This window comes from Paramisgurnus dabryanus, chromosome 10 (genome assembly GCF_030506205.2).
Source record: "Paramisgurnus dabryanus chromosome 10, PD_genome_1.1, whole genome shotgun sequence".
In the NCBI taxonomy this organism is placed as follows: domain Eukaryota; kingdom Metazoa; phylum Chordata; class Actinopteri; order Cypriniformes; family Cobitidae; genus Paramisgurnus; species Paramisgurnus dabryanus.
In genome coordinates this window covers 38,455,199-38,527,287 of record NC_133346.1, presented here as the reverse complement: position 1 = coordinate 38,527,287, position 72,089 = coordinate 38,455,199, and the positions used below count along the sequence as shown (strand labels likewise).

Genomic DNA, 72,089 nt, shown 5'->3' with positions numbered 1-72,089 from the left:
CCCACTGATGTCACATGGACTACTTTGATGATGTTTTTATTACCTTTCTGGACATGGAAACCGTACATAGATTTTCAATGGAGGTAACTGAAAGCTCTCGGACTAAATCTAAAGTTAAAACATCTTAAACTGTGTTCCGAAGATGAACGGAGGTCTTCCAGGTTTAGAACGACATACGGGTAAGTCATTAATGACATTATTTTCAGTTTTGGGCGAACTATCCTTATTCAGTAGTCACGCTGTTCCCTGTGGGGGCGGAGGCAAAAACACAAGCTTATACAGTATGCAAATATACACACAGACAATGACGCCCCCCGCTGCACGCTAGAATCTCTGGAAAAACAAGCCTATTTCAACGGCAAAATGTACCCTTTTAATTATACATAAACTGCTATCTCAAACATGGAGAGGCTTCTTCGTGATCTCAACTAACAGATTCTGCAATAAAACGAAAATCACAAATTTTGAAAAAAAAACTTGTGCTGCCGACCTGTTGCTCCTGGTTTCCGTGACGGGTCACATTTACAATATTTATCAAAATAATAAACTCTTTAGATTAAATGTCCTGTTCTTTCTGTGTTTTTGAAGCTTTGATTGGGTTTACAGTGTGCAATATAACATGTGTTCAGGTTTCAAGTGTAAAAAATGCGATATTTTTTCATACAATTTACTTATCTGTCTACCAGCATTTTCACTGTCCTCAAAACAGGCTGATGTCTTCCTTGTTCTGTGAAGTCCCTCCTTCAGTTCTGGTTGCGTAGCTTATTTAGTGTGTTGTGATTCGATAGCCGCTTAGCATGATGTCATAAGCATCAGATTTTCAGATTACGGTAAGCCGTTTTCTGGCTGACATTTCTAAAAGAGGAATTTCTATGAGACTGAGATGTTTAGCATGTCTAGACTTTTTGTATGTTCGTGAATGCGGGTAGACTACCATTATTCAACAAAGACAAGGTAAAAAAGTTTTTTCAATCTCTGTGCCCTTTAAATACTTTTTCTTCATTATGAGTTCGCTCATGGACTCTGAGACTGAATGCATGTGTGAAACTCTTTTCACACAAAGTACAAGTGAAAGGTTTCTCTATTGTATGAATTCTCAAGTGATCTTCCAGAAATCCTTTTTGTATGAAACCCTTCCCACACTGAGGGCAAGTGAAAGGTCTTTTGCCTGTATGAATTGTTATGTGACTCTTAAGATGTGCTTTCTGTGTAAAACCCTTTCCACACTGAGGACAGGTGTAAGGTTTCACCCCTGTGTGTAATATTAAGTGACTCTTAAGAAGTCTTCTCATTGTAAAAATCTTTCCACAATGAGCACACGTGTACGGTTTCTCTTCAGTGTGAATTAGTTCATGAACCTTAAACGTTCCTTTCTGTGTAAAACCGTTTCCACATTGAGCACAGGTGTATGGTTTCTCTCCAGTGTGAATTCGTTCATGCATCTTAAGGGTCTATTCTGTCTGAAACTCTTTCCACACAGAAGACAGATGAAGGGATTTTCTCCAATGTGAGTTTTTAAATGTGCATTAAAGTGACTTGAATGTGTAAAACTTAATTTACTCACTGACTGCATTTGCACAACCTCTCTGCAGAGTGAATTCTCAAATGTCTATTAAGATTACCTGTACATGTAAAAAAATGTCCAAGCTGCTGGCACGTTTTACGTCTCTCTTTATTGTTATTGCTGTGATATTTTTTGAACTCTCTCCACACTCATGCCAAACAATAAAGCACCAGGCCCCAATGGATTCCCTGCTGAGTCCTACAAACAGGGGTTAAATTGGGATTTGTTATGTGGGGGGGCTCTGCGGGGAGGGGTACTTCAAGGGGTAACATGTTTATTACTGATTACAGCAAAGCCACTGGTGTGTTTCAATGACATTCTGGACCTCTGATAGGATTTGATAAGTTTCAGCTTTAAAGCTGTGCCAGAGGTTGACCCTAAATATTTTAAAAAGAGCATCTGAATTTTAAATGATGCAAATCTATGAGTTTGAAACCCTATATCCATTTGTTCCACATGTTATTATGCACAATTGATCACATTTTAAAGGAAGTTAAAAGAATCAACCTCCTTGAATAATTCTAGGCATAAGATACCCAAAAAGACTCTTACATGTCTTATAAATTAGCCATAGAGATTACCTATGCTGGTCAGCAGCTAAAACAATCATATAGTTAGGTTTGATTTGTGTAATCAAAATACATTTTATTAAACTATGCCTATACAATGAGTTAAATCCAGTGTTATCCAGTTAACATACTGTATTAAATGAGTGACAAATACTTTAATCCTTTACACGTTTCTAGTCTTCTATTAGTGATTTGAAGTTCGGATCATTTTTCTGATTCGGATCTTTGAATCTCGTTCATCAAAATGAACGAATCTTTTTTGAGTCATTTCGTTCTTTTCGTTCATTTAAAAAATGATTACCTATAATTTCACAAACTACCCCAAAATAACCACTTATGCAAACAAATATGACATTTCTAACAAGTTATGAGAAATAAAAATCCTTAATTCATTATTTCTTGATACAAGCTCTGAAACATACACAAGAGATAGAAATTATTAGCTTACTCCTAAGTCAGTCCTCGTGTACAAGTCATGGTAATGCAGTCAAAGCCAAAATATAAGAAACGGAACTCCATATTTATCACATTTGTACGCCTCCTCTCGTGTCTAACTTACAGATGTTAGTCGTCAGCTCATCACTGTCTTACTGACTCTCTGTGTTCGGCCAGGCTGTGGCGTATGATATACAGCCTCAGTACCGGAAAGATAAATGATTAGTTCATTCAAGTCTTGAGATCGGATTCGGCCGGGTCCGAGTCCTTATGTCACGTGACCGCTGGTATATCACATTAAATACAACATTAGATTCGTATTATTGATTGCGTCTGAATGTATCCTATATTGTTTTATATTTAGTCAATTAACCCGTTTAATCCCACCGGTCACATTTGTGACCGTGTTTTTTTTCTTCTTTCTGAAAGCTCTAAAAGTGTTGATGTTGGCTCTGGGCAAGAAATTAAACTTTTAAATGAAAAAATAGATTGTCTTGATTAAAATGTATCAATGTCATGTGACTAGGGTGAAAGGTCACATGACCAGATCAGTTTACTTCCTGCTTGCACATCTAGAAGAAGATATCTACCTCAGACTACTACAAAAAGAAGTAAAACATCTTAATTAACAAATAGAACTATCAATTTTGTAGGTGGGGTCACTTACAGATATATTTTGAGAATTTTTTTAACGGTCACAATTGTGACCGGTAGTATAACACACTTTTTCTAATGTAAATATGTCTAATTGAATTTCAATGAAGTCCGGCTATGATGTTTCCCACCGGTCACTTTTGTGACCGAGTATAAAACCTAATATTTCACTAACTTAACCAACATAAAATCAAAGAAGGCATAAAGTTTGTGTGTTAGGGAGGTCTAAGGAGTAAATTGCATGTATTCAAATTCCAAGAAAAAATTTGGGATTAAACGGGTTAAATACAAAATATGTGCAAAAACATTATTTGAAAAATAAAAGTTCCATCTTATTAAAGAACGAAAGACTCGGACCCGACCGAACCCGAACTCGAAAGGTGAACTAATCATTTCTCTTTCCGGTACTGGTAGTGTAGCCTCTATGGGACTGACAGGAAGAACAAAAGACTCAAACCTGTCCCGAACTCAAGACTCAAGAGAACGATGAACTAATCATTTCTGTTTCAGATTCAGAGCCCATATGTTGCGCAATGCGCATGCGCGGTCAACACAAAATGAACGAATCACTCGCTGAGACAACTCGGTACTCAAAATGAACGAATCGTTCATGAACGACACACCACTATCCTCTATTAAGTTTTCTCGACGTGGGCACCATTCTTACCTCTCTCTCTCTTTCTCTCTCTCTCGCTCTCGTCAAATGATCCTGCGTGAGAGCGCGTTCTTGAATTTCTGAGTTTTTTCGCTTGAGTTGCGTAACTTGCGCGAAGACGCGTTTAAAGGGGAAAGCGCGTGTTTTCGCGGCACTTGCACTGCCCAATTCGCGTCATTTGCATCGCCCTGTGCGTCATACCATCAATAATCCATCCAAGATCAAACCGTTTTCATCAAAGGAAGACTTCCATCAAACACACACAGACTTTTTAACTTACTGCATTTTTCATCAACCCAAAAAACCAAAACCATCATAGTTACTCTCGATGCAGAAAAAGCTTTTGATAGGTTCAACTGGAAATTCCTGTTTTCCACATTAGAGAGGTTTGGTTTTTGGGAGTCATTCATTAATTGGATCAAAATTCTGTATACATCACCTTCAGCCACTGTCATCACCAATGGACTAAAATCACATATCTTCACACTGCATCATGGGACTAGACAAGGATGGCCACTCTCCCCTTCATTATTCACCATTTTCATTGAGACATTAGCAGCAGCTATCCGTCAAAACAGCTACATTAAAGGAATTCAAACACTAAACATGCATCATAAAATTTGTCTTTACGCTGATGATATTACTATATTCACAAGAACCCCAATCATCATATGATTTACTTGGGCATGTCAGGAATTGTCAAGAAAGTTCAGGAATCAGAGTCTCAAATGCGAGATCAAAAAGTTTATTAATGAAAATATACACTGAGTCTGTAGGGATACGCTTGAAGACGAAGCACCCGACAAATTTCAGATTGACAGTAAATATAGATCCACACTAGTCCACAATCCACAGGGGAAAAAGTCTCACACACTGCACCGCCGAAGAAGTCCAACAGTGACAAGGAGGTCCACCCACTTCCGATGACGTCATACAATAGGAAGCCGAAGACAGCTGGTATACGCTTGAAGACGAAGCAACCAACTGCGCGAGAACTCAGGAAACTAGACACACTGACAGTAATCCTCTGACCAAACACACAGGATCGAGAATCCTGGACAGAGACAAGAGTCCGGATGTCGGCGATTGAACCTGGGGCGAGAGCAGAGATGGTGAGACAAACAGCAGCGGGGAGATCTACCTGGACAGGGAGCGAGACAGTAACCAACCAAGAAACAATGAGCGCGTGACAAAGGACAAAACGCAAGACTATAAAAAGACCAAAAGGAATAGGACACGTCTGGGAAACAATCAGAGAAACGAATGGGAGGAGCGAGTGCACACGTGAGGAACCAACACCAAAGGTAAACAAACAGACACACATACACTGCCGATCACCCAGGTGCCATGACAGGGCATTAATGTTCCCCCCAGACTGTCAGAGCAGTTTGGACTCTTTAATCCTTTACTTAAAACAATAAATGATGACCTTCAGCGTTGGATGAATTTACCACTATACATTTTGGGCGGAATATCAGTAATTAAAATGACTAGACTCCCTAAGTTAAACTGTTTATTTACAATGTCTCCAGCACTACCCACCCTCACCTCAAATTCTACTGGAAAATATTACCCCAAGAATTAATTGACTTTAATTACTATACTTGACTACACTACACTACAGAAACCAAAACCACAAGGATTACTGTTTTTAAAACACCAACAATAGCCGGAGCTTTGACAGCCTGGTGGAAATATTATCAAATCACAAACACCCCTCTTACACCTTCTACTGTAAATAGACCCCGATCTGGAATAACCCAGCCTTCCCAACAAGTCCCTCAAGTAACGTACATGGGTAGATAAGGGCATCACACAACTTCAGCACATCCTTCATAATAGCAGTTAATCTAGACCTTAGTCATGACGTCAGTTCCTCTCGTCAACGCTGCTGCATGACCTAAGCTCGGAGCTTTGTGGAGTTTATCGTCTAAATCCACTTTATTTACTATCTTGTTCTTAGTCATATAACTTATTAGTTCATCTCTAGAATACTTTCTTGACATTATTGAATAGTATTACTAAGTGTGAAACGATTAATTACCAGCAAACACCTTAAGCTATGATTACTCCACGCGTGCGTGCACATAAAGGATGTTGGCACTGAACAACCAATTGCGTTTGATATGGATAGAGCGAGAGCTGTGTATTTCTGCGGAGGAGCAAGAGATTATTCTTCAGAAATACGAATAATACAAAAATGTATTTCAAGCACGCAGTAACTAGTGATAGGCGATACCAGTTATTTTCTTGTCGATCCGATACCAAGTACTTTTAAGTCAAGTATCACCAATACCGATTCCGATACTTCTATTAAATATTTTTATGCATGTATTAAAGTTAATTAAAGTGATTTTATGGGGTCTTTTGATAGCCATCATTATTAATATCAAATAAAATAGACATGAGCCAGTAAAGTGAACACAGTTGTGTCTTTTTATTATATCGTGATGTGGAATCACGCATTGCATATTGGATTACTGATCTTATCTCTGAGTGCGGTTTATTGGAATTTACTCTTTTGCTGCCTGGCCCAGGACGTACATCGCTTACACCGCTGTGAGGCTGCTGTTGGTGTGGACTCTCCCCGAATGGCTCTAAGGTACACTGCTCACCAGTTGTTGAACCTGAACAGATACTGTGATATAGCGAAAGATGTACATGCTTTCTGCAGTCATGTTGGAATATTGCGACCAAAGCGCTAGATACATCGCTCATCAAGGCGTCGCTTTCTATGCTCAACATCAAACTCTGTCGCTTATCCGAGATTTCTGCGCAAACCCTATAAACCGCTGTTAAGCCCCACTGGGGTTAATTTTAATAATTTATCAGCACTCAGGCGTGGGGAGGTTGTATCAGACTCATCTACTTCCCCCTGTCTGTTGAAATCTGCATTGTTTAACGCGCGCTCTGTCAATAACAAAGCTTTAATTCTATCTGACATTATTTTGCAACAAAAGCTGGATCTTGTCTGTTTAACTGAAACATGGCACAAAGAGTCTGATGGTCTTCTCTTTAACGAACTAACACCTGCGGGTTATGGATTATTTAATCTTCCGCACTTCTCAGGTAGAGGTGGGGGTATTATTGTGTTACACAATCGACAGTTCAATATGCGTCTCGTGGCTGCCCCCAAATTTGACTCATTTGAATGTCTGGTTCTGAGTGTTTCTGCGCCACTCACTACTGCTGTGGCTACAGTCTACAGGCCTCCTAAGTCAAATAAAGACTTTTTATCTGAATTTTCAGATATGTTGTCTTTTCTCTGCCTTCGTTTTGAAAGAATTCTTCTTTTGGGAGATTTTAACATCCACATGGATATAAGAGACTCTTCAAAAACTAGAGACTTTTTGTCCATATTGGAGTGCTTTGAATTAGATCAACTCGTTGACTGTCCCACGCATGACAAAGGCCACACATTAGACCTTGTGATTTCTAATGGTTCTTTTGTGTCTCAGCTGTCAACTTCTGATTTAGGTCTGTCTGATCATCATGCTGTACTCTTCAATATGGAATTACCTGTCATGAACAATAGCTCTTCTCTCATCATTAATTATCGCAAGTGGAGATCTATTGAGCCCACTGACTTTTCAGATTTTATTGACACTTTTTTAAGTTGTGACTCTCTCTCTGGTGATCTGGATGATAACGTTTCTATGCTGAATTCTGTTCTCATGTCTGGCTTAGACACTCTGGCACCCTTGAAATCACGATCTGTTTCTTTTGTACACTCTGCTCCTTGGTACAATGATGAGCTGCGTTCAATGAAGGCTATGTGTCGCAAAATGGAGCGTAGATGGCGTATATCTGGTTTAACTGTTCATCATCAGGCTTGGAAAGACAACTTACTCGATTATAAGACTGAAATGATGTCAGCTAGATCTGTTTACTTTTCACAGATAATTGTCAATAATCAGAGTAACCCTAAACAACTGTTTTGTTCAATTAATAAGCTGCTTAAAAATCACAGCCTTTCCATTGTTCCTTTTTCTACTGACCTATGTAATATGTTTTTGGAGTTTTTTAGCACAAAAATTGATAACATACGTAGTCACATTGTTAACACCCATTCTTCTGCTACCGCCTCCTTAATTATGTCTGCATTCTCTGGTACCTCTTTATCTAATTTTGCTGTTCATGACTCCCAATCACTATGCAATGTGGTTTCAAAACTGAAAGCCTCGACTTCTAGAGTCGACCCAATACCATATTGTCTTTTTTAATCATCTTTTGACTCCCTCTCTCCTGTTGTTTTGACAATCATTAATGACTCACTGTGTACTGGTGTTGTGCCAGCAGCATTTAAAATTGCTGCTGTCCCCCCTGTACCTAAAACTAATAACATGAACTTTGATAATCCTAATAATTTTCGTCCCATTTCTAATCTTCCATTCCTAGCCAAAATTTTAGAACAAACAGTGGCTTCCCAACTGCTTTCTCATCTTTCCACTAACAATCTTTTTGAGCCACTTCAGTCTGGATTCCGTAAACTCCACAGTACGGAAACAGCGTTAGTTAAGTGTAACCGAGTGGCAATCGTACATCCGACTACGCCACCGGGCTTATCCCCGGAAATCGTTAGACACAGAACCTCAAGTTCAATAATCAATAAATACAAGAACAGAGACGTGACCTTCAAGTTCAACAATTTTATTGATTATCATTAATAAAATTTCACTAAAATAGATCAGGATTTTCCTACTTTATTCACAATCATTTAAAAATAAACATTCAATTTAAAATGGGTAAATGTCAGTTCAAATATTAAAATATAACCCACCAGTTATAATTCCAGGTTAACCAGGCCTGCGCGAAGGAGAAAAGGGCATCAAGGGACAGGGACCCACCGCCTCGAGCACACACACATGATGCAAATCACACGTTTAAATAAAAGTGCAGTGAACAATGCAAAAAATTCTTACACACTAAACTCAATATCCATGCAGTGCAGAACACCTCATACCACAGGCAGTGGGGAAAACCCAGATGATCTCAAAGAGAAAGAACTCCCCAGCTAGCAGGGAACGTTCTTAGAACTTTCGCTAACATTCCTTACTTGTTTGGTTTATGTTCTAAAGAAAACATTTGAATATAATGTTAAACTAACATTTTAAGGATGTTTTCTCATTTAAAAAAATGTTCCCATAACGTTATATGAGAACTAAGATATAACATTTTAGCTGCAACATTCAAAAGATGTTTTGGTAATGTTTCTGAGTTAACAAGTTGTACAATGATCTCAGAATAACATTGTCCCAATGATTCATAATAACAAAAGAAGAACGTTCTTGCAGTCACGTTAGGAAAATGTTTTGAGGATATCAATGAGAGATGAGATGTTTCATGTTCTTTATAAAACGTTCTTCTAATGTTACCAGTTAACTAAATTAAAACATTTTATTTGAAACATTTTGAACATATTTTGGGAATGTTGTTAAAGTTAAAGTTTGTACAATGATCTCAGAATAACATTGTCCCAATGATTCATAGAAGAACGTTCTCGCAGTCACGTTAGGAAAATGTTTTGAGGATATCAATGAGAGATGAGATGTTTCATGTTCTTTATAAAACGTTCTTCTAATGTTACCAGTTAACTAAATTAAAACATTTTATTTGAAACATTTTGAACATATTTTGGGAATGTTGTTAAAGTTAAAGTTTGTACAATGATCTCAGAATAACATTGTCCCAATGATTCATAGAAGAACGTTCTCGCAGTCACGTTAGGAAAATGTTTTGAGGATATCAATGAGAGATGAGATGTTTCATGTTCTTTATAAAACGTTCTTCTAATGTTACCAGTTAACTAAATTAAAACATTTTATTTGAAACATTTTGAACATATTTTGGGAATGTTGTTAAAGTTAAAGTTTGTACAATGATCTCAGAATAACATTGTCCCAATGATTCATAGAAGAACGTTCTTGCAGTCACGTTAGGAAAATGTTTTGAGGATATCAATGAGAGATGAGATGTTTCATGTTCTTTATAAAACGTCCTTCTAATGTTACCAGTTAACTAAATTAAAACATTTTATTTGCAACATTTTGAACATATTTTGGGAATGTTGTTAAAGTTTAAGTTTGTACAATGATCTCAAAGTAACATTGTCCCAATGTTTCATAATAACCAAAGAAGAACGTTCTCACAGTCACGTTAGGAAAATGTTTTGAGGATATCAATGAGAGATGAGATGTTTCAAGTTCTTTATAAAACGTTCTTCTAATGTTACCAGTTAACTAAATTAAAACATTTTATTTGAAACATTTTGAACATATTTTGGGAATGTTTTTAAAGTTAAAGTTTGTACAATGATCTCAGAATAACATTGTCCCAATGATTCATAGAAGAACGTTCTCGCAGTCACGTTAGGAAAATGTTTTGAGGATATCAATGAGAGATGAGATGTTTCATGTTCTTTATAAAACGTTCTTCTAATGTTACCAGTTAACTAAATTAAAACATTTTATTTGAAACATTTTGAACATATTTTGGGAATGTTGTTAAAGTTAAAGTTTGTACAATGATCTCAGAATAACATTGTCCCAATGATTCATAGAAGAACGTTCTCGCAGTCACGTTAGGAAAATGTTTTGAGGATATCAATGAGAGATGAGATGTTTCATGTTCTTTATAAAACGTTCTTCTAATGTTACCAGTTAACTAAATTAAAACATTTTATTTGAAACATTTTGAACATATTTTGGGAATGTTGTTAAAGTTAAAGTTTGTACAATGATCTCAGAATAACATTGTCCCAATGATTCATAGAAGAACGTTCTCGCAGTCACGTTAGGAAAATGTTTTGAGGATATCAATGAGAGATGAGATGTTTCATGTTCTTTATAAAACGTTCTTCTAATGTTACCAGTTAACTAAATTAAAACATTTTATTTGAAACATTTTGAACATATTTTGGGAATGTTGTTAAAGTTAAAGTTTGTACAATGATCTCAGAATAACATTGTCCCAATGATTCATAGAAGAACGTTCTTGCAGTCACGTTAGGAAAATGTTTTGAGGATATCAATGAGAGATGAGATGTTTCATGTTCTTTATAAAACGTCCTTCTAATGTTACCAGTTAACTAAATTAAAACATTTTATTTGCAACATTTTGAACATATTTTGGGAATGTTGTTAAAGTTTAAGTTTGTACAATGATCTCAAAGTAACATTGTCCCAATGTTTCATAATAACCAAAGAAGAACGTTCTCACAGTCACGTTAGGAAAATGTTTTGAGGATATCAATGAGAGATGAGATGTTTCAAGTTCTTTATAAAACGTTCTTCTAATGTTACCAGTTAACTAAATTAAAACATTTTATTTGAAACATTTTGAACATATTTTGGGAATGTTTTTAAAGTTAAAGTTTGTACAATGATCTCAGAATAACATTGTCCCAATGATTCATAGAAGAACGTTCTCGCAGTCACGTTAGGAAAATGTTTTGAGGATATCAATGAGAGATGAGATGTTTCATGTTCTTTATAAAACGTTCTTCTAATGTTACCAGTTAACTAAATTAAAACATTTTATTTGAAACATTTTGAACATATTTTGGGAATGTTGTTAAAGTTAAAGTTTGTACAATGATCTCAGAATAACATTGTCCCAATGATTCATAGAAGAACATTCTTGCAGTCACGTTAGGAAAATGTTTTGAGGATATCAATGAGAGATGAGATGTTTCATGTTCTTTATAAAACGTCCTTCTAATGTTACCAGTTAACTAAATTAAAACATTTTATTTGCAACATTTTGAACATATTTTGGGAATGTTGTTAAAGTTTAAGTTTGTACAATGATCTCAAAGTAACATTGTCCCAATGTTTCATAATAACCAAAGAAGAACGTTCTCGCAGTCACGTTAGGAAAATGTTTTGAGGATATCAATGAGAGATGAGATGTTTCATGTTCTTTATAAAACGTCCTTCTAATGTTACCAGTTAACTAAATTAAAACATTTTATTTGCAACATTTTGAACATATTTTGGGAATGTTGTTAAAGTTAAAGTTTGTACAATGATCTCAAAATAACATTGTCCCAATGTTTCATAATAACCAAAGAAGAACGTTCTCGCAGTCACGGTAGGAAAATGTTTTGAGGATATCAATGAGAGATGAGATGTTTCATGTTCTTTATAAAACGTTCTTCTAATGTTACCAGTTAACTAAATTAAAACATTTTATTTGAAACATTTTGAACATATTTTGGGAATGTTGTTAAAGTTAAAGTTTGTACAATGATCTCAGAATAACATTGTCCCAATGATTCATAGAAGAACGTTCTCGCAGTCACGTTAGGAAAATGTTTTGAGGATATCAATGAGAGATGAGATGTTTCATGTTCTTTATAATACGTTCTTCTAATGTTACCAGTTAACTAAATTAAAACATTTTATTTGAAACATTTTGAACATATTTTGGGAATGTTGTTAAAGTTAAAGTTTGTACAATGATCTCAGAATAACATTGTCCCAATGATTCATAGAAGAACGTTCTCGCAGTCACGTTTGGAAAATGTTTTGAGGATATCATTGAGAGATGAGATGTTGAATGTTCTTTATAAAACGTTATTTTAATGTTCCCAGTTAACTAAATTACAACATTTGTTTTGCAACATTTTGAGAATATTTTAGGAATGGTGTTAAAGTTAAAGTTTTTACAATGATCTCAAAATAATGTTGTCTTAATGTTTCTTTATAACAAAAGAAGAACGTTATTGCAGTCATGTTAGGAAAATGTTTTGAGGATATCATTGAGAGATGAGATGTTTCATGTTCTTTATAAAACGTTATTTTAATGTGACAAGTTAATATAATTATAACATTTTATTTGCAACATTTTTAGAACATTTTGGGAATGTTGTTAAAGTTAAAGTTTTACATAACAAAAGAAGAACGTTCTCTCTGTCATGTTAGAAAAATGTTATAAAGACATCATTGAGAAATGTTATGACAAAGCATGTATGCTACATTATGATGGGTCCCAAAAAAACGGGGACCACTATATAACCAACTTTCAATGTGATGTCACCGGGAAGGCCCTTAAGACAGGTTCAATAACTGATGAGTGGAATCAGAAGAGCCTGTTGCAGGTTGACTCGAAACTCCTCTTGTACGACTGTTTCCTGAAAGGTCCATTTAGCTCATTGTTAGTATCAGCTCACACCATGACTCCCACTCCACCCTTCTGTTGTCTGACTTGAACTAGTGCAGGTCCCTCAAGATTCACTCCATAAAACCTTTAATGAATCACTCTTTATTCAAAACCTTGTGACAGCTTGTGATTTTCTTACTGGTGGACAGGAGACAATGATGAAGCCAATCAGTATATGTGGATAGGAGGCCATGGACAGAGAGGCCAAAGGGCAAATCTGGCCAGGATGCCGCGGTTACACCCCTATTCTTTTTCAAAAGACATTGATTTTTAATGAGTGTCAGGAACGTGATTCAACGTCTCATCCAAAGGACGGACTGATGTTTCAGACTTCCTCACCTTATAGCAGCCTCTGAGAACCTGATAGTTTTAGGCTAGTTTGGAAGATTCACGGGTTGCAGTTCTGGAATTTGGTAGCACTTGAGTCTGAAGGACATTTTACACTTAATTATTCTCCTTAATTCTCAAAGTATTTTGCAGAATGTGCATCCTTCTCAGTATGTTTTTGTGACCCTTTTGTGACCCTGATTGTTTTACTTTAGCTGCTCCTTTAAAAAATTTCAAAATATAATCAAATTGCATGGCTGTCCAAGTAATTTTGATTTAAATTTTATTAAACTGACTTAAAAATAAAAATATTTAAACTATTAGTTGAAACTGTTTGAAATATTTAAAAGAGTTAAAGTATTGGAAATATATTGCCCTGACTTATCGAGCATATAAGTTTTCTTTTAGTGTAGCCTATTAATTATGCCACGTTAAATATTTTGTTCCATTTTTAACTTGTTTTTACTTTACTTTTACTCAACAATTACATCACCTTAATTATTTTACAGTCTCAATAGTATGCTGATTTGGAATTTTAGGAAAATATAGGCCTATGGTCAGACTTTCAACTTGCATTAAAACCATGGACACATAAACCATGGACACATAGCCAAACTTTTTTTTTATTAACAACAACAACATCATTAGTAAAATAAAGTTAAATAGCCTAATAAAAAAATATTTAGACAACTATACTTTAGTTTATGAACAATACATTTTTCAATAATACTATTAATTAATTTAACCTTATATAAAGTTAAAGATTATTTAAATGAAAAATCATTATACTTTGTATTGTTCCCTATTTCTTCCATACATTACGTATTGTGTGGAAGTGGGAAATACATATAGCCTAAAACAAACACCGACCAATCCAAGATTTATGCTTCAAAAGAGAGCCATAAGAATAGTAAAGAAAACAAACTAGGGAGCCAACAAACTCCCTATTTATTGAACTAAAGGCTCTAAAGTTTAAAGAATTACTAGAACTAAAACAAATTATGCACAAAGCAAAAAAACATCAATTACCTGAAAGTATCCAAGGGTTGTTTACAGCAAGAGCATGACTTAAGAGGAACTTGTATATTCAAAAAGAAACAAGTGAGGACTAATGCAAAATATCATATCATTGTATTTCATTTAAAGGTGTAAATGGAACAGCTGTCATGAGGAACTAACATGTGGAACACTTGTTAAGTTAAAGAAGTTATTTAATGCACTCAAACCATATGCAACCAACCAATGAGTGAAAAACGAGCAAGTGGTTTTGTTGTATTTTGGATTGTGCAACTGTGTTGCTATATGCAAAACTAATGTTTTGTATTTTGTTTATGTTTGTGTCAACATTATATTGATGTAAGACAATATATATATATTTTTATTATTACAATATGAGATAATTTAAAAAGGGTAGGCATTATAAGCAAGAGCTTCAGCCTTCTCCTGTTTCACACTGATGTAAATATGTTGTTTTGTTAGATCAACTGTGTGGAACCTAAGCTGCCTGAAATAAACTAAACAAACTAAACTAATTTATTTGTTTAATTTTAAATATTTTTATCGTTACAATTATTATTATTATTGTTGTTGTAGTTGTAGGCCTATATTTTGAAAACAGAACGTGGAGATAGCCACCCTAGCAAAGATGCATTCGTGTTTGTTCACGTGTTCGCACCATGGTTCGCACGTGCATGAACCGTGACTGACTGAAACCAACCATTTCGACGCCCACACACACACTCCAACCAATCAGAATCTGTCAGTCATTAGGCTTGTTCGACTTCATGCGGCGCCGTAAGAACCTTCAGCCGGATGACGTCAAAGTACCGCGAGTACATTTGAATTTGTATATAAACATAACAGTTTTAGAATAGTTTTAGAACAAACACGTAGGCTATAAATATAAGGAAGAAATAATAGAAAACAGGAAAATTATGACATATTTAATAAATGGTATTATATAAAATACATGATAGTATTGCTTTTATATGTACTTTATCGATTCATACAATAAAATAATTGATTTACCAATTAAAAACACAATACATATGCATAACATTCATGCACATATATCAGTAGCCAAGCCATTTAAACTTTTAATTTATCTAAAAAAATAAACATAACGTGATGAAAACGCTATAAGAAACAATGCACTAAGGGAAACAGACTTCGACAGAACACCAGATCCATAAAAATGACAGTTTAATGCTAAAACACTTCACCGCTATTGCAGAGCTGTGTCTTCTGCCACCAGTTGGGCTCCACCCACAAAAAAAACATCATCTCTGTTTGCAAACACGCAGGTGGTCTATATAGATCACTACAACACATTGCATAACCAAAAAAGTAAATTCTGCTCTTTAGCTCAATAATATAATGACACGGAGGACTGCAATGGCAAACCATCTTTATTTTGATTTTGACATTTTTCCAATAATACATTATCATGATTACACTATCTGCCTGTTATGTTTCGCTCTATAAAACTACATAGTGTCACGGTGTGTAAACACCGAATAATGGAAAACAAAGAGAGAACCCAAACGCAGAGGATGTATCAAAATAAACTATATTTTTAATAAGACAGAACAGAAAATACCCACGTGGGGGTAAAACAGAGAATAACTAAACACTGGGATTAAACACAAACCAAAACACAGGAACTGGTAACAGAGAACACGGAATACATGAAAACTCTGAAACTACAACAACGCACGCGCACAACACAGAGAACGCGAGGGCATTATTAAGACAGCACATCAATGGGGAACAGGTGAACATAATTAATCACGTGAGACACGAGTACATAAGGGAGTAGGGTGAAAGTGACAAGACACTGGGAACACGTGTCACACATACATGATGTGAAAACACACGTGTTCCCACATAAACACAATGCTGCCCTGACCTTGCCCTCAGAACATAGACCTGAACCTATACTAAGGTCTGGCAAGGTCACGACAGCAACAAGACACCGGGAACATGTGGAAACCACACACACAATGTGATTCCACATGTCCCCACACAGAACATAATACTGTCACGGTCCTGTCAGATGCACTCAGACCTACATCTAGCACAGATGTCTGACAAGACCGTGACACATAGGCTATATTTAGAAATGTTTATGGGTAGGTTAGATGTAAAAGTGGGATTAGGTTGGCAAAATGCCTTATTATTGCAATATTGTCACAACAATTGTCTTTTTGAACCACTCAGTTTTTGTCTATTTTGTTTTATATATTCTTTTTATATTTTCTATAAAATGTTTATGTTTGGGGCAGGGTTACATAATCTAAAATATTAAATATTATACATTTATATGGTTGTAAACATTTAAATATTGTCAATACATCCATAATGTACGTTTCAGCGTTGTGCATTTTGTACCTGTTAATGTTACTTATTAATGATGAGACCAGGCTGGGGAAATTATGTTGACTTTGGTCTTCTTCTTGTGACACTTTTCTAGGAGTGTTATAGTTCTGCCTATTATTATTATGATCAACTTAATATGATTCACTTCACAAATGTTTACTCATGCTGCAATTTCTCTGTGTTCCTATTTCTTTACAGTGAAAGCATCATGGATGCAACATTGTGCTCGGTATGTTTTTTTTAATCAACATTTTTTTTGTTTTTCTTTTTAACTTTCATTTTGTTGCAATGTCAGATAGAAAGTACACATCGATTTGGCAAAGGGCAAAAAGATTAGAACGAAAATATGCAAACTGCGCTCAAACAGTAGCATCAGAGTTTTTGCCAACAAATGTCTCTCCTCATTGCTCTTCACTGCTGCCCCAACAAGTTACACAAGAACAGAGTTCTGTCAAACAGAATATTGCAGAGTTTTTGCCGACAAATGTCTCTCCTCATTGCTCTTCACTGCTGCCCCAACAAGTTACACAAGAAGAGAGTGCTGTCAAACAGAATATTGCAGATGAGGGAGATGTGGATGATTTCCTGTCCCAGAGCAGCTATAGAGAAACTAACCTACCACTTAGACATTGCATTGCACAGTGGACTAATGAATTTCATGTAAAACACAATGCAGTAGATTCTTTGTTAAAAATTTTGATAGAAAATGGACACCCAGACCTGCCAAGGACAGCAAAAACACTACTTGCCACTAGTGAAAGTGTTGAGTTTGAGATTAAATCAGGAATGCAGTATATCTACCTTGACTGCAAAGATCAGCTCCTGAATCATTTGAAAATGTATCCTTTACAGGATATTTCTGAATTAGATTTCATCGACTTTTCGCTCAATATTGATGGCTTGCCACTTTTTAAAAGTAGCAAGAAGACACTGTGGCCAGTGTTGTGCAAACTAAATTTATCTCCTCCCTCAGTATTTCCCTTGGCTTTGTGTTTTGGGTTGTCAAAGCCCAAAAATCTTGATTTTCTTGATGATGTGGTTCGTGACCTTTGCAGCATTATAGAAAATGGACTAGAGACAGACAATGGTTTGATTAGGATGAGGCTGCGTTGTGTTACATGTGATGCCCCAGCCAAGGCTCTTGTAAAGTCCGTAAAACTGTGTTCAGGATATTATGGTTGTGACAAATGCACACAAAAGGGAGTGTGGGATGGCCATCGGGTGATATATCCTGAAATAAACAATCTTACATTGAGAACTGATCAAACATTTCGAGACCAGTCTCAGGAGGAGCACCACCTCTCTTCAGTTCCGTCACCATTTTGCCTGCTCCCAATTAACATGATTGATCAGTTCCCTGCAGATTATATGCAGCAGTGTTGCCTTGGGGTTATGCGCAAAATGTTACTCATGTGGCTGAGGGGACCACTGGGAATCAGACTGTCATCTGGCCATGTTAAGCAGGTCAGTTTACAGCTTCTGAAGCTTAAAGCATGCATTCCCAATGTGTTTGCAAGGAAGCCAAGAGGGTTGGAAGAGATTGATAGATGGAAGGCCACAGAGTTGAGACAGTTTGCCCTCTATACAGGAAAAATTGTGCTTAAAGGCATAATTGCAGAACAGCTCTATGAGCACTTCCTGGTTTTTAGTGTGGCATTATCCATCCTTGTCTGCCCAAGATTGTCAAAACATTACAATCACAATGCAGAGGAGTTGTTGATGTACTTCATTGCACAGGGAAGACATTTGTATGGGGATGAGTTTCTTGTCTACAATGTCCACAGTTTGGTACACCTGGCATCGGATGCAAACCTTTATGGAAGTCTAGATGAGTGCAGTGCTTTCTCTTTTGAGAATTACTTGCATCAGCTAAAGAGATTGGTTCGTTCTGGGCGAAATCCTCTTTCACAGATTGTGAGGCGGCTTAGGGAAGCAGACAAACTGAGCAAGATACTTCGTGAACCAAACAAGACTGTAGAAATAAAAAAACCCAACAATGTCTTCACTCTTAAGCTGGGCGTACACGGTGCGAATTCTGACGGTCGGAACGTCGTGAGCTCTCGCACACGACACGAGTGAGTTTATACGAAAATAATTCGGACGCAGTCACACACGACAAGATTTTACTATACGACTTGACGAGTTCTGACGTAGGCATTTTCACACCTGTGAGGATGAAGTAGGCTACCTTTCGTTGTGGCAGAATGTACAAAAAATAAAACAAAAAGAATAGGGTAAAGATATTGGCTTAGTATATAAAACAGCCTGGAATTTCTGTTCTTTAGAATTTCTATTTATGCATTCCGAAATTGCAATATAGGTCTGCTGTCAGTGGCGGTGAAGGAATTTCTCTCAGTGATTGTTCGTGCTAGCGCATATGCGGTTTTACCGTCTTAATATATCATGTTTTTAGTGCCAAGTAAATAAATATCTATATTGCTATTATTAATGTTACATATATTGTTGCTTTTTTATAAATATGACCGTTCAAAAACACATTCAGTGGGCCTATTTATTTATTTGTAAATGCAGAATGAGGAGCAATGAGGTAAAACGCAAGCTAACGTTACACGCCTTTCCCTTTATAATTAAATTATTAAGACAACACATCTATAGCCAAATATTAATTTGTAAAACGAAAATAATTTAATTTAATATAAACACATTGTCTAGGCTTGTTATGTGCAAATGTTCGGTCAATGCGGTGTCTTGAAGTAAAAGTGAGACCGCAGCATTTATGCTCCTGTAACTGCACAAAATAAATGCCATACAGAAGGCATTGCTTATTAATATAGTGCATTTTCACAGTAGGCCTATGTAAATTAATACATAGCAATACATATATAGTATGAAAACAAATTAATCATTATTTAAATAAAGTTTCAGAGATAGCCTACATTTTTAGTCATTTAAATGTTCTCATCATTTCAAAACAAGCTAAGGCTACCATATAACTTACACTGGGCTATATCATTTGTTCCTTTGGTTGAAAATATGTAAAAGAATATATATGTGGGTAAAAATACCGAACAAGCTCAGTTGTTAAAGCAGAAGCTCCATAATAAGATGGGAAACATCGTCTCCGCATATGATCATCATGTTTATGTACTCTCTCAATAAATGCATATCTTAGCCTATTAAACATGGACATTCCGTTGCTTTTTTCTGTCGCGACAGCCCTTTTAATATCCAATCATTTATAAAACTACAGCAACTTTGGCACAGCTTGGATTACACAAAAATTGCGACATTCTTTGTACATCCTGTACTGTTTAAACCAGTGGTCTCTGCACGGAGTCTAATAATTTTTATATTTATTTATTACATAATTTTGTTGGTTTATTTTATGTTTACATTGTAAATAATGATAAAACATATTAACAAGTAAAGAAAAATCAACAAGTAAAACAAAAAAGTTTTAATATCAAAAAGCCTCGTTTAATGCATCAGAACAGCGGTATAGCCTAAAACAACACTCTCTCCTGTTTCCACACACATCCAAAGCTGTGACCCGACATCACAAAAACACGTATGACAAGTTTTTTCAGGCAAAGAAGCTGATCAAGAGGTCGTCACTGAAAGGACCTGTCATATTTGTCATGATGTCCGGTCACCGGAGTGTGTGTGCGCGAAACATAGCCAGCTATAGAGTAGTCATCAATATTTGAGGTAGCAGTGCTACATTTGTCTTTTTTCTTCTGCTTTTTGTACATTCTGATTGGTCAACTTCAAGTGCTTTGCCAGATCGTCTCGTACACCCGCACCAACACTACGAATTTATACCGACAGCTCCCGAACTTTTTTGACATGTTTAAAAATTATCGGGAGGTCGTAAGGTGCTCGTAACCTGCTCGGCTCGGCTCGTAATTCCTCTCACACGGTGCGAGCCGCGACCATACGAGCATGAACGATTTGCTCCCGAGGAAAAAAATCGCATGCGAGCCCCTACGACAGCAAAAATCGCACCGTGTACGCCCGCCTTTAGTGATCTAGAGTGCTGTGAAGTTGTTGCAGTGTCTGGTGAGACAGAGCATGGGGAAAAGATGTTGCTCTGTCGTATCTATGATCGACTTGAGCCATTCTTCATGCAGCCCTGTGACTCAAGGTTGATTGGAGTCTACACAGCCAGAGACAGTCACACTCGTATGAAAACATTATCTGAGAGGCAATTGGGCAGGCAGGCATTTATGACTGAGGCAGACAGTGGTTTGAGGATTGTGCTAACCTTGCTCCATTCATTCTGAGGAGTTCACAGACTTAAAGGATTAACTCACTTTAGAAAAAAAATTGTCCTGATATTTTACTTACCCAAGATAAATTTATGTATGGCTTTTCTTCAGTTATAAAACAAATAATATTTTTAAGGAAACATTCCAGAATTTTTCTCCATAAAGGCCTAGTGGATTTTACTGCGGTCAAACTAGTTGAAGGTCCAAATCACAGCTTCAAAGTGCTCTACATGATTTCAGCTGAGGAATAAGAGTCTCATCCAGTGTTATTTTTAACAAAAAAAAAACAAATCAGAATTTTTATACATTTTAAACACTCTGCGATGCACCACACATTACGTTGGAAAGGTCACGCATGACGAAGACGTAAATACAACCCAGTGTTTACAAACCAAACACGTTTTTACCTTCTTTTTTTTTTTTTTTAAAAAAGGCGATGCCAGATGATTTTAAGTTGGAGGAGAAGATGAGATGTTGTTTTTAACCCTACCTTTTTGACCTGGAGTACACAGACAAACTTCACGTCACCCGTGACCTCGAGCAAGACGAGCATTTGTGGTAAAAAAAAAAAGAAATTACAAAATGCCAGATCGTTACACTAGATGAGACCCTTTTTCTTCAGCTGCGATGGTGTAATGTAACCTTCAACCCGCTGGTTGCAATTCCATTACATATAGAAAAATCCTGTAATGTGTTCCTCAAAATCCTTTATTTCTTTTCCAATAAAGACATGTTGGTGAGTAAATTGTCAGGAAATTTTAATTCTGAAGTGAAGTAATCATTTATTAGGCACAGGCAGTAACATAGTTGTTCATGTATTATGTAACAAAAAAAATTGAGCAATACTTTTCTAATTAATATTGCCCACAGATGACACATTTGGCTGTATGTCTTACAATTGCCAGTTGCATTTTTTTGTGTTGTAAACCACCCCAGATTTTATTTTAATATATTTCCATTGAGTGGAAATATAACACATTTAGTTCATCCAACATCAAAACAATACATCCAAGTGGAACACACTTGTAAGTGTATATAATAAAAAATGTATACATTTATATATAAAATAATAATATGAATATACATTTGCTCAGGGGAAAGATCACAATGTGACAACATTTTCATTGTTTCCCAAAGAACACGGTCAACCAGTTTGCTGTTGTAAAATTTGTCAAATCCAACACAGTGGATGCTGTGCCAACGAACTGGCTAGAGACAACTGAAAAGGTAGGCTATTTCCTAATAATAGATAAGTTCATGTAATAAATAACATTGTAAGCTTGTACTTTCTTCAACTAAGAGATTCAAAGCTAGGGAAATTTTTTAACTGGCACAAATGAACTATCAATTGCTGTTGTCAGTCATTCTGGGAAATGGTAAGTATAACTAAACATTCTGCAAATAATGCTGGTAGATGGTCAGTTAGCCTCGTTTGCAGCAACATTATACTGAAGAATAATCCTGCCGCACCTGCTGATTGCTAGGGTTGGGTTTGCTATCGTTTGAATTTGAATGATTCCATTTCCGATTCCTTGTTTCAATTCCGGTTCCAAACGATTCCGATTCTTTTAAGAGGCAGGGTCAAAAAAGTTTAGGTTATTTTAAATGAGCTAGCGTTTTCAATCAGTCCTGCAGGGACCCCCGACAGGCCATATGTTTGTTTTACCCCTGATATGGCACACCTGATTCAATTAGTCAGCTACAAATTAAGCCTTTAAACCTTTGATTATTTGAATCAGGTGTGCAATTTCAGGGTTTAAGCAAAAATATGGCCTGTCAGGGAGTCCCTGCAGGACTGGTTGAAAACTGCAACCAGCTGTCTTTCTGAAGGAAATGTACTCGAACACAAGTCTAGACTAAGTCGAGTCATCAAGGTTGAGTCTGTGTTATTTTTCAAGACTGCCTACATTTCTCCACTCTGGCACCTTTTAAGAGCTGATATAATTATAAAAGATGGTCTACATTAAACAAAAATTACACCACTGTGTTAACAAATAGGCCTAAAACTTTTGATTTCAATAAAGTAGATTTTTAGTAGCCTACATTTTGAAATTAACAATAACGCTGTAGAAATGAAGTTTATTAATATTAAATGTTTATTAATAGTAAATGTTAACTAATGTAGTTAACTAGAGTTTAATAAGTAGAACATTATTGTAAAGTGTTACCGATTTGTTATATTGTCAATTGTTATCAGTGTTTCCTCTAGGATTTTTTCCAGCTGTGGCGGCAGGGGGCGCCCATGATGATTATAAATGTACATTATTTTTTTAATGTAAAAAATAGGCTACAGTAAACTAACATGTATTTTTTTATAATTTTCATGCTGTCATTTAATTTTCCTTATATTTATAGCATATTGCTTTTCTATGTTTGATCTAAATTGTATTTTCTTAAAAAATACGTTTTATAGCTTCGTACACGGATCTTTCATTGTAGTTTTAATGTAGTGTGCAAGTTCGTGCTCGTGTTTTACAGAGCTGTAGCAAAGTCACGCACAATCCTGTTTGATAATCTGCACCGCTGTGATTGACAGAACATCCGAACAGTTATTCGACATCAGCAGCAATTTTATTCCACACCTGGCCCGTTTGACATAAAGACCCCGACCCGGTCACACCGCAAATCGCGCAGTTAAATATAAACCTTCAACGGTCTATCCTTTTGGTGTTGGATGTTAGACCCGCAATTAACTCTATTGAGTCCCGACCTGCATCTTCAACGCAAATGACACATTAATATTATTACACTCGTTACCTCAAATATTATGCGTTTTACCCGCGGGTACCCCGACTCTCCTATCTGAAACAGATAAAACAGTCTCACCTTCTGCCTCAAGTTTTTATTATCAACGTACTTCTCTTCCACGGGAATAATGTAAGTTTCCTTACAAACAGATTCGACTATTAATGTCTTGCAGTCGCATATAAGTAGTATTCAGTATTTAGCCTTTTGTTTTTAGACAAATATCTTATCATTTAATGTGAAACTTTGTGAGTGTCGATCTAAAGCACAGAAGATTGACAGCTGAGTGGTCAGCAGTGCGCTGCGTTTATAGCCTATATTCTGAATAACTAATGGCCTGATAAATGTACAGTGATTACAAATGAATGTCCAAAAAACTCGTAATATGTTAAATCGAAAGTTTAATTATGTCATTTCTCGCAGCCCTGCGCTGCCTCGGTGTACATGCGCCGGTGAACATCATACGCGTGTTGACCTTGCACCTTAAATCACCCAAATTTATTGTCATACAGATAAAAGTAAAACAACATTCGAACCTGTAAATGTTGTTTTTTTATTTGTGTAAACTCACAATAAGGAGAAAGCATTGTGCTTATTTAAAATAATTAAAAACTTGACGTGGTTTCTGCTGCTTTGGTTTTAGAGCGTGTCACAAAAAAGAACAGAAACTCAAATACTTTTTTATTCGTTTGGTCAATCTGATAATTATTTAAGTGTAACATATTTCGTGTAGGCTTATTTATTTTATTATATTTCACAAAACAGATACGTAGCCTAATCATCATCTGTTGATTTAAATCTATTTGTGCATTAAACTAAACCCATGTGGGAAATTATGATATTTTAGGCGATTTATTTATAAATGAGTTTACAACGCGAATTCAGAAAGGAATTTATTTATTTTTAAAGACTGCCAGTCTGACAGGGCTGCCGCGGGTTTTGTCTAGAAGGGATACAGCAAATGCAGAGAAGTTGATGATTAGATTAGAGGTAGGATTATTAGGATGAAAACAGCGTCTCTGGCTAAATGAGATACAAATACAACCTACAATCGTGTGAAAGTTTGTGTTTAGAGTTGGGTTTGGGTGAAGGATTATAAAACAGTGCTCATCCGGCAAGATTTCGTTTGCTGTATCCCTTCTATCCACAACCGAAGGCGTGGCGGGATGTTTTAGGCGTGGCGGGCCGCCACGGTAGAATGTATATAGCGGAAACACTGGTTATACACCGATTCAGACACCTTGTGGGTTCAGTGCATTAAAGTGAATCAGTTTAAAAGAGTCAATAGTTCCCAAATTGGATGTGTCTATGTGTGTAGCCTACGGCATGCACTTTGTGATTATCTCAAGAGTGCAGTTAAGGTTATCTCACAAGATTTGTCAACACAGAAAACATTTCATCACTGGGTAGGTTTTTTTTCTTTTATTGAGGTGGTTATGACAACTGAATGTGCGGAATTGTTGTTGATTCATATGCACAAAGGAGAGAGAGGGCGCTCTGACATGTTTGAGGACGGTGAGAGTGAGTGCGTGCGGGCGGGGCTTTCTTTCGACTCGTTCTCTCTTCTATTTTGTCAGAAACGTCATCAAACGTTATTTTATGCACAAGATCAATTTTATATATCCGCGAGTCTAAATCAAGTCACAAATCTAGAGAATAGAGTGTCGAGTGTTGCATTTTGCCGAGATTTCGGTCTGTTTAGAAAAGAATCAAAACTAGGAATCAAAATTAAACTTTTCAACAATTCCGGGAAAATTGCAAAGCTAGTCCCCGTTCCAATCGATACTCGGTACCCAAGCCTACTGATTGCTCAAAACTGTGATTTAAGTTGGCATTTGACATTTTGATTTTGTATTTGACTTGACACTTGTGCAAATCCCCATTTGGACTCTGGTAAAATGGAATTGGTCACACCTCTGATTGTTTATTATCAATTCATTTAAAGAACTTTATTTATCCGTTAGGAACTTCATTTGTGTTAAGCATCAATGCATGAACAGTTCCACAAACACTGCACAATATACCACTCATATACACACACATACACACACACACACACACACACACACACACACACACACACACACACACACATGTTGGTGTATGTGGTTTACGGGGACATCTCCATAGACGCAATGCATTTTATACTGTCCAAACTGTTATATTCTATTCCCCTTACCTACCCCAGTCCCTAACCCCAATGTCACAAAAACCTGTTGCCAGTCTTTAATCTATGAAAAACTACCATTTAGTATGTTTTTTTAGCTTTTCCGTTTATGGGGACACTGTCTGTGTCCCTGTAAACCACCTTTATAGCATAATAAACATGTCATTATACACTATTCATGTCCTCGTAAACCACATAGACCAACCCGCACACACACACACACACACACACACACACACACACACACACACACACACACACACACACACATTATTACATGTAAAAACATATTAAGTAATAACCAAAGCTTGCAAATTACAATAAATACACAATAATATACATATACATATATATTTTAGGGATGTAACGATTCACTCGCAACCGATTGAAAATCAATAACAATTGGTGACGATTCAAGCAAGCAAAAAACGCTCAACTTCCATGCAAATTCACTGAAAACACTTGGTTTGCTCCGCTCACGCTGCACAGTGTGCACCATACAGTTTAATAGTGTGCATATTTGACAGTGTGCATGCACCGTCAAAGTAGAAATGGCAACAGCATATATTGGGCTTTTTAAAGGGTTTGGTTTCTGCCGAACATAAAAAAAATTCCACCGAACCCGCACTTGCACTACGCATTTTTGCACTACGAAGGTGTTTAGTTTACTTAGTGTAACGCATTGTGTCAAAAAGAAAAATAGGATAGCTCACACTTCCTCACAGCTAAAGTTATTGCAGACACCAGACAGAATCAAGGACACTTTATTCCCTATTAAAACTTGTATAACTGTATGTCAAACGTTATACCATCCAAAATGTTACTTAATAAACAAAATAAGATTAAAATGAGCATCAAATGTGCATACATGGATTGTTTGAGATGCACGACACATACAACAGACTGCAGAGAGTTTAACAGCTTGCACACAGCTCTTAAAGGGGCCACACCTTATTTTAGTAGGATTCAGTATTCTGATTCAGCAGAATCTTAACCAATGGATTTGGTATTTGGTCGAACCCCAAAAATCTAGATTTGGTGCATCCCTACATAATATGTTGACATTGACTCATTCAAATCCGATGTGTTGGCATTTTGACTTTCCATAGACTAGTAATAATCAGCACCGTGAGAAGCAACAGTCACATTTTCATGCAAAAGGCATTAATACGTTGAGTGCCAGAGCCATTGAGATAACAAGGTGTATCATTGTTTTCATGGCAACCAAGTGTTTTATTTATTTTACTATCTCTTTTGGCACTTTTCCAGTACACAGTACTCGGCTCGACACGGCGCGGTTTGGCTCGCTTTTTGCTCCGTTTTCCATTGCAGAAAGTACCTCCACAATTATAGTACCTGGTTGTCATAGAGACGCAACACACACCCGCTACCCACACACACAGAACAATGGGGGAAATTGAGTATGCTGTTTTTGATCCTCGGGATGTGGCTGTTTCTCACAACAAGTAAACTATTTGAAAATGACAGGGTTATTCCATGGGTTATCCACTCCGTTACTCCGCCTGGCGCATGCAATGATGACGCAGTGAATAGTGACAATTCACTCTGACCAATCAGCAGTCTGCCTGGTTTTCACGTCACGTTTTAGTCTCGCCTCAGCTTGCTTAGAACCTCGCTGGAGGTGGTACGAAAAAGTACCTGGAAGCTGGTACAGGTACAACTTTTACGCAGTGGAAAACCAAACAAAGGCGAGTCGAGGCAAGCTGGTTCTGTGCAGTGGAAAATCACCATTTCTCTAATGTACGGATATGGATTTAAACAACAAAAAAAAAAAGAATAACTTCTTGATGGTTGTGGCATATTTTTCTAAATGTGTTCTATTTTTTCTAAGTGTAATTCTACAAATTATAACAAAATTAAAATCTTGCCTTTATTTCAATGTAAAATCCCTGTCAATGTGGTACTAATCTTACAGTCGTTTTACATAGTGTGTGAAGGTACCAGTGTCCATTTCTTGACGAGACAAACAGAAAGATTGATTTGAAAAATTTAAAGGGATTTTAATTTTTTTTTTTTTGTGTTATAATTTGACAAAATATATTTCAAGATGAAATTAAAATGTGCAGCATTTTGTCTGAAAAATAATAAACACTTTCTCATTTATAATTTGTCTTAAATCTCTTTCGTTAAAAAAATAGTGAGAAAGTCGTATCGTGAAACCATTATTGTAAATCGTATTGCATTGTGAGTTGAGTGAATCGTTACATCCCTAAAAACAAACAACACCAACAAAAATATATATAATACATATACTATATATATATATATATCCATTAGATACAGATATAGATGAGCCTTTTGCCAAGAGATTGAAGAAAAAGACTGCCACATCTGCCACAATTACTCCCCAGACTCCACAGATGCCAAACATGCCTTCCTGTAAGTAAATGTTGCCGAGTAACCACAACATATTTGATGTTTGTGTATAATCTTTGTGTCTTGTTTTCCTCAGAAATTGGCATACTAGTATACAATGTTCCCTCTAAGCTGCGCGCGCGTGCGGCCGCGCAGCCCAGTCAAAGTTGCTGCGCAATAGATTTTTCAGACCGCACAAACGACTTTTTTTCCAGGGGTTAAACATCTGAGCATCAAAAGTGATGCAGGTTAGGTAATAAACATTTAAAATACTGACATGTGACAACCAAGCTGCATGTACGTTAGAATGTTTATTCAAAGTATGCTTAGATTAATGTTACTCTCGGGGAATCCCCAGCACTTATAGATCGCTTGCAAGCTTCACGATGAATACGGCCATTGTATACACGCAGGGTACATTACGGCATCTTTTCTATGTATGACGTTCTCAATATATAATTCATAATCCTACGTTTATAAAGAACAACGCATTATGGTTATTAGCTGTAACATCAATATGTCTATGAACTATCGTACATAAACACATAGCGTTTGTATCTCACTCCTACCCTGCCAGAAAATACAGAGATAGATCAAAGTTCAGAAACGTAATTTTCTAACTTCTTTGGACCGTCATCTTTTTCTACAATAACGTGTCACTCAACTGTTGTCATGGCAACGCTCCATGTGCGTTGTGTTAAATTTCCCACAGAACTAAGGGTGCGTGATAAGCAACGCTCATTTTGATTTAAAGAATATACACTCAGGAGTGCTGAAAACAAAGCTGTTTTTGACCAGTTACAATTACTGTTTTCTTACAATAGCCTACTAATTAGAAATTTTTAAGAAAGTATATTACAAACTTTTCATTTAGACCCTAAAGAATCATATCAACTTGTACACAAATGGCATTATATGACCCCTTTAAGTTCAACTAAACTGACTGGGAAAACACCATCATTAAACTTTCCAAAATACAACCATTATAAAGAATATTGAATAAAAATCAACCACATATATCAATGACATATTGATGCATTTGCTGTCATCTCTTTGAATCCCCTATGGCTAACGCAGGCTCGTGGTCATTTTCGACAGGTCGTGTGGTTGCGAATTGCTCACATTATTGAAATGTGCGCTCAGAAAAAAAAAATATTTGCTCAGTGCTGATAAAAATTAGAGGGAACATTGCTAGTATATACTTTCAGTGAACTTCATTGATTTACTAACTTGCTATTACCTTGTGTTTTTAGTCACCCCATCAATGGATTTCTTTTCAGCCAGACACAACGAGGACAGCCCCAGTAAGTTTTAACACTTTTTTTTGTTTTGTTTATACATTTTATAAACAAGTTTATAAATGCATAAACTAAGTTTTTCAGCTTCAAAGCACTGGGTTAAAAAAAGCATTAAGCCTTTACTTTTTTTAGGTCGTGTTATAGGTCTTCAGATTTATTCATAATGGTCTTTAAAAGTCTTAAATTAGACCTGATGAAACCCTGATGTAACCAGCTTTTCTTTTTTCCCCCAATTTTTGGCAGCTTTGCTAAAAAATGTGGCTGTGACCTCAACAAGGACTATGTTACAGAGCAGTGACAAAGGTATGCCTATCATCACTAGACAACTTGCTTTTGGTGACATCATAATTCTACACAATTTTAATGTATTATTTTGCACAAATGTAGGTCCTTCTATGACCAGCACTCCGAATACAACTTCAAACACTCAGAGTAAGTTGGATTCTTGATCATTGCCATCAAAACATTACACAAACTAGTTGCCAACGGTTCTAAGATTAATGATCTACCGAAATTGTATGCCCTTGACGTTAACAAGTCCTCTTATATGCTCCTGCTCCGAGTCCCAGGCCATAGTAGGCTATATATGGACTGTTGATATCCGGCCATCAAAGCCAAAGTCTTATTTGATCGGTGAGTAATGTAGATGAACTGCAGCGCTTTACAGGGCGCTTGTTTACTTGAAAAAAACAGAAGAGATAGAGAGTCCCACTCTGGTAAAAGTAAACAAGACTTCACGATCTCCAAACTAACCGCTCTTTTGCTCTCTCTCCCTCGCACGTATTAATCAAAATAAATCGACACAATGGTAAAAGGTCAGAAGACTAAAGTTTCATGTGGAGTATTCAGTTCCCTTTCAATACGGTTCACTTCGCATTGCGTCAGTTAGCTGACGCTATGGGGGAAACTCCTGTTTACTCCGTGACTGAAGCCTATTGGTTAACGTCTGTACAAAGTACAGACCAATGACGTTTGAACCCGCGCGCGGGAGGAACGCGTCCTTATATAAGCGCGGTTCAATCGTCAGGAGCTCATATTATTTCTCCTTCAGCGCGAACCTCTCGCTGCTCCGAAGAAAAAGAAGAAGCCTTACCTCGCCGTTGACAAAAGCCCTGCAGCGGAGTCCAGGCCTAGCGTCTTCCCCTGCCGTTTTCCGGCTGAGAACCGAAGATAGCAGAGTCCAGGTCTAGCGTCTTCCCCTGCCGCTTTCCGGCCGAGAACCGAAGATAGCCTTCGCTTGCCGTGGTACGAGCCCTGTGCAGCGGACACACGCCTGACGAGGTCTCCCCTGCGGCCGCCCGGTAAGATCAATACTTTTAATAAAGCTATAAGCTAAAAGAGCAGGCGCTGTTGTAATAGCGTCCAGCACAGCGGCTCGGTGAGCCTCTCTGCTATGAATTTCCTCCGAGCGCGTTACCGGTCTGGCACCTCCCACGCCGGGACCGCGCTTATGCTTTGGTTGTCTTATCCATGTTTCGTGCTCCCCCTGCTGTTCCTCTCTCGCCGGGATGAACACACGGCGAGCCATGAGACTAGATGGATGCATAGACAAGCACACACGGACTAACCCCCCCCTGTGTTCTGTCACACCGCAACCGTTCATGCTTACAGAGTCCCTTCGCTCCTCTCACATTCAGTGGCGAGATCTCTGGCACATATATTAATCCCCCGAGTGCATCGGGTGATACCGTCACGACGCATGGCTGTTCTGTCTGTGTTGCTGCTCCCCTCTGCCGTTCCTCTCTTGTTGAGATGAACAAGCGGGGAACCGTAGACCTGGATAGATGCATACGACAAGCAAACACGGGCGGTCTGCCCCTGTCTCTGTCATAGCACAGCCACTCGTGCTCCACGCTCGCGGAGTCCCTCGCTCCTTTCCCCACAGTGGTGAGGTCTCTTAACGGCTTAGCTAGCACGCGGTATTACGGCTCGCTGCCTCTAAATGCAGCTGTCCAGTGTTCAACGATTACAGAGCTTCATGCCCCTCCCCTCCTGGAGCGGCGCGATCTCATTCGTCTGCTTGATAGGGCCGATTCGCCGCTATTGGAGCACCAAGAACACTCATTATAAGAGAGCTTCATGCCCCTCCCCTCCTGGAGCGGCACGATCTCATTCGTCTGCTCGATAAGGCGGACACGCCTCTATTGGAGCGCTAAAACACTTATTATAGAGCTTTACTGGCCTGAGCCGATCTCACTTCAGATAGCTCATTTTTCGTCTGCCTGGTAATTTCTCTCTGGTTTAGACGGAATCAGAGGCAGAACGAATTTGTTTATAATATACTGAGGCCCGAATACCTCCCTTTATTCAGTCCCGTCCTATATCAGTGCGCTGAATATTGGTACATTCTTATATATATACCCGGTTTTTCTGCCCTTTTAATAAACGGCAAAACCGCGGGCCTCACGGCAGACTTCCTCTCTGCGATGGGTTCAGTCTGACATTAACCACCTAGACATACTACCCTGCTCCGTGAGCCGTTCGGTCACCGTCACTACTGAGGCTTGTGCACCTGAACGGCTGAGCTCTGGTCTCCGCAGCACAGCTGCATCAACAGAGAACGAAACTGTCTGGGAAAAAGGGGTTATGTCGCGCCTCGGCTGGACTGCCCTGAAATGTTTTCTGTGTGCTGTTTATCCAAACATACTGTGTAATACTGTCGGCTATGCGACCTCACTATAGTGGCGAACGGTATTTGATTCCTCTAAAAAGAGTAATTTCCGTGCTTACTATACTGTGTATTGACACCCACGGTTGTACGGTGTCTCTAAACACTTTATCGCCTTACTGACAAGCAATCAGTAATACGCACACACGGCCCGCTGTCCATAATTCTATCGACGCTAGCCGAAAAAACCCCGGTTTGGCCATATACTGTGTATTGACACCCCACGACTGTACGGTGTCTCTAACACCTTTCTGCCAAATTCGCTCGCAGCCCACCTCGGTTTCTCCGCTACGATGCTGATGGCGCAAACGAGCACGGTCTTACGACTGTTATTCTCTCTTCCTAGAGAAAGGACAGCCTCAGACTTTTGCATGGCTCCAAGCGTTTGAATCGCGCCCTCTCCGGACGGCCACTCAAAGGCTTACAGCCAAGCGGTTTATGACGTTTTTCGGCCATATAGCTGATTTATATTAGCGGATCCGAAGACGCTCACACCTCTGCTCCAATACTCGGAGATATTAAGGGTAATATCAACCTCAAGTGAGCTTGCTACCCGCCACAATAAGTTTCAAAGCTTAAAGCGCGCGCACAGTCAGACGCGCGCGGCATCTCGTTTAAGACGGGCGCACGTACCCCTCTAACGAGCCTCAGAAAGCTGAATATCGTGGCATTCTGTTCATAAGTCCACTTCAGTTTGACTAAGCAAAGGTCCCGCCCCGAGCTGACGGCCGGGAAGCTTGCTTAAGTTACACACTGCTGCATGAAGTGCTGTCATTACGAGCTAGCCCAGCATTTGCTGTGGGTTGAACACGCTTTACGACGGCAATCAGCCTTCGGCGCGTGGAACGCCGTTTGTCTCATATAAATCACCTTGTACTGTGAATACGGTACATTAAGAGGATGATTTAGCACTGCAGCACTCTCGACCGTGTTATTGTGATAATGCGGTCGGGCAATCTACGGTGGTTTCATTATTTACCGAACCAGACTGAGATCTCGCCCCCTGAACAAGCTGACGAGTCATCTCCTTTATAAACTCATTGCATCGCTTTATAAGCTATGTTCAATCAGAGTGATACGCATCTCATGCTTAAACTACCAATATTAACCCATTACGATGGGCGTGCGGAGATGGCATCCGTGGGACACGACCTACATTACGTGCCTTATGACACATTGACACAAGCTGCTAGGACCCCTTTCACGAGGCGTCCTTATGCAAAGTCTGATCCATTCTGTCTAGTGACATTTGAAAGTCAATACCCCCCGCGAATCGTGGGTGGAACACTTTTCTCCTCACTACAGAGGCACGGCGGCTCTCTCCCCTACCTATATCTATGTGGCCGTGATAACAGCGAACCACGCTTTTACGACCGACCATTCATTTAATTCACAAGCCTGTCATCTCTCAGATGCGGACGGCGGCGGTAACAGCGAACCATGCTTTTACGGCTGGCCATTCACTTAATTCATAAGCCTGTCATTTCTCAGATGTGGACGGTGCCCGAGGCACAGCGCTCTGGAACTGTCCAAGGTCCTGGATGACAGATACGTCTGACGTACATCAGACGATCAGCTGTTCATCTGCGTCACAGATCACTCACTAGAGCACCTGTCAATACAGGCTATTTATGGATCGTTGACGTTATCACCTCCCGTGACAATTATGCTCACTTGTCTTAGAGCATGGGCATGGTAGAGGTTTCTCATTTGACAATTGTGACACGGCCGGCTGGTCCCCGCCGTCCACGTTGTCAGTTTACAGCTTCGACATCCCTGCTTCGCGCACTACTGAGGTTTGTTGCATTAAAGGTGCGCCCATTAGCTCACCTGTATGCACAATATGGTTTTTAATTATATGCGTCCACCGTGCGCTTAGAGAAGCTCACATGTACACGCTATAACATTTTGGTATACAATAAGATGCGCTTGGGAAAGCTCACCTGTATACACAGCTGTGTTATGCTTTGTGACACATACATTGTTGTTCATCTGTGTACGTTCACGGTGCGTTGGGTGCCCACCGTTACGTTCATCAATCATATCTGTACACATTCACGGCGCGTTCTGTGCACTGATTTATCTATACGCATTCACGGTGCACTGAAGAGTTCACCCGTGTGCGCACAATTTATTATCAGAACACATGACGGCGCGCTCGAGAATCTTGCCGGCCTGTGCATTATAACACTCTGATATGCATTCACGATGTATTCAAGTGTTCACCTGTGCCCGTGCAATTTATAGTCAATACACATTTATGGCGCGCTTGGAAAGCTCACCGATCTGTGCACTATAATACTACCTACATGCATCCCGATGCGCTCGAGGGTGCACCTGGGTTCACACTATTGTGGTATCTGTATAATCCCACGCTACGAACCGTTCTGCCGCATATTATAGTCAGATCGGCCGTTCGTGAGCTTCGCAGATCACTCACTACGTATGTCTGTTGCTAACAGTGGTTATTTAGATGGATCGTTGAAACCATCGCACTGGCTCACGCCCCTCTATGAGCTATGTCCTATATAGAGCCCACTCTGTGCAAGTTTGGCTTCCTCATGAACTTGGTCTACAGGGGTATCTATATCTATATTTGATATCTGCTACGCGGCCGGCTGGTCTTCGCCGTCTACGTTGTCAGATTGTACAGCTTAGACGTCCCTGCCCTACGAGCGCAGGTTCTCTCGGCTCAATCATGCACGCTCATGCGTTTTATGTGTACACCACGGTGCGCTCAGCGAGCTCACCAACGTGACTCTGAATTTACTTATCTCGCACAGCCGCGGCGCGCTCGGTACCTCGCCGTCTTGTGCTATGTTATGTGCCCCCGGTGCGTTTAAAACCCCACCGTGTGCGCGTCAACAATTTATATGGTGCTTACACATTTGCTTTTAAAGCTGTGAATATGCCGGGTATAGGGCCACACGCAGTGTCTCTCCGGTAAGGCACTTCAGTACGTTGTGTATGCACGGCGTGATGGGATTACGTTCCCCCATAGCGTCAGCTAACTGACGCAATGCGAAGTGAACCGTATTGAAAGGGAACGCTTAGGTTACTCACGTAACCCCGGTTCCCTGAAATAACGGGAACGAAGCATTGCGTCTCTTGCCGTGCTACAAACGTCTACGCAGCGAGTGTTATTCGGCTGCGCGCTTCAGTCGAATAATATGAGCTCCTGACGATTGAACCGCGCTTATATAAGGACGCGTTCCTCCCGCGCGCGGGTTCAAACGTCATTGGTCTGTACTTTGTACAGACGTTAACCAATAGGCTTCAGTCACGGAGTAAACAGGAGTTTCCCCCATAGCGTCAGCTAACTGACGCAATGCTTCGTTCCCGTTATTTCAGGGAACCGGGGTTACGTGAGTAACCTAAGCGATATGTTTTATGAATTACCACTGAGTTGAAATGTGATAAAATATGTTGTCTTCTCTGAACCGTTCTGCACATTCAGCTGACATAAACCACACTTTAAATAAATGAGAAAAAAAACTATCCAGTGATGAAATGTTTCCAGTGTTGACAAAAATCTTGTGGCATTCTCCAGGTCACATGACCTGGCCAGAGACGGTCAGTCTCCTTAAAACTTACATAGGAGGTATTTCAGGAGGGCAGTCCCACTCGGAGCATTGATGATGTCAAGCGCTCTAAATTGGCCTAAGGAATCATTTAAAATTACCAGGGTACCCGCGGAGTCTTAAAAGTCTTGAAAAAGCATTGGATTTCATTTTCCCATATTAAGGCCTTAAAAGGTATTGAATTTCACCTCAAAGCCTTGAATTTTTCATGGAGGTCTTAATTTCAAATGATCAATAGATTTATATGCTGTTAATTCAGACACAAAACTCTTGTGCACAAAAACTACGCGCGAGCGACAGATACGAGCAGAACACTATCCATGTTCGGAAAAGCATCTTAGCGAGCACGCAGAACACTATTCGCGCGCGGGAAAGCATTCTCGCGTGTTCACAAAACACTATTCGCGCGCTGAAAAATGTCCTCTCGAAAGCACACCTCTGTTCAAAGCGCACAAATGCAGTCACGCGAGCAAAGTTAAAAGTTAAGTAAAAAAGGCTGGGATGAGAAAGTAAAGGCTGGGATGAGCGCTCGCTCGACTTTCTCTATGCGCTCGCAGCTGCACAACATGCCCTTGCTCGATTAAGTTGACTTTGGGACTGTGGGGGCGGGACAATGACGGTTGTCCTCGCACCTGTGATCGGTTGTTTGATTTAATCAATGACACACACAATCTTCTGTTCCACAATCCGTCTCTAGTAAATCTAGGTAGAGAAGACACGTTTTAATATGATCATTATGTCGGAGAAGTTCATTTATATGTTAAACAATAGTCTTGTGTGATCCATGCAATAATAAGCTGCAACAATAACGCAAATTTGAAAGCTATTATATATTTTGTTTATATAATATCAACTTGCAATATATACTATAGGCTACATATTTACATTGTCACACTAAGTTAGCATTAGAAAACTTTAGTATGGTCCTGTATAAAGATTAACAGAAAAGATTAACAGAAATATATATATATATATGAGCTTGTGTCCAGTTTTTTGTTTGGTGCAGTGAACAGATCTCTTGTTGTTGTTGTGTTTGCCATAATATGGTTAATTTTGTTTGTCAGTATTGTTCTGGTTCACAGCATTACTGATGAGTGTTATTAGATGTTGTTATTATCTTAACTATATTAAACAGCAAAATAAATACCTTAAAGTTGGTGTTATTGTTTGGTTTGCAGATTATTTCATGGATCAAACAAGGCAATTGTTTTAACATAAATTACCTTCTCCGACATAATGGTCATATTAAAACGTGGTGGGCTGCACAAGATAAAGAGGAGGGCCACATTTGGCCCCTGGCCCTCCAGTTGCCCATCCCTGATTTAGGGATTTTCAAATTTACAATAATTATACATTTAAATTTATTAAATCTATTTGATTTTTGGTTTTGATTGTTGGGTAAAGATAAGGGTTAGGCCGTTTGGGCCTTGGATTCAGCCTTTCAGAGGCATGTTGTCATGAATGTTCAAACACTTGTAAATAGTAATTATTTGAGGTATATTACGTTATTTAAAATGATTTATTCTACCCGAATGGGTGCGATGTAGGTATTAAATTTCATTTGAAGTGGTATTAAAAAGGTCTTTAAAAGCCTTGAATTTAGGTTTGACAATCCTGGGGGTACCCTGATTACTCAAATGCTTCAACTGTTAAGGTCACAAACTCCACAGTGTGCCTTTAAGTCCTTAAAAAGTCTTAAATTAGACATGATGAAACCTTGATGTAACCAGCTTTTATTTTTTTCTATTTTTGGCAGCTTTGCTCACAAATTTAGATGTGACCTCAACCAGGACTATGTTACAGAGCAGTGACCAAGGTATGCCTATCATCACAAGACAACTTGCTTTTGGTGACATCATAATTCTACACAATTTTAATGTCTTATTTTGCACAAATGTAGGTCCTTCTATGACCAGCACTCCGAATACAACTTCAAACACTCAGAGTAAGTTGGATTCTTGATCATTGCCATTGCCATCAGAACAATACAAAAACTAGTTGCCATTGTCACCTACCAATGGTTCAGTATTCTGGGACTTGTCAAAGCCTGGTAAGGTTTAGAACAGATTTTTGTTTCCATTTAACGAAGAATCAACAATGATGAAGTAGGTAGTGTTGAACTACACAACCCATGTCATTTCTCATGGGTACATGTGAGATGTCAGCAAAATGCTTAATGGAATGTTATGTCAATCACTGGTAACCACTGGGCTCAGCTCTTGTTCTGTGTAATCAGTGCCTAAGTCTGTCAGGCATCGGCAATGGACAAGTGCATCGTCTATAGTCTCAAACCTAAAGTGGATGCTTATATGACAACAAATTTTAAAATTCGGTTCATCTCTTGCTTTATTGCTCAGAGTTATTTCTGGCTCAGCAGCATATTTATTATATTTAAAATTTGATGTATTTAGTGCTCCATAATCATGTTATAGTTGAGGTAATTTGTAGAGTTGGTAGGGCCCAAACATAAACTCAAGCCCAGGGGCCCCTAAGACCCTGCCTTGCACACACTCATACCTGAACCTATTTGTAAGTTCTTGTGGTCAAAATAACCATAGGACAATTGCTCAGATGTATTTTTGTATTTCAGATGATTCTTGTATACCAGCATATGTGAGGGCCATCTTTATTAAACTGGACAAGATCGAACTCTCTCTAGAGAACATTCAGTCCATTTTAACCAAAAACATGGGTTCTGATGACCCTGAAATTGAAGAGCTGACCAGGTCACTACAGACTCCAGCCCAACTTGAAGAAGCTTCTGACAAGCTAAAGGACACAGCTCACAGAAAGAAAGTGGTATGTGAAAATAGGACATTGCTGTATTATAGTTTTGGGCGATATGCTCCATTTTCATATTGGCCTATCATCAGCCTGTGAGATTGGCGATACACAATATTATCGTAAGGACGGCGGGGCTTACTTATTTGATCATTAACTTGCTAATCTACTTATTAATTTGCATGTTTAATAGCTTAATATTAGATATGAGAATCTTTTTTCTTTTTTGCTAGAAAAGGATTTTATTAATAGGCTCAATCAAGATATTTGCCTACTGACTGCGGCTTCTTGTTTTGCCTGGTATTTGTGTTTTATTTTTTTTCTTGTCACGCTAGGACATTGGGATTCTGAGGTTGAAGTGTGTGTGGGAAATTGTGTTAAAGTTTGCAATGTTTGTTTGACCGGAGTGCGGCCGCGTCCCGCACTTTCAACGCTAAATATCTGTATGTTGCCCAAAGTGGTATAAACACCTGGTATATATCTCACAACATGTTGTTGAACCTGTGTCTTATGGACTTTAAAAAATTTTTTTTGTCTATATATGTGCAGATTGATTGCTTATTTTGTTTATATAGCAGTTGCTTAATGAAAGTATAGCTAGCTGTAATTACCTCAGCAGCTGTATCAGATCCGCCCGTTACCTTAAGTTTTGTGTGATTTTTTCTTGCTGTTTTAGTGTAAGGTAAATTGTTCAAAGTTATTGCGTTAACATGACCAAATGCATCGTCAGTTTATTCAGCATAATCGGGTTAAGAATGTGCATGTGAAGTTGAAGCAGAAATGGACCATGCGTGTCGGTGATGTTGCAAGTGTTAGGCTATGTGGTAATGTTCTTATGAATTTAGGCAAGGCAAATTGTAGTTACTAATATTTAATAATGTTATAATTTTATAATAGGAAATTTTATTATAATTTTATAAAAGGAAATTGTCCTATCAGATAACTATTTTTCTGCATTAATTCTCTTTACAGGTTGATTATCTGTCACTGCTGGGTGGTAAATCTCCTGGTGACTCTGTACGACGGATAATGCGAAAAATTGGAACAAATGCTCTTTGGGCCAATTACAGTTTGAAGGGTCGAAAGGGGTAAAGAAATTTTCAGGACCTGGCTATATATCCCATCATAATCCGTAAGTTGTTTTTATTTTTGAAGTTATTTTGTGACCCAAGACCTTTTCACTCTCATTTCTACTATATAATTGGAGAGGGATTAGTTCAGGCATGAAAATCCCTCAACTTTCGGCGAAATTTGCCATTTTGAAGCCAGAATAGGTGACCCACGTGAATCGTGTAGATTCGATAAGAAACTTTTTTGAGGGGGTGGGGGGGGTATTGCGCGCGCCCATCGCAGTCATCCAAAATGTATCCCAGACATTAGGTTTGTTTGAGTTCATGCTGCGCTGCAAAAACAGACAGGCAGGTGACATCAAAGTACCACGAGAGTGAATCGAGAAGTCATAAGGACATTTGCTTTCAAACCGCTCTCGCGCTACTGTGATGTCATCTGCCTTTCTGTGTTCTTAGTCATGCACGCTTGTTGAAGATGCGTAGAGCAACTGCATTCTTGACGTAAAGTCAAGTGGAAGACACAAAACGCTGTAAAACTATCACTGTAGAAGTCTGAGGCAACATATAAATTAAAACAACATATATATATATTAGGGGTGTAACGATTCATTCGTTTTCTCGATGCATCGATTACAAATCCTGCCGATGCATATGCATCGATCTTGAAACCTGGATTTTTGAATCGTGAATCGTTTGTTTCGATTTTATATTTAACAATCGAATGAATCGTGATTATATAACGAATATGATGGATAATAAAAAATATATAAATAAATTTTAAATTAGTTACATCTGCGACGTAAAATGAGCAGTGGATTACGTTACTACTCTTCAATTTGCGGCGCGCCTGTTTGCTGTCATTTGAATAAACACAGCAGACAGTGCACAAATGGAGGGACACGAAGGAGAACAACGCACCAGCCAACATGAGATCAAAGGTTTGGGATTACTTCAGTTTTCACGAAGTAAATTGAAAGACTGTCCGAAGTCCGTTGCAGTTTGCAGACATTGTAAATCTGAGTTAAAATACATTGGAAATACAACGAACCTTATTAGCAACCATCTCCGCAGATGCCATGCCATTAAGATAGACATACCTGCACTTAAAGCAGCTAGTATTTTAGGGTCAGACGTGAGAAGTGCTACTCCTTTACACACTTTGCTGTATTTACACACTTTGCTGTATTTCCTAAATGTTCAGGAAATGTATGCAATGTTTACAATAAACGTTTATGGTGCATTGAATATGTAGAAGTAGTATTATTTTTCTTGGTTTACTTGCTTTAATGTATTTTGAGTCCTAAGAAGTTAAGCTATTAAACTAAAGTCCTGAATCTAGTTAATGAAAATCTATTAAATGGTCATGAATTTCCCAAATATTTCTTTTATTTGCTCAGATGCAGATGTATACTAATTTATAGAACAGAATCGTTAATATTCGAATCAAATCAAATTTTATTGCTAATCGAATCGAATTGAATCGTTCTGGTTAGCAAAAATCGTTTTTGAATCGAATCGGAAACCTTTGAATCGTGAATCGAATCGATTCGCAGTCTACCCAAAGATTCACAGCCCTAATATATATATATATGTATGTATGTATGTATTAGAGCCCGACCGATTTATCGTTTTGCCGATTTTATCGGCCGATATGAGCCTGTCGCAGATATATCTGTATCGGCGTATAAGCCGCAGATATGAAGCCGATATGAACGTTCCTTACAGAAGACATTAAATGCTTTTGAAAGATATAAGTACTTGTTTGTCCAGCAGAGTGCGCCCTACTGGTTGCTAATGGTGACCCAGGTCACTCACTGTAGTGACACCAGCCAACCCCCCTTCACTTCAGTCAGTCTCTCAGTTTAGGTGGAGGCAGCCACGCGGTTTCTTCACAACATTTTACACCTGGTATTAAGACGCGCTTTGGTCGATTGGATTATAAGTGGGCGAGAAAGACACATTCCGGTTTACATTTGGTGTTTTTAACCCGTCTCTTTTGTCCACTTGCGAGTTGTTTAAAACGCAAGTGGGAGAAAGGACGCGCTTTAACTGACGCGCAGTCTGTGGGAGTACAGCTGCTTGTGCTGTTACTGAACATGCTCATTTCAAAGCAATTGATTAAATAAGCTCGCGCAACTTTACACCCTCGCTAAATAAAAGAGGCGGAGAGCAGACGCTTTAGTTTTATAAAAGTTTAAAGTCCCGGCAGAAGACTGTGGGTTTGTGTTATAAAAACGTTGTGCAGTACATTAAACATAAGCCTACATCATTATGTTTTACAGCAAGTCAAGCATTGTCGTCTTAACGGTAACTTTCTAATTAATTTGTGAAGTACATAACTTACTGTAAAGCTAATAAACAATGACTTTATAAGTTTCCATTTTCAAAATAAGCCAAATATAACATTATTCTCGTCAAAACTGACAATCATTTAAGTTATATGTATTTTGTTTTATTTGTGTTTTAAAGTTATTTACAATTAGTCAAGTTTACTGTTTTGTGCACTTATATTAGAATCATTTTGGATAATAAAGTTTATTGTTAACTTGTAAAACACACCCGCCTATATTACATATCTTTGTCACGTCATTTTAAGTGTTTGATCACCACATTTGTGAGTGATCATTGCAAAAAAAGTATTTATATATACTATATTCTGTTAATGTATAGTGTATTATATATACAGTAGTCTGCTGTAGTATAATATACTGTAGTATATGTGTACTGTACTATAATATACACATAAAGAATATCGGACGATATATCGTTATCGGTCTTTTTTTACTCCCTAATATCTGTATCGGCATCGGCCCCAAAAAATGCATATCGGTCGGGCTCTAGTATGTATGTGTGTATGTATGTATATGTATGTGACCTGAAAGATTTTTTATTGGAATGGATTGGAACGAATAATGGACATAGGCTACTCCTCGCTTGTAAGTTACTTAACTTAGTAAAACTGCAAAATAATGCATGAAATGCTGTTAATAAGAACATACTGTTATTAATACTGTTAATAAGAAAGTTTATCATTTACATTAACTATTTGAGCGACAAAGATGCTAAAGTGAGTTGTTTTCTGTGGGCGCATACGTGCACAAACTCCTAGGAGGAAAAAAACCCTTTAGAGAGATTCATATATATTAATATTTTATATGCTTGTAATTTCTTGATTTGTTCTTATTTTATTTTCCCACATCACTTTTTTGCTGATCTGAAAATTATTCAACCCATGACTCAAAAACCATAATGTAATTGATTTAACCAGTACTATATTGTAAAATTAAGTCAATTTAAATGTCAGGTAGGCCTTCAGGTCCACCCTATTCCAAGGTCAACTTTAAATTGTATGGCCTTGCGACTGATGGTCAGATTTTGGCTAAATAAAATTATTGCAGATGTAAAATAGTAAGGGAATGCTACTTGTTACAGCTTTCCACATTTATCAACCCATTTAATTAAACATGGTTTCAGATACTAGTCAAATGTTTACATTTTAAATTTACAATCTAAATTGTCCGTCAGAATCAAATAATTGAATTAATGGTCATAATGTATTTTTTGCATATGTTATGGTGTGCGTTTTGTTTCTACGCACGTGTGGGGGTGTGGTGGGGATGTTGGGTTCCTTCCTTCTTTTTTGTCCTTGGCCAATCATACGCCTGAAGAATAAACAAGTTAAGTTACAGCATGTCCCCTAATGAGGCCATAATATTTATACTGGGGGAGTCCCCCCACCTCCCAGCCCCATCAGAGGCCACATCGGCCCTCGAGCACCCTTCTCACCTTTTTCACCCATGACCCGTTTTCATGCCTGTTAGTTTGTTTGTCTGTCTTACCATTCCTATACATAGTTCCCACAGGCTACGTCACGATCACGTGATCTCCCCTGAGACATAAAAGGGTTCATCTTGAAATGTTGAAACTACAAGGCTACAACTATTTTTTCAATTACTGCTTCAGCTACATTAATGTACTGTAATACTTTTCTGATTTTTTTTCCTTCTTTGCCTTTATATTTAGAGGCCTGCCAGAAGATCCACCCCACGACTCTTCAAAAAACGATTGAGAACTGTGTAGCGGATACATTACGATATGCTCCACACAGAATCACTCAGGTCAGTGTTAATTGTTTGTTTAAAAGACAAGGATGTAAAGTATTCGCTTTTCAGCAAATTATGCTTTTTTCACATACATTTGTGACTTGTGTTAATTTATTTTTTATAAGAATTATATAGAAATTCCACTATTGTGACAACACAAACTTGATTAGATCAAAGATGAAAATGTATTGGCTTTAAGAGGGTAGACATAACACAACTATCTGGCTAAGCAAGAAAGCCTGATCTCGCAAAAAAGTAACTGACCTACACTGCTTTACAGATTACAGTATAGCTGACATGTAGCTGCTAGGGCTGTCACTTTTGTGAAAAAGTCTGTTTAGATTTTTGAGACATAAGTGTTTATTGAATCTAGGGCTGCAACAAACGATTATTTTGATAATCGATTATTAGAACGATTAATCGACTAATCATTGATTATTTCAATGACTAATCAGTATGTTTTGAGCGATTATTCACCTTTTTCAATTAGTTAAAACATTAAGTTGTACAAATTCTAACTAATAAATAATAAAAGACAATCACTTTAGCTTTTGAAATAGTTGTTTTAATGAACTTTGAGCAGGTCATTCTCTTAAGTTTTTGGATTTCTGTCCAACTCAAATTACACACAAATGCTTTCTAAGCATTGTTTAAATATTCTGTTCTCTTTTAATAAAAAAGTAAGCAGTCAAATCACAACATTGCAGGCCCTTACATTAGTTAAGTGAGATGACACGACTACTCGACAACCAAGATATTTGTCAACAAATTTTTATTGTCGACAATCTCGACTAATCGTTTCAGCCCTAATTGAATCGATTGGAAAATAGATTTTTAGTGTCTAAAGACGCTTCCGTTTTCAATGCCAAATATAGGCAAATCCACGGACAACTAAACAGGCATTAGGACCAGATTAGGACGCACGTAAAGAGGGCAGTCAGTGTTTCCCCTAGGTTTACAGCTGTGGGGGGATGGGGGGATTTCCTTTTCATTCTTTGTGATATCTATCTATGTCACATAAATTGGTTGTCTGGAAGAACATTGTTTTGTAAAATAAGATATCTGGTTATTTAACGTTAAAAATAAACGTTATTTAAATCTTTTTAAAATTGACTTTTGCAAATATCCTTTATTACATTTATAGAAGTATTTGTTAATATTAATGGACCAGAGCTTAAATATTTTTTTTTATTATTATTATTTTTTTTTTTACATAAACCATTAAATGGCACTTTTTGGTGAGTTTTGTGTAAGGAAATGGAGAAATTGAGTCTTACATGAAATGTGAAAACTGCAAGGTTAAGAGCCTACCTACTTTGCATTATTGTAGTAGCCTATCAACAGGAAGCCTACTGGTAACAGGTAAAGTTTTGATTTAATTTACATTAACCACCTAGCTTACATTGTTTGTTATAATCAGAGGATTTGCCAGCATGCAGAATTCATAACTGAACAAAAAGTCTGTTTTGAGCGGTGAGGGGATTAAATCTTAAATGCTTTTGATTGACCATTGCGTTTAAGATATCAACACCTATGTCTGTGATTGGCTACATCGCTCAACGCTGCAAACATAACTTTGGCCTGTAAATCACTTCTATTGTTTTAGTGGTTTTTGTTGCTTTTCTGTAACACATGAACAACAATTTATTAGTTTTTATATGTTTAATTCATAGATATTTATATTTTGCTGGAGTCCTGAATCGTTTTAAATTCTCCCGCAGGCCGCACACACAGAGTTAGTCCATTACCATTCGTGAGCACACTCGCACTCGGCCATCAACTCTAGTCATGCACCAAATCTATTGCATTGGGTCCCGCGGTATTCCACGTCAGATCAAGTTCGGGCTCGGGCAGAGAATCTAAGAACAAATCAGTACCATGATCAGAACACAAAAGAGGAGGCTTTGTGCAGAGCCCCAGCCCAATTTAACCACAGCATCTGTATGTGACGCAAGTTTGTTTGTGTGTGTGCGCGCGCACTCATTGGGTTCATTGTGAACGCGCGAACACAGACAGAAAATACGTGTCATCGTGAAAATAAGATAAATAACATATTACTTAAGGGCTATTTAGTTTGTTTAATAAATAACAAATTGTAACCTGGCGCTATAAAGAAAATCAAATCAGGTTTACTTGATCTTCAAGGGGGGAGCGGGCAAGCCGTTAGGAGGGCGGGGCCACCCCCCTTATATAATGGTAGGGGAAACACTGGCAGTTGAGACACGTCGCAAACAATTTAGCAATATTTCTAATGATTTATTGGCGTGAAGTTTCGTGCACAATGACAAACAGGAGTGGACTGCTATAACAATAATAAAAAACGTCACTGCAGGCTTCAACACAGCTGTTTACGATTAGAAATGTCAAACATATTTCACCTACGTAGGCGACTGTAGCCCAAATCTGTATGCATGAGATACCAGCAGAATTCACATTTTTATTGTAAAAAGAGACATTTTTTGCTGAAATAGGCTATGTGTGTGTGTATGTGTCAGAAGTCAGAACCTGCAGTTGCTGTGTGACATGCGTTCGCATCGTGACGAAAGAGAAGGCCGTTAAAATCGATTCCTTATTTTCGTTTTCGAAACTTGTGTTGGTTGGTCCCTATCGATGGTGCAATCAATTTTTAAATGGAAAGTGACAGCCCTAGTGGCTGCAAATTTACATGGTATAAATTAGATTTTAGTGACAGGGTGGTTTGAGATGGTAATGTACATTTTCAAATAATGTTTTCTCATTTGACAAAACCAAAAGAAAATATGCCTTTGTAAAAAAAACAGAAACGTTTTTAGTAGTTTGGTTCATTTATCCATTTTTTCTGTTGTAAATATAAATAAGCTATTTGTGTATGCTGTTTATGAAAGATTATACTTGCAATTAGATATATAAATAATTACATTTAAAAATATGAAAATATGAATATAAATTAAAAATATATATTTTTTCTGTATGTAGTATTAATAACTTTATTTTGTTTTACTTTGTTTTTATTTGAACTTTTACTTAATTGTAATGCAATAATTTGTTTTTATTTACCTTTGTTTTTACATGCATTCAAAAGACAACAGCATCTACTTTTTTAAGAAATCAAAAATTATTCAGATTTTATTTTATATTAATTGTCTTTGCAGGTTGGAGGACCATCCATGGATAGTGAAGAACATGCAGCAGCAGCTCCAGAGGGGAGCGGCATGCTTGAATCTGCTGACTAGCCAAATCCTTTTTTTTTATCATGTTGAAGACCAGAAATGTTTAAAAATGTTCAGATTTAAGCAGTTCTATTAGATTTTTTATTTAGTTAATTTATCCTATGAACATGCAGCAGCAGCTCCAGAGGGGAGCGGCTTGCTTGAAGGGAGCGGCTTGCTTGAATCTGCTAACTGGACAAATCTTTTTTTTTTATCATGTTGAAGACCACCAATGTGTAAAAATGTTCGGATGTTAATTTATCCTATGTTTCATGTGTAATTTTGTTTTCTGTTAAAGCTTATAATGTTACTACACAACATGTCTGTTATTAAAGAAGTTTGACTCTAAATACAACTGTCTGGGAACATATATCAAACTGGAAAAAGAAACTTTACAAAAATGTTAGGGCATAATGTTCCAACAATGTTATCACTAAAAACGTATGTTTTAAATGTGTTTTAAAAGTACATGATTATATCTTTTAGGAGAACATTTTGGAAACGTTTTAAGACTTATGGTAGACCATGTTTAAAAAATATTGTTAGAGGATAATGTTCTAAAAATGTTGTGTGTAAACATTTAAGGAATATCACCACAAAACATGTGTAATGTTTTTATAGAATGTTATCCTAACTTTCAAAAATACATTCTAAGAACAAAAATTAAATGTACAACAGAGAACTTTGTAAGAACGTTAGGAAATAATGTTCTAAAAATATTATTATTAAACATTTTTATAATGTTGTTTAAAAATGTTATCTCAACTTTTATAATAACATTTTGGGAACAAAAATAAAAACACCCCCTGAAAACTTTCTAAGAACGTTAGACAATAATGTTATAAGAACGTTATCGCTAAACATTTTAAAAATGTTTGGAAAGAATGTTCAACAAACTTTTAAAAGAACATTCTAGGAACAAAAATAAAACTAGCCGCTGAAAACATTCTTATAAAGTTAGACAATAATGTTGTAAGAACGTTATCGCTAAACATTTTAAAACTGTTTGTAAAGAATGTTCTACGAACTTTCAAAAGAACATTCTGGGAACAAAAATAAAACTAGCCGCTGAAAACTTTCTTAGAACGTTACACAGCAATGTTATAAGAACGTTATTGCTAAACATTTTAAAAATGTTTATAAAGAATGTTCTACAAACTTTTAAAATAACATTCTGGGAACTAAAATAAAACTAGCTGCTGATAACTTTCTAAGAACGTTAGACAATAATGTTATAAGAACGTTATCTCTAAACATTTTTAAAATGTTTGTAAAGAATGTTCTAAAAACTTTTAAAAGAACATTCTGGCAACAAAAATAAAACTAGCCGCTGAAAACTTTCTTAGAACGTTAAACAGTAATGTTATAAGAACGTTATTGCTAAACGTTTTAAAAATGTTTATAAAGAATGTTCTACAAACTTTTAAAATAACATTCTGGGAACTAAAATAAAACTAGCCGCTGATAACTTTCTAAAAATGTTAGACAATACTGTTATAAGAACGTTATCTCTAAACATTTTTAAAATGTTTGTAAAGAATGTTCTAAAAACTTTTAAAAGAACATTCTGGCAACAAAAATAAAACTAGCCGCTGAAAACTTTCTTAGAACGTTAGACAGTAATGTTATAAGAACGTTATTGCTAAACATTTTAAAAATGTTTGTAAAGAATGTTCTACAAACTTTTAAAAGAACATTCTGGGAACTAAAATAAAACTAATCGCTAAAAACATTTATAGAACAATGCATGCTAATGTTCTCAGAACATTTTTAGAACAAAAAATTTCTAGCTGGGTCCACGCAGGCTGGCTCCTAAAACACAGAAAAATGGATTAAATTCTCCCCGAGTCACAGTGCTTGAGGTCTTGGCGGTTGGTACAATAAATACGAAACAAAATCAAAATAATAAATTAATAGAATGAGTAATTTCCAAAACAATCAATATATAATCAACCTAAATAACACAATTTAATCCTGAGCAAAACAGCAGGGCCTAAGAATCAGAGGTCCATGTGTACAAAGTTCCACAATGGAAAATCTGTTAAACAAAACAGAAAACAAACCACATTTAATCAATTACATTAACATTAAATATAAATTACCATAAAATAAAAACAATCATAATATCAAACCCACATTATCATACACATACATTTCCATAACAAATTCATTAAACCACACAATGGTGTCATGAATTACTATACTCGACCTACCCCTTTAACCTACACATACCTCTACGATAATCCGCAAAGGGAATGAAAGCTCTGCACCTAAATCGCGTCGTACTCAGTCAGTCAAAATGCTACGTAATGCAGCTCGTTGTTTACACTTAGCCACAGCCCACAAGCTCTTTCAAATTGGAAGCTAACTTCCTGCAATTTACATAAAATAGAGCAGGTAAAGACCCAAAATATCCATACAGCCATTTATAGCCTTAAAACCAATGTCATACTCCTACCTTGCTTTAGCGCTTCAGGATCATAACACTGAAATACGACATCCGTGCCTTGCACTTAACAGCTCATGCGCTCGCACAGCAGCTCCCGTTCTGCAATTAATGCAACAAATTACATAAAGACTAAACGTCTCTATACAGACGCTTACAGCGTTAATCCGAATATCGTGTTCCTACCTCACTATGGCGCTTCAGGATCACAAACACCGACCGGAAGAAACAGAACGGTCAACACAGCAGGAAATGATGTACCCTGACAGCCTTAACGCTATTTATAGACAGCACGGAACACGTATACCCCGCCCCATCATTATCACTCGGTCACATAAGGTTACTAATGACTTGTTGATGGCTGATTCTGGCTGTTTATCTATTCTGATTCTTCTTGATCTTACTGCCGTCTTTGACACTATAGATCATTCTATTTTAATCACCAGGTTAGAGACTATATTTGGCGTTTCTGATTCTGCATTACAGTGGTTTAAGTCCTACCTCTCTAATCGTAAGCAGTTTGTTGTGATGGGTGACTGCAAGTCTGAGGTCGATATGGTGCAATCGGGTGTTCCTCAAGGATCAGTCTTGGGCCCATTGCTTTTTAATATTTACATTTTCCCACTTGGCCAGCTTTTAAAGTCACTTGGTCTTAACTATCACTTTTATGCCGATGATACTCAGATTTATATACATTCAAAACCTGATACCACTATGACTGTGTCTTTTCTTTCTCAATGTCTTATTGATATTAAGAAATGGATGTCTGACAATTTTCTGTGTCTAAATAGTGACAAGACAGAAGTGATGCTTGTTGGTTCACCTCATCAGTTGCGCAAAGCAGAGTCCATAACATTATGTGTGGATGGCTCTGCTTTGCAATTCCAAACTAAATTAAAAAATTTGGGGGTGATTTTTGACGCCAATTTAAGATTTGATGATCATGTTCGTAATACTGTTAAAACATAATTTTTCATCTTAGAAACATTGCCAAACTGCGTCCTATGCAGTCTTTCTCTGTGGCTGAAAAGTTAATCAACACTTTTGTTTTTTCACGTATTGACTACTGCAATGCCTTGCTGGCTGGAGTTCCTAAAGCTACCCTAAACAAACTACAGTTGGTACAAAATTCTGCTGCTAGAATTCTGACTGGGACTAGTGCAAGGGAACACATTACACCTACCCTGGAAAAATTGCACTGGCTCCCTGTCAGTTTTCGTATTGATTTTAAAATCCTTTTGCTTGCCTATAAGGCCCTAAACAATTTGGCCCCTCAATATCCGTGTGAGCTATTAACCCCTTACACTCCTACACGTGCCCTACGCTCTTCTGAAGCTGGTCTTTTAACTGTCAAAACAACACGCCTAAAAACTATGGGTGATCTGCTTTTACTTGTGTGGCTCCTAAATTGTGGAATTCCTTGCCCTCAGAGATCAGGAATACAGAATCCCTGGGTATTTTTAAATCCCACCTTAAAACGTACTTTTTTAGAGTAGCTTTTATGTGATTTCTTTGTTTTTGTTAATTGGCTTTTACCTTTGTATGTTTAGTTTTAATACCTGTCATGTATGTGCTCTTTTTAATATCCTCTCTTTTTATGTGAAGCACTTTGAGATGCTGCTTTTAAAGGCGCTATATAAAATAAAGTTATTATTATTATTATGACAACTTTTTGCAAGATTTCTTCCCTTTATACGTTTTGGAGATAAAAGAAGTGAATGCTGACATTAACATTTTCCTCTGAGCCTATTTTTTCTTTGACTAATACACTCTACTGCTTTTGAAAATAAAATAAAACCCTGATAAAAGTCAGTATACTGGAATGCACTGAAAATCAAATGAGGGATGACTGTGAGGCTGCACTTTGTCGTGCTCTGTAAGCAGGGCCTGAAGTTAACTTTTTTGACCACCAGCCACTGTGGCAGGTGGATTTAGAAATCCACCTGCCACAGTGACTTTTTACCAGCCAGAGTTTTTTTTTGGCCTGAATAGTGAATGATAACACTGTTTTTAATATATGAATTAAATATAATAATTTTTTAGAGCTACAAAAGTGAATTTCTTTTTTAGGTTGTTTGATAAACATTAATGCCACAGACTTAAGTATGTTAATTGAGATTACTGTCTCTTTAAGACCAGCACAGACACAGTTTTTGACTCTCTAGTCTCTATACATACACTTAAGTTAAGACATAACGAAATGTTTTATTAGAATAAGAATACTGTTGAGATCATTTTGTTTATTATATGTGCCCTGTCAAGAGCAGAAAGATTTTATGTACGCTTGTTTTTAGGAATGCGTCTCTCCGATGTTCCCTATTGAGTGCCCTTAAACCCGCGCGCGCACACAGAGACAGAGGGGGCACAAACTGCGCACATAAACGCCACACATACGTTTGTTTTTCATTACTCTATTCGCAAAATGTATGTTAATATACTACAGTATAAGACACAGTAGCGTAACTCTTTAAAGTTTACACATCAAGAGCTCTGATCCGTCACAGCAGCCATACACATCTGTGAAACTGCGATTATATTGTAGCCTATGTCAGCATTGCGTTCACATCCCATCTCACCAACAGTTTAATACTTAACTTACTCGCACATCCAAACGTAGTCAGAGAAGTGCCTCATCTTCTTTCCAATCGCATGAACGTTGCGAAACAGCATCCTCTCAATGAATCACTCAATTTGCATAAGTGATATGCGCAGCTTGATAAGAAATGAGCGGTTGCCGGTTACCCAAACAAATATTTTAATGATATTCGGGCCGCGGTCAGTCGGTCGGGTTTAAAAACTATTTTGAACAATTGCGGGCGGGTTAGTTGAAGGGTTAGTTGAAAATGTCGGTCGGGAGTGGGTTGTTTATACAATGACCCGCGCATCACTGATTCGCATTGGCTACCCGCCAATGTGGCTGGTAGACTGACAGTGTTACCCGGCCGCCAATTGCAAAATCCACCCGCATTTGGCGCGTGGTCGGGTGTTAATTTCAGGCCCTGTCTGTAAGGCATTTTGCTTTTAGATGCTTTGTGATATTTGTGGTATTACCACAGTGCATATTTTTGTGTTGTTGACAAATGTCACACAAGGCTTCAGATTATTAACTGACCACAACAATGCACTTAAACCCCTTTTTTACTCCCTTAAAACCCCTGCCTGCGCTGACTGAGTGTGCTGGTAATGACTGAGCGAATGAACACTGTAATACTCATACAGCGGAAAGGAAATGGGACTGAATGAGAGAACGCGGTGATACAGCGGAAGAAAATATAGTTCCCACTGACATTACGATTCAAGTGTATTTATATACAAAACTGCAACCAACTATTACTTAAAATTCTAAAATCAATTGAAAAAAATAAAGAAACAAATAGAATCAATCCTTTTGATACAAAGGCAGGATCGGATATATTGATACTTTAGGATCGATCCGCACATCACTAGCAGTAACACTGTATCTACTGCCAAAGCAAGAGAAGAATGTTGGAGGAAGATTGCAGATTGTGTTAATGCATAAGTTAAACAAATATATTGTAAAGACCATTAATGTTAAGTTATGTATAATAATAGAAACAAATGTATTAAACACTAACGTGTGTGTGGCTATTACTTAAAGAATTGTTGATATTCATTGATATTTTTTTTAGATGCAACCCCAACCACGCCCGCCGACGGGGGGACAAACGGGTCTGTTGTCCCGGGCCCAGGGTGGGGGGGCAGAGGGTGGCACAGAACTGAAACATATGGAATAATTGTTAAAAAATAAAGAAAATATTTGATTCATTTGATATGAAGTTCAGTACGCTCAAAATGTCCGGTCAGACTCAGCACAAGTCCGGTGCTCAGAAAAGAAAAGAAAATATAGGCCTTATAGAGGAAAATAGAACTCCTAATTCTCCCCATTAGGAATCTGTGACCGCAGATATAGTCACTGCATCGCGTGTGTTTGTGAGTAGAAGTCTGTGCTGTTTGCTGTGAGGTGACAGAAAGCACAAACTATTTAATATTTAATATGTAAAACTTGAATTTGAAATAAAACTTACCGCGGAGAAGATAATGAGATCTCTATCGTCTCTATTGCTAAGTGACGCGACAATTATTTATTATTTCAAATCCGTTTACAAGATAAATATACATTGTGTTGTTAAACAGATTAAATTATCTTGATATAGGCTACATTCATTATGAGAAGCCTTTTCTTTTAACTGTTACACTGTAGACAGTAATATATGTATTTTATATAAAACTCTATGGTCGTGAAAGCACATTATCCATTATCTGTTGGTTCATGTTGGTCCAGTTTAATTCAGGGTAATTCTTTAATAAAATGTATTTATAAAATATTTTATTGTTTTGTAATATTCACAGTGCACATTCTCTCAGATCCTTTTAAAACATTTTTATTATTCTGCAAAATTCCGCATAGATTTTGCCAAAGGATTCCGCAGAAATAGCAAAAAATAACTCCTTACACAGATTCCTTACACAGCTGTACTACTCTTGCAGCAATAAAAGCAGTTCAGATTTGTTTTAAATGGCAAAATAGTTATATTTCTTTTTTTTATTTACATTTTAGAGTATTTTTGTTTGTTAAAGTTTTTTTTATGATAACCAATAAGCGGTTAGCAGCCGACAGCAAGTTGACGACATGTTTAATGAATTGAACTCTCAAATCAACACTTCACTTGCCTATAATAACAACTATATAAAATATATATTTTCAGCATATCACAGTGTAAGTTTAAACGTTTATTATCAACACACACTATTTTTAAAAAGCGGAGGCAGGTTGGTCTGCTGCTCGCAGCTGCAACGGGTGCAGAAATAAAAAAATGAAAAGGGCTATACCCAGCAAACAATGACCTGGCGGTCCGCCGGCGGTTTTTGGGCGGCACAAAGTTAGCGGCTTAATACTGTCGGAACACCGTCGGCACAACATCGGCAATCCGACAAGTGTAAATGTGCTGCCGGTCCGCCAGCGTTTCTTGCAGCAGTGGCAATTCGCTAGGTTTGTACTGAAACAAAAATAATAAAAAATAGAATAGAGAAAAAGAGTGAGACTTAGTTATTCAACAAATGTAAAGCAAATAAGCCCAAGACTATGTTGAAAAATATTAAAAAACGACTTGTTTGTTTGAATAGCTAATGAGCGAGTGCTGGTCTAAACCAGTCTAAACAGGTGGTCGTCATGTCAGGTAAGTCAGCGATAAAAGAGGTACTTTTTAGCATAGGCAGAAATTCCCCCCCTAAAATATCATTAAAATATGTGTATTGAAAATAATTTAATGATTAATAATACTTAAAATAGTTGTGTAAGAAGTAAAACAATACAAATGCAAACGGAGCAACAACAAAAAGCTTTGTAGACATTTTGATTCCCCCATCCCTTGCCTCACAGTGGTTTGGTCCACTGCCAGCGCCACACAGTCGGGTGTGTACGGAGCCAACGCGTTAATCAGCTATATACCTACAAACCAACGTTTCCCATCACTTATCGCTTTAACCTCATATGTTTTAAAACGGGACTATTTGGACATATAAACATGAACATATTTCGTTTTATTAGAACAGAAGCAGATAAACGAACAAGAAAACATTTTTATGCATTCATGCAGAGGTGAGGCAGAGCTGAAACGAACAAATTATATTTACTCACGTTGCTGTAATTGAGTTTTTTTTTTTTGTGTACTTTTACTTTTTTGAGTAGGTTTAAAATCTGTACTTTTACTTAAGTATGTTTTGTTTAAAGTATTGTAGGCTACTTCACTACATTTTAAATCATATCCGTTACTGAGTAAAAAAATAAAATAACATAAGGTGATAAAGAAGCGCCACGGATGATTGATTGATTGATTGGCGGGGGAATGCGCAAAAAGAGCCATGGAGAGGGACGAGACAGGCGAGGGCTAATGCAGACCCTCAATTCAATTCTTATGAAAGAAACCCCTGGCCATTGACGCGAAGCGATTGTTTCATTGAGCAGGGTTTTTACCGCTAATTTGCACAACGCGTTTTTAATACATGTGCATTATCCTTTGAGGTCTATCAGCTTCGCGTCAAGTCAAACAACTTAAGAACGTCCTCGGGAATGCTCATGTCATTAGACATTGCAGAGAGGGAGAGAGCAAGAGACAGAGAGAGATTGAAAGACATCAGGTACACAGGTCTGGGAAGCTAGAATACAATAAACATATAAAGGATAAAAGTATATGGCACTCATCTCATTATATGCTCATTTAAACTAGGTATATAGTTTAATAAAATAATGTATGTTACCAGCAATAAATCAATTACAACCTTACTATAGTGATTTTATTTACTAGCTGCTGACCTCATATTATTTTTGCTTCAAGTTTATAACTCACCAGTAAAAATCATTAAACAATTCCATAAATGTTTCTTAGTTATAAAAAAGCTTTTTGTTTTATTAACTTTTTGTTATTGCACTTTAATTGTTAAGATGTTCCTACAATAAAAAACAACTAGTTTGAGATTTATATTCCTTTTTTAACTATACTAGAAACCTCTCCCCCCTGTAAAAAAAGTAACTTTTACTCTGAGTAAAATTAAAATGACTTACTGTTACTTGAGTAGATTTTTAGACCAGTAACTTTACTTTTTCTTAAGTAGAATATTTTATTATCTTTCCACCTCTGCATTCATGTGTATTAAAATTAAATTTGCGTCCGTTCATAGAGAAAGAGAAACGTTTTCTATCTGTACACATTTCCTTGCAAGTACATTTTTGCCTGTATTATTGGTGTCCCCTTCAAAAATTGTTTTTGAAAAATTTTATGTTTAATGCCCCCCCCCCAACATTTAAATGAAATTTTCGCCCCTGCTTTTTAGGATAAACATGTTGACCCTAAATTAAAACTGCTAACCCTAAAAGAATCTACATACTTGTTGATTTTGTTGTGAGTGTTTGTTTTTGCCGTTTAAACGATTAGTTATCTTTGTAAAGATCCGTGGCCATCCGCGCTTATCACAACAGATGGAAATGATCCTCACAATGTTGTGTGGATAGTTTTCTGAGGTAATTATGACAAAAATGATGGTGAATTAAATGATTCGCTATAATTTAAAAGCAATTTACAGCTGTTTATTTCATTGTGAGTTTATTTTTGTCGTGTAAACAACTGGTCAAGCCGTTAACGTTTGTCAAAACAGCTTTTGCTAATTAATGTTTTGTCTGAGGTAAATTTTCATTTTAAATTCCATAAAATGCTTGTCGATGCTGCTTTTTCATTTATATATTGCTCTGCTGGCAATTAAGTAATTGTAAACTGTTAAATGAGCCTGCAGTCTTAATAAAAGTTTGAATGCAGTGGCAGCAAATGTAAAAACTTTTAGTTAAGTTATACTGGGCTATTGGTGCCGTACACAATGCATGTGAGTGACTTGTTCGTGTGTGTAACTAGTGTTGCTTTCGTCAACAAAAAGTACCCTTACAAAAACATCCTGTGGTATTCTTGTGGTATTTTGTGCAATAAAACATCACAGGTACCACATAAAGCTAGTGTGGTAATTGTGTGGTATTGTGTTTTTTGGGACACTTTACCACAGGATTTTGTGGTACAGTATGCCATATTCCTGCAATACTCCTGTGGTATTACTGTCATATTTCTGTAGTATTTATCACAGGATTTTGTTGTACAGTATGTCATATTCCTGCAATATTCCTGTGGTATTCCTTTCTATATTTCTGTAGTATTTATCACATGATTTTGTTGTACAGTATGCCATATTCCTGCAATAGTCCTGTGGTATTACTATCATATTTCTGCAGTATTTATCACAGGATTTTGTTGTACAGTATGTCATATTCTTGCAATATTCCTGTGGTATTTTCTTTTTATATTTCTGTAGTATTTATCACAGGATTTTGTGGTACAGTATGTCATATTCTTGTGGCATTACTTTCATATTTCTGTAGTATTTACCACAGGAAATTGTTGTACAGCATGTCATATTCCTGTAATATTCATGTGGTATTACTTTCATATTTCTGTAGTATTATCACAAGATTTTGTTGTACAGTATATCACATTTCTGTGGTATTCCTTTTATATTTCTGTAGTATTTATCACAGGATTTTGTTGTACAGTATGTGATATTTCTGTAATATTCCTATAACATTACTTTTATATTTCTGTAGTATTTATCACAGGAAATTGTTGTACACCATGTCATATCTTGTAATATTTCTGTGGTATTCCTTTTATATTTCTGTAGTATTTATCACAGGATTTTGTGGTACAGTATGTGATATTTCTGTAATATTCCTATAACATTACTTTCATATTTCTGTAGTATTTATCACAGGAAATTGTTGTATAGCATGTCATATTCCTGTAATATTCATGTAGTATTACTTTCATATTTCTGTAGTATTATCACAAGATTTTGTTGTACAGTATGTGATATTCCTATAATATTCCTGTGGTATACTTTTTTATATTTCTGTAGTATTATCACAGGATTTTGTTGTACAATATGTCATAATTCTGTAATATTCATGTGGTATTACCTTTATATTTCTGTAGTATTATCACAAGATTTTGTTGTACAGTATGTGATATTCCAATAATATTCCTGTGGTATACCTTTTTATATTTCTGTAGTATTTATCACATAGATAACATCAAGATACATACACTTAATTAGGGTTGTGCCGATAGACGATATCATCGTCCATCGTGATGGTTGACTGACATCACGATGGAGAGACACCATCGTGATGCCACGCCCCCTCCCCACTCCGCTGCGAGTCGACATACACTTACTCTCTTCTATATAGACTATAGTTAACCTAATATCTTTGCGTGAATTGGTCTATAAATTAAATAGAAGACGTGAGACGTGACGTGTGTTAGTCTGTGAAATGTCGGGCATTTGATCTTGACTAGGGATGGGCACGGATATTCGAATGGCAATAATAATTCGAATTTAAAAAATGCTATTCGAATGTTTGTTTGTTTTTAATGTGCCACCAAAGGGTAACAACTTATTTAATGGTTTTTCACTTCATCTATACTGTCTTTTACAGACTTAAATGTAAAATATACATGAACATTAATTTGTATGTATTTCAGATTGTTTGGCAATGCAGATTGCAGACGAATTTAAGTTTTTCCTTTTATCTCCGGGTTTGTCCCCGCCGCGCCGTATTTGGCCACTGGCTCAGTGAGGGCTCACGTGTTATTAAACGTGCTTCTCCGCCGCCCGAATCAACACATCATGAGAGATTTGTAAGCTTTCTGTTATAAAGTCTACTTTATTTTGTTAATAAAGAGACAGACACGGAGAACGAAATGAAACGGAGAACATTTATTATTTGCGGTGCTCTTTCGAAAATTAACCGGATAACTGCACATGGCAGTTTAATGGCAATAATTAAATATAAGTTTAGCTTGCTGTGGATATTTCCTAATTATAAGCCTTCTGTGAAATTATGACAAAATGAAAAATACAAAACACGCATGTCTTAATTAACATAATTTAAATAAACGAATATTCGTTCTTTAAGAGCTTAAATATTCGAAAAATTAAATATTAAAAAAAATAGTAAATTACTGGAAAATGCCCATCCCTAATCTTGACATTGCTAGAATCTTGTCTTTTTACATGTTGTACATTTATCTTAAAATATTTAATTTTGTACAAGAAAACAGCCCATATTAATCATTTATTAGTAGCCTTTTGTAGTGTCTCGGGAGATCGTGCTCATTGTTACATTGAGGCTATACTGCACTGAAGCGGCAGATTAAGATATAAACCCAGAATTCAGGGAACGTCAAGAACAAGAAAACGGGAACAACACTCCGACCGAAACGCGGGATTTACATACACAGACCATGTTTAAATTTAGATGTGTCTGGCCCTGTTCACTTTGTCTAGTTTTAATAAGCTGCGGATTGAAGTGCTGGCTGCTCCCCGCGGTGCTGAAGACCCGCTCTCTGACGGAGTACTGGTGGCACATATGCGCAGATATTTACGTGCAAAATTTGGAAAGCGCGGAGGAGTCGTTGGGTTAGTAAAATAATGAAATTATAGCTTTTAAATAGAAAAAAATATTTATGTAAAGAGATTAAAAGGTGCTTAAAAGTGCACAACTCTTCTTCAGTGGATTAAAGCTACCTTTTCCCCTTATGTGCAACCTATAGGAAAGAGACATTAGTTGGGATAGTAAAATAACAAAATTATAGATTTTAAGTACAGAATAGTATTTATGTAAAATATATATTAAAATAAAAAGTGCACAACTCTTCTTAAGTGGAAGTAATAAAGTAAAATAACGAATAAAAATTATATAATAACGAATAATAACGAAAAATTAAAATACCCCCCGCCTAACGATATCATCGTCCATCGCGATGGTTTACGTAACCATCGTCAACTGCCAATTTATGGGGACATCGCCCAACCCTACACTTAATATAACATTTATTTAAACATCTTTAAAAACATACATATGCCCTACATACTACGGAAAAACACAAATGGCAGAAAAAATATAAGTGACAATACTAAATAAAATTAACACATTTCACGATTACTGAGCTTTCGTTCATTTGACAGTTTGTTGCGAGCTGCTTCTTTTAAGGAACTTGTGTCCACATCAGGGAAAGCACATCTCACCTTTCCTGCAATGTAAAAAAATAAAAGAATTTAGCAGAATGTCATTAAATAGGGATAATCCATCTTAATGCACAATGTGGAGGCAAAGAACCACCCGAAGTGAATTCAAATAATTTGATGCACAGCTTGTTTACAACCTTGTTGCGGAGAAATGTTTATGCTATTGAGAAAATATTACAAAATCTGGCCAAAGAAGAACTTTTGTTTAATAAATTTATGTTAATTTCAAAGCAGCATATGTTCAGCATATTATGTTACGTGCCGATTAGATTATTTATATAATTACTATATTTCTTATCTTTGTCTTTTAATTAGGGGTGTCAAAAAAATAACGCAGGTTAATCCATACCGTATTGACCTAGAAACGTTCTAGCCACTATTCGTCTGTAAAATGAAGGAGGGAGACGAGAACGCGCTGGCTGTGACTGGATCATTGGGGCTTTTTACACTTATGCCTGGCTCACACTACAGGATGTTTAAAATCCTGGCAGATTATGAAATCTGGTTGCAGCACACACATAAGGAGAATCTTGTCAGATATTCTTCTCTCAAATCTTAAATATGCTCACACTACAGGATTTAAAAATCTTAGTGCATCACACACTACAGGATATTATTAAGATTATCTTGCCAGAGCAAGCACTTCACGTCACCTCAGGAGAAGAGGTAATCAAGGAATGAAGATTATGACACATTTATTATCATTTCTTTTTAAATATTTACATTTGCTAGCAGCTTTCTATTTGAAACCTAGGTGACTTCTCCTCCTCAGCTCTTGTTTATGGCAACGATCATGATACGTTTTAAGGATGTGTTATGCAGTGTTTGAATGCATATTGTTTGTGTGCACAATCTAGCACCAACTCAAGTCTAATCATCATGCCAAATTTATTTAAATTAATTATATATCATTATTTTTTATTTAAGAGTTTATTTAAGAGCACATTTAAGAGTTATTATTAAGTGATCTAGGCTATTTCATATTATGAATTATTATTTAATGTTATTTTAATGTTCTGTTTTCCTGTAACATGAATATTATTGTAGGTTATAAGCGACTGATATAATGACTGATATAATGACTATAATGACTGATGCTTGGTTAAAGTTGATTTTGCACTGTTGTTTGCATTATTAAATTCCACTGTATATATACTACTCTGCAGTGATATTTTTTTGTAGCTATATACTATGTGGATTCTATTTTTGTTGTTTATTCTTCTGAGGCTGCTGGTCTTTGAGAGCTTCTAAACAAATTTCATGATATTTTTATAATGACAGTAACGTTTCTATTCTATCTTGCAGTCTAGTGTTAAATTCAGTTTTACATTACCAATGGTTTTGGACAAATATGTTATTTAATGTGAAACGTTGTAAGTGTGTACATCAGATTCTCAAGTGAGCAGTGTTTCAGCAATCAGTTTTTGTGCGTTTGTGGAGCGTGTCACAAAAAATGAACTGAAAATCGTCTTATCATTTTAAATTCGTTTTGTTAATATGCTAATTTAAGTGCAACATATTTTCGTGTATTTACACTTCAGGTGCGTGATGTGACTGATCATGTTCTGTTGTTTTTAAGATATTTAAGATAATGTTTATAAAAGAGTGAACAACGTGAATCAAACAAGGAATTAATTTCGATATTTTAAATAGTCTGTATATCCCAGCGAGCTGCAGTTGTGGCGGAATGAAAGTAGAATGAAACACTTGACTTCCACAAACTGTTTCTTCGGCTGCGCTCTCTACCCGTACAGCAGCTTGTTTTGCGTTCCCGAAAGCTGTCAATCATCTCCGTCTCTCAATGATTATTGTGAAAGTACTGACGTAATTATGCGGATTTAAAATCCTACATATCAAACATGTTTGATAAGATCGGGGTGGCCCCGATTTGCTTGAGAGCATATAGGAAGGTGTAAATTTAGATTTTTAAACGTCTCACATTACAGGATAATCTGGGCCGAATTTCTGATCCGATCGAGGTCCATTGTCCGATTTTCCGTCAGATTCTCGGTAAAGGAAAATCGGTGTAAATTCGGCCCGATTATCCTGTGGTGTGAGCCAGGCATTAGGTGGACCAGAGACACATTACGTGTACTCCTGGTATTTAAATCCGTCTCTTTTGTCCACTTTCGAACGCTTCTGTCTAGATTACTGTGAGGGGGTGGTCTGTCGAGATGTGGGCGAGTCTCTCCGCTGTCATTGCTGTCAACCACATGTGCGTTTACACAACAAAAGCAATCTGATCGAAAGGGTTTTCGACTACCCCTGAATATGGTTGAAAGTGGACGAGCTCAAAATGTTTACTAAACTTGAAACTTGAATACTGAAGAAATTTGCTCATGAAGGCTTCTATTATGGAGGGTATGCATTGACGTCACTTTTCCACGCGCCACGCCGGAGCACTCCCTGTTGAGTGGCAACCATTCAACAAAATGTGTGGTATTTTCACCGCTGCTGTGAAAATACCAGTAAAACTAACTATTATCAGATTAAATAGAATTTAGTTGGACTTGATAGCAGAGGTGGACAAAACTTAGTTACATTAGTTACATTTTCCAAGCATCTGTGCTTTATTAGGGTGTTTGTCTTAGGAAAAGTTTACCTCAGTCACTACATTCTAAAGCATAGAATCATACTGTGTATTCTTTCATTAAAATGTATTTAATTCCTAATTACATTAAAATTGTGTACTTTTACTTAAGTAAAAGTACGTTAATAAAACAAAAACTTGTATTTATGAAATGTAATGAGTAAAATTATGATAATATGCTTTGGACTGTATGTTTTCCAAAGACAAACACTTATAAAATACAAATACATGAAAAAATACTTTTAAGTAGAAAGTAACATACTTCAGTAGTGTCCCCCTCTGATTGATAGTGACCCTAGCAACTTGTCAACCCACCTGTGGTCAGTGGAGGTTGGCATGAACGATCTACTAACTTCTCCTTTCTGTGTTTTTTGGCAGTATGTAAAACGATAGCTCCAAATTCTTTGATCTGATAGTACAGTCTATCGCACAACAGCTTTTCCACATTTAGACGCATTTTCCCCGTGTTTTCGCTGATTTCACACTGTACATAAATTCAGCCGCTCTGTCTTTTGCCATTCAGTGGGCATAACCGCAGTCACTTTTGCAGAAGGTGATGTCACGTGCATACCCTCTATAGTAAGGAGGCCACGCCTCCTTCGACGCCTTGTGCGTCATTAGCAACACCACCATTTTGTGCTATTTATATAATGTTAGAACTAGGGCTGTAACAATACAATGACAAAATGCATCGATACCACATAAAATATCATTATGAGATACCTTTATTTTGACACTCTCCACGTCTTTATTTCTTGATTCAAATTGACCAGAGCCAAGATTTTCTAATCTAAGTCGAAGTAAATACGAACAGATGACCATACAGCCGTAAAATACTTATACTTGTTGATAAGTTTATAGTTGCTACAGTATTTGTATAACTTTGAGATCACTTTTATGTTTTTCTAATGCTATGTTTAATGCAATGCTAGTAGTAGACTAAAATGTATGATTGAGCTGTTTCCCTGAAAGCAGTGTGCACTGACATATATTAGAATAAATCAGCCCTATGTTTTGTCTCAAGATGCACACCAGTAAGGTGTTAAACTATATAAATGTCCAAATATACACTCTAAAAAAAATCCGTAAAAAAACAGACAAAGTACTGTGTAAATATGAAGGAATTTTCCGTATTTATGTTTTACAGGCGTTTTTCTGTTTTTTTTTTTAATAACATGTTGCATTATGGGTGCAACAACTCCTGCTGCAATCTTTCACTTTAACCTCTCTATCACCATCTCTGTTTGAAACCTAAAATTACAACTTGCTTGCAGAGTTCTTTTCTAACATGGATGATGTTTAACTTCTAAACAAATGCTGTCAGAACAAGATACAAGTGTTCAACTATTCCAGCATCCACACATGTGATTTAGTAGACAAATCTTCTTTCTGACGTGATGTGTAAGTCAAATGGATATTTACCACAACATTTATCACATTAAATCTACAGTTTGGTGTTTGTTTTAGATTCATTTGAAGTCACCACTATGGTGATTAGTGTTCCCTTTAGTTAGGCTTTTGTCCCTTGACCTTCCAGAACTAACTCTGCTCTTTTAACATTGCAACAGTGTTTTTGCTTTTAGCAATTACAACTTGTTGGTTGCTTGAGTAAGGGGAAGTGTCTATGATGTCATCTAAGCTTGGTTGTTTTTTATGTTATGCTGCCTGTAGTGATGGCCAAATGAAGCGTTTCGAAGCATTATTACTCGAAGCTTCATTCAAACAGAAAATGCACACCACCATCTGCTGGTGAAGTAAATGTAATGCAACAAAGCTGACAATGCGAGTAGGCTAATGTACCCGCCCCATTTTGGCTGTCAGAGCTTTGACACTGTGTTCATGTTTCAAACCCTCAATAAAACATTGATCCTGAGATGTGTTTGTGTGTGAATATTTAGCTGTAGGATACAGCACTCTACAACTTACTAACTGGACATTTATGCATTTAAAAATTTATTTATAATGTGGCAGAGGGCAACTGGACAGGGCTTGGATAATGTGGAGCAGGGTATTCATTAAATGTAGTGGTTTTTATTCAGAAATATAATTTTGTATTAATTATAATACATGTTTATATTTTTAATAATTTTATAATATAGCCTAACGTTAGGCTATACATTTGGTGATGTGGGCGATTTTTTTTTTTTTTACAAATTCACCAGCTTTGGAGAATATTCTCTCGCATGAAACAGATGATCCTGGAGTACACAAAATTGTTTAGAAAGCTTTTCTATGGTTTGGCTTCACTTGCGTGAAAAAATAAAGCCGCCAAGTTTCAAACCTGTCAACGCCGGATTGGGCTGTCAAAGCATGTCGTGTGGTTCACTAGAGAAATGAACCAGTGTGTTTGCTTCAGACGTCGTATTTCACGTGACTAGTGACGTAACGATACAAGCTCCGAAACAGTGGTTCATTGCGAGGACTTTTCGAGTCCGAAGCAAGCAACGAAGCTTCGGTGTCAGACGTAACATCACTAGCTGCTTGGCATTTAAATATGAAATGATAAAATAAGAATGAAGAACTGAAATGTATAAGAGTGACACTCTACGCTGATCTAAAAACACACTGTATTGAATAAGATTGCTGCAAATGTGTCAGCTGTGGTTTTTGCTTCAGAGACATCAACACTTTGGATACAAATCTCAACAATGGTGAGAGTAAATGTTAAGAAAGAGTTTTCCACAATCCTGGTACCCAGCATGCATTGCGGCATGAAGCTTTGTTGTTGATTGTCACCATTGTTGCGTTTCATATTCGGATTGAGGTGTCCCTAAAGGCTATGGACAATGTTCTGTAAATCTACAGACAGTGTTCTATAAATCTACAAAATGTTCAGTTTTTGAATAAACAGAAATGTCTGTAAACATAACGGAAAATGTGCCGGTAATTTTCTGCCAGGACATTATCCGTTTTTTTACGGATTATTTTTTTTAGAGTGTAACTTAGGCCTAGTTCTTGCTTATCCTAAACCCTGTCGGGGAAACCGACCAAAAAATTTGCTAATAAATAACCCTAGTTAAACCATCACCATGTTATAACCATATGGTTATTTTCTTGAGCTAACCAGCCAACTCCAATAATGTACAATTCTAGCAAGACCACAATATACATATCAATGGAAAATGCCTTAAAGAGCCACTAAAATGACCACAAAAAGTTTATATATTTATTGTTGTGGTCTACCACAATACTGTTGTTTGAATTAAAGTAAAAAAAACCCGCATTATTTTTCTCATAATATAGATATTTGCAACATCTCTCTCCAAAACGCTTGATTGTAGAGCGTCTCTTCAAAGCCCGACCCCCACAAACGTCATGTATACTCTGATTGGTCAGGGATTCTAAACGATTGTGATTGGTCAATCCTTGTAGCGTTCGAAATGTCTATTAACATAATTGGGTTTCGGTTTCTCATGCGTGTACAGATAATCAAAACACAATTTTCTCTGTAAACTGCCTCTAGTAGGCTATTGCATCGGTATTACCTTGCAGTTTGAGCCTGAATCAGATTTAGAGAGTTTGCAGAAAGAAAAAAATCTTAACAGAAACTCCTTCCCAAGGACGAATTGAGCAGGATGCTTCACAATGCTGAATTTGTAACCACCTTACACTCCGGATGTTTTGTGGCTGCAACAACAGGGTCACGAAAATTCAGACCTCTGTAATTTTTCCATATTCAGAAATAAAGGTAAACCCCCTGAATAAATAATCAGTGTATTACAATTCTTCATTTAAGTGTCTGCATAGATATTTAGTGTCTGTATGTAAAAAACGTTTTTTAGACCAAACTCTTTCGTGCAAACACACTATATTTATCTGAGTGTTGCGCATGGGATTTAACACAACGTGCAGATAGTCCAGAAAGATTGCTGTCTACCAATTCAGCACCATTCCCATGGACAGCAGCCACTAACATCGTAAGTAATAAAGGTTTTAAAGTCTTTGTCACAGGTCGGAGCGGACCCAAGATAGCTAAAAGGGTCACGCCCCTTCCTAGTTTCCACCTCGAGGAGGTTCCCAAGACCACCCCAATGACCAGACAGACAAGTATACTACAATTAAAATACAACTTTATTAAATATTTAAAAGATAAGGGAAAAGGGGAAGGGTAATTTAAAACAGTCTCTTCTTCTTGGGTCCAGGACAACTCCAAGTTAGAGCGGGGGCTAGGACTCCTTTCCAAAAGGGGTTTCTACAATCCGTGGCGCCCTCCACTTCTCCTGGAGGCAGAGCAGGAAAAACGATTTAGTTCTTTGGTTGATACTTTGTCCACTACCTGCCACTGGTGATTGTCTGAGGTATTTGTCCCTTCTCTCGCCCCTTAGGGTCACTGGCGAACTCCTCTGGCCACCTCCCGGCCGTTTAAAAAGGAAGTGATGGGAAGGAGAGGAACAGGTCCACAATGGCCCCCAGGAGTGATACTCTCGCCGGCCGGGACTGAAAGCAGAGATGGATTATGCAACACGGGTAAGGAATTCACACGGAGGTAAGTACTTTACCAGCTGAGACTTGGCGTTCCGCTTCGGGGCGCGTCAGAAGCAAAGGTAAGTTGCACCGTAAGGTGAAGTATCACACAACAGCAGGCAAGTTCAGACTGGGATTTTATGCCACTCTTCGGGTCGTACTTGAGGCAGAGGTAGGTTATACCACACAGGTAAAGTATTCGCACCACAGTACGTGAATTCAGACTGGGACTTTATGTTCCTCTTCGGGTCGTCAGGGAGCTACACTGCGACCAAAATGGTCGCATATGCGACCTTTTGAACTGCCGTTGCGACCCTTATTTTTAATGGGTCGCAAATGTGCTACCTAATGTCTTAGACAATATGCCATGATTTACTATGAGCATTTATTAAAACAGAAATGTGGATTTTAAGAACACGTTTTATAACGTGCTCTGAGCCTTCAACACGTTGGCTTCATTTTGCGTGAAAGCACGTCGTGTCTCTCCCTATCAGTGTGCGTTATTAGCGTGCTCAGCTGTTTCTCAATGAATTGGGTGTGACGCGACGCAAGCGCAGTGTCTTCCATGTTTCTGAACTTGAGCAGAGGTCTTTCTTCACTGAGGACGCGGGACCCGTATGGTTTCGGGTTTATATTTTAAATGTTCTGTTGGGTCCGGTTAGGTCCTAGTTTAATTACTTTGGGTCCCAAGTCTGATTAATATTGTGTTTATAACCCGAGTCGATCGGAAAACGGCCATGAGCGCTACCGCGCTAAAGCTTGAGTGCAGTTTCTGTTGTGACTTTGGTTTTAGTGACTGCTGTATTTTTGTTTCTCTGTTCATGTTTTTGTGTTGACAGTTTCACACGGGCGCGGCTCTGTCACGGGTGTCATTAGTGTCATTTCCTTCACCTGCGTCCCTCACCTGATATTCATTTGATGCCCAATCGGTTTAGTATTTAATCCCTGTGTGTTTGTTTGTTCCCTGCAAGTTCGTCTGTGTATGTTTCTCGCCATTACTAGCATCGCTAGTTTCTAGTCTTGTACTGTGTCTGTTTCTAGTTTGGTTTTATTTCGCATTTTTCTAATCTGTGCTCTCTGCTGCCCATGAAGATTTGCTGAGAGTTTGCTTTCACCTACGGCTCTCAGGACTGTTTCACTGCTGTCTGTTGCGGACTGCCTTCACCTTCAGTTGGATTTATAGACAGGTCTTTCACTTGTTACTGCGGACGCTCATCGCGGCTTGGCCGCTGTCCAGTGGGAAGGTCCTTCAGCATTGGAGCTGTCCAGCTCCCCTCGTCAGCACCACTAACGCTCTCTCTCCCTCTGCCCGCCGCAGGATTCCTCTCTACCACCTGTCTCGTGTGCCAGCAGCCGGGTTGACTACGACTCTCCCTGCGTGAGGTGATCTGGCCATATATACTCTCTCCCACCGTTCGTTGTCTGGCTGGAGCCCGAACGTGTGTGGTTTTTCGCCCCAGTGCCTGTGTGTGCTCCCCACTCCCAGCCGTCTGCCTTGGTGTGGCTTTGAGCCCAGACGTGCTATTGTCATTTTACACACATCATCATTTAAATACATTTTCTGTTATCCGCACTGGGATCTTCTGTTTTCATTCCTGACAGTTTCAGCGTGCCTCCGGTTTGTATGGCGATGGTTCTTGTTACGACCACACACTGCATTTTCTTTCACACATTTTTTTAATAATCTTATTATTAATAAACCATATCTTTTCTAAAACCATGTCCATATTAAGTTCGCACAGAGATTGTAGCAAAAAAGCAGTGCTAATGTCAAGCCCATTGCACTGAACGAGCAAAGCAATGTAAAGTCTGTCACCGGGACAGCAAGTAGACTTTTAAATCTGAAATACTGAGTGGATTAAGCTTTTTAAATCGGCAAGAGAGAAATAGAAAGATAGGCACTTTTACTGCTTCTGCTCTATCTAATAGAAATTATTACCATTATAACATCAGTCATAACATCAGTCACATTTATAATCTATAGACCTGCACTGTTTATTAATATACTATACATAGTATTGTATTATATTGAGTTTGATAAAAGGGGTCTAATAGCTTCATATATCAGTGCAAAAACAGTTAGTGTTTTCGTGGTGCTTTGACAAACAGTGTCAGCTTTGTTAATGGCAAAGAAAGTTTGGGGTGGTTAGATTAATGAAATATAATGTGAAATTAATATTCATTTTCAATAAATCAAAGTATTGTGTTGTGTCACACATTATTAGTTCTACGTCACATGTATAGTAGACCATTATTTGTCAGTGGGTAATGATTGCCCTTTTCACCGGCTACCACCACAAGTAAATTTCAGATCTGTGGAAAACAGTGCAACGTTTAAGAAAACAAGAAGGCATGTGGTTTAAAAGATGGCAAGTATAAAAAAAGCATATCTGTATGCAATACAGTTTCATTATTGTTCATTATTATCCAGAGCGCCTTAATATAACTTGAAAAAAATATGTGCGACCAAATCATATTTTGCCCCAGTAACTGAAAAAGTTGGTAGCGCAAGTGCCACCAGTGGAAAAGGTTAGTGTAGTTCCCTGGTCGTGCTAAAAGCAGAGGTAAGTTACACCACACAGGTAAGGTATTCACACGGTAAGCAAGTTCAGACTGGGGCTTTATGTTCCTCTTTGGGTCGGGCTAGAAGCAAAGGTAAGTTACACCACACAGGTATGGTATTCACACAGAGGTAAGTGGTTTCATAAACTGTGGCTTTGCGTTCCTCTTCAGGGCGTGCTAGAAACAGAGGTAAGTTACACCACACAGGCAAGGTATTCACACAGAGGTAAGTGGTTTTATAAACTGGGGCTTTGCGTTCCTCTTCAGGGCGTGCTAGAAACAGAGGTAAGTTACACCACACAGGTAAGATATTCACACAGAGGTAAGTGGTTTCATAAACTGGGGCTTTGCGCTCCTCTTCAGGGCGTGCTAGAAACAGAGGTAAGTTACACCACACAGGTAAAGTATTCACACAGAGGTAAGTGGTTTCATAAACTGGGGCTTTGCGTTCCTCTTCAGGGCGTGCTAGAAACAGAGGTAAGTTACACCACACAGGTAAGGTATTCACACAGAGGTAAGTGGTTTCATAAACTGGGGCTTTGCATTCCTCTTCAGGGCGTGCAAGAAACAGAGGTAAGTTACACCACACAGGTAAGGTATTCAATGGTTGTCTTACCCAACACTTCTCCCGGGGGGCAGTGGACTTTCGGGGCGCCTGCTGCACAAAGGGGACGTCTGGTAGGTGCGTACCGGGCCTGAACGCTTCCCTAGTTCCCCCCTCCTCTCTGGTACTGGGGGTGTTGAACTGGGGCGGACTCTTGGAGAGGCTCCGTACGAAGATGGAGGATGTGCATGCAACTTCCCTTGAAAATACCGTAGGGCCACACAATAGATGCCAATCGCTTTTACTCACACAGTTACGCAGGTATGATTTCCCACTGCCCTCACTCGGGATTGGCACGGGCTGGCGCTGACACACCGGAGATCCTACTTTTCTGGTTGTCTTCTCTTGCGCTGGTCTGGCCACAACGCGCTGGTAACTTCCCACGGTTCCACTGGACTGAGGGCGACTCCTGTTTCTAAAAGCACAGCACCACACTACAAGCTTTAGTGCACACACCCACAAAGTAAAGTTCAAGACTCACCCACAGCAGTTCTCACACATTTCACGTGACACAAGGAGTTAGCCCAGGTCTCTCGGGTGACTCGTTGGGCACTATTTCCAGCACAAGGGGAAAAGGATCGTAGAATTTGTCGTTGGATCTCCCAACTGTTCCAAATACACCTCACTCGGCTCGCCCACGCTTCTCTCATCCAGTGGGGCCGAACCCTCAATCGATAAAATCACAACATAAGTTTAGAAAACACAGACCGGCTTCAATAATGCTCTGTATGACAATGTTTGGGGTACTCACATATGGTAGGGTTTGTCCACAGGGGGTGTTCTCCTGCTTACACTTCAATACTAGCTCCCGGCTCGCCTACGCTTTTCTCCCCCGTAGGGCCGTCACTGCTTAGCACGCTCACACACACTTCAAGTAATTCTTCTTTCGTAACACTTGTGAAGATTTCTACTGTTACTCACATGTTCATACATCCGCAATACACCGTTGTTCTTCCACTGTTACTCAGTCCCGTCACGTAGATTTAGTAAGTTTTCTTTCACCCAGTCACCTCAAATCTCTATTCCGTCTAGCTTTACCGTCAACAAGCTCCCGTTCTCTTCCCCAAGGGATCGGTTTCCAGCACGTACACGGATCTGCACAGCAGCGATCAAACACACCAAAAAGCACCCTGTTTGAGTTTTCAAAGGCCTTGTTATACTCTGCTTCTCCCCTTCAACGACCTATCAGCGATCGCTTCACTTATTGCCCACACCTGTGCGTAATACGGCTTGATTTGCCTTCGGGGAAACCCCGGAAATTCCGGTGTTTGGAGTTAGTCCTCCGGGCGGAACCCATCTTCCCTACTTTTGGTTCCGCCCTTACAGATCGTCACCCAGTGACATCTTCATAGCACGCTATGTTTAATTAAAACAACGTTATTGAGAAACACAGCACTGTGTATAAATGTAAGAGGTGTTATGAGGTTTATAGAAGCTCCGTCTCTCTCTCCACTTACTACTCACACTTTTACCGCGGCACGCGCTCTTGTCAAATGAGTTTGTATAAGCGAGAACTGCTTTATTCGTTTTATACACCGAATAAAACGAATTGTTTATGCATTTGCTTGTCGATTTAGAGCTATACAGGTTTAAACAGCGGTTGAGTTTAGAGACATACAGTAGGCTACAGTACGTTAATAGGCTCAATTTAACATGCATGCACAAGAGACGATCTATTTTACAGTCGTCTGAAGTTTACAAGTTTACAATGTAACACTACACTGCATGATTTGAAACAATTACATTGTAACATTGTATAGTTTTGTATGATTTACTGAATTATCCACACAACATGGTGCAAATACGCGTGAAAAATTCACATATATGAT

At 37.7% G+C, this 72,089-nt stretch overlaps 1 protein-coding gene and 1 long non-coding RNA gene across 2 annotated transcripts; one reads left to right on the top strand and one right to left on the bottom strand.

Moving 5' to 3' along the window:
* The first annotated feature begins 18,085 nt into the window (after positions 1-18,085).
* LOC135739251 (uncharacterized) lies at positions 18,086-47,308 on the top strand. The gene is made up of 11 exons (XM_073815974.1): positions 18,086-18,770; positions 28,184-28,285; positions 29,515-29,565; positions 29,803-29,862; positions 29,947-29,991; positions 37,565-37,624; positions 37,709-37,753; positions 38,399-38,607; positions 39,562-39,721; positions 43,683-43,777; positions 46,894-47,308. The coding sequence occupies exons 1-9, from the start codon at positions 18,086-18,088 to the stop codon at positions 39,679-39,681; spliced, it is 1,377 nt and encodes a 458-aa protein (XP_073672075.1). The 3' UTR covers positions 39,682-39,721; positions 43,683-43,777; positions 46,894-47,308.
* A 1,443-nt stretch (positions 47,309-48,751) lies between these two features.
* Positions 48,752-49,656, bottom strand: LOC135718405 (uncharacterized). The gene is made up of 3 exons (XR_010520760.2): positions 49,583-49,656; positions 49,409-49,498; positions 48,752-49,322 (listed from the first exon to the last, which is right to left on the bottom strand). It is a non-coding gene; the product is annotated as an uncharacterized lncRNA (long non-coding RNA).
* Between the last annotated feature and the right edge of the window lie 22,433 nt (positions 49,657-72,089).

Coding starts and splice junctions, on each gene's coding strand:
- LOC135739251 (XM_073815974.1), top strand. CDS start 18,086: ATGATTGATCAGTTCCCTGCAGATTATATGCAGCAGTGTTGCCTTGGG. Junction 29,566..29,802: donor ACACAACGAGGACAGCCCCA/GTAAGTTTTAAC, acceptor AATTTTTGGCAG/CTTTGCTAAAAAATGTGGCT. Junction 38,608..39,561: donor CAGCTCACAGAAAGAAAGTG/GTATGTGAAAAT, acceptor TTCTCTTTACAG/GTTGATTATCTGTCACTGCT.